Source organism: Antechinus flavipes, chromosome 4 (assembly GCF_016432865.1).
Source record: "Antechinus flavipes isolate AdamAnt ecotype Samford, QLD, Australia chromosome 4, AdamAnt_v2, whole genome shotgun sequence".
NCBI lineage: Eukaryota > Metazoa > Chordata > Mammalia > Dasyuromorphia > Dasyuridae > Antechinus > Antechinus flavipes.
The window spans coordinates 178,402,714-178,474,802 of NC_067401.1; the positions used below are offsets into that span (position 1 = coordinate 178,402,714).

The 72,089-nt window shown below is 35.5% G+C and overlaps 1 protein-coding gene across 1 annotated transcript; it reads right to left on the minus strand.

Moving 5' to 3' along the window:
* Window positions 1-6,752: 6,752 nt before the first annotated feature.
* On the minus strand, window positions 6,753-54,788 carry PMP22 (peripheral myelin protein 22). Its single transcript, XM_051995624.1, has 5 exons — window positions 54,629-54,788; window positions 52,657-52,760; window positions 51,469-51,568; window positions 23,513-23,653; window positions 6,753-8,010 (listed from the first exon to the last, which is right to left on the minus strand). Exons 2-5 carry the CDS (start codon window positions 52,732-52,734, stop codon window positions 7,847-7,849), a joined length of 483 nt encoding a protein of 160 aa, XP_051851584.1. The 5' UTR covers window positions 52,735-52,760; window positions 54,629-54,788; the 3' UTR covers window positions 6,753-7,846.
* Window positions 54,789-72,089: the final 17,301 nt, after the last annotated feature.

Below are 72,089 nucleotides of genomic sequence, written 5' to 3' on the forward strand. Positions count from 1 at the left end.
AAAATCTTACAGTTGTTCACATGGTGGTGATAGTTAAACGAAGATGTCCTTGAACTGGACCTTGAAGAAATTTGGAATTCTGTGAGGCAAAAGTGATGAAGGAATGCATTATAGGGAGAAGACTCCTGAAGGCAGAAGATCTAATGGGTAAGTTTGAGGAAAAGTAAGTAGGTTGATGAGGTCTAAATTTGGGGGTACCCAAATGAAATTAGGGTTTAGTTGAGGTCTTAGTATCAGGTTTGGGGTACAGGGAGTCAAATAAAGCCCCCCTGTAACTCCCTTGGATTCGGCGCAAGGATACGGTAGTAAGTGAAGTCTAGTAGCAGGCGAGTCCCTAGTAAAAGCATTTATTGGCCCGAAAAGCTATTGATAAAAGAGGTTTATTATGGGGTTTGGAAGGAAGGTTAAAGCATAGTTAAGGAAACAGGTGAAGGTAGAGATAAGGAGGGCACCGGACAGAGGGTCCATTGGACAGAAAGTCCTGACATGAGTGGGACCTCTGCAAAGAGGGGGTCCTATTGTGTCCCTTTTATAATGGGAGATTTAGCTAGAGAGGCCCATGGGTGTAGCCCCGAGTTGGCTCAGATCTGGATGGGGGCTGGGACAGGTCCAGATCTTCTATTGGAATACAAAGGGACCAGGATTTGTGAATTAAAGGGTAATTACATTAACTGGGAGGGGTGGGGAGGGGTTGGGAATCATAAAGAAAGGAATCTTTCCCACATCATTTCATACCAGGAGGTGAGGCGTGAGGTGTGGGGTATGGGGATGGCATTACGGCATCTAAGGAGTGTTTGTCCCAGTCAATCATTCCCAGTCAGTGGTCCCATGTTCTCCAGGTTGAAGGGCAGTGAGAATCCAAAGATTGAAGCCCAGATCTCAGGAGCAGGTTAAAACTGGGGTGTCATCCAGGTGGAGATGGAGACAGCAGGAAATGCATCAGCTCCCTTCTGTGGGCTGCCTGTAAGAATGCTGATGGCCCATCTAACTATCAAAGAGAAACAGGAGAAAATGCTGGGAGTAAAAGATTATTTGTCTATAGTAAAAAGTGTTAAGTAGCCTAGAGTTTAGTCTTTTCATTCAATTTCCAGGAAAGCTAATTTCTCCTGGAGTTGGTATTAAAGGGTATGGACTAAGAAATCAGGGGAAACAAGAGGCCTTGATATCTAGTCAAGATAAGAATGCAGTTTAAGCTCTTAAAAGTCTTTTAACTGTGCTGCCTTTCTTTAAAAATTAAAAGAGTTGGTTCCTCAGGAAGCAAAGACTCTGAGCGTCCCCCTCCCACTTTCCCACTCTTATGGGGGAGGGGTGGAAGGGGTCAGAAGAAAGTATCTCAGCACTGCCTCTCCAGCTTACCGGCCCCTGAAGTATTGGGACTGTCCTGGGACAAAAGGGGAAACAGGGCCAGACCTCAATTCCCTACTGGAGATCAGGATGCCGGGGGCCAATTCAGCCCCTGTGGTGCAACACAGTGTCCCTCCTGCTCGAACTCAGGGCAGAGACTAGGGTCTCCTCAGACATTTTCCAGGACACCTACAGGCCTAAGTCTGGGAGAGATTTGTATTAAAAAGTGCTTCTGCTCTGAGTGTTTTTTTCAGGAGGCAGAAGTTGCCCTGAGAAGAAGAGAGCTGAGAGTCTCAGGTTAAAGGGTTAAAAGGGAAACCAACAGGTGTTAGTAGCAGAGTGGAAGAAACATTGAGTTTTGGACCCCAGAAAAAGAATTGAGGAGGTGGGTGGGTCCTAGGTTTCATTAGGCTGAGTTTTTCAGCTTTAAAAGAGACAAGAGTGCTGGTTGTGTTTTGGCTTGCCACTTTTGCCTGAGGGCACAAGTGTTAATCAGTCCCAAGATTGGAGAGGGAAAAAGTACTTTAAAGGATGGACTTGTCCAGAGAGTTGGTGGGTGGAGAGAAAGATTGGAATTCAGCTAATTTATTCAGAGTTTAGGTTTTCTCAAGCCCAGTATTTGTCTCTGCATTAAGAGACAGCTTAAAGGAGAATCTCTAGGGATGGGAGAAGGAAGCTAATTTGTTACAAAACCCGAAAACTTTCCCATTCTATAACATAATCTTCCATAGACGTCTCTAGGAAGAAAACCCACAAAGGCCCTTCCAGAGGCCATTGCCAAAAATAGGATGTTATCCATGCAGCGTCCTACTACGGAATAATTTCCTCCAGAAGCTCCTGGAGCCTGTCAGCAGTCCAAATTATCTGGGGAATCCCCGCCCCCCCATGAAGGGTGATGTGGTGGATTTGCCTCAGTGGAAACCTCCTAGGAGGGCCACCAATATTGAGGGCAAGGTAGCAAAGGAAAGGTGTGGTAGGAATGGGCGTGTTCTCCATTCAATAGCTTCTAGCCTAACTCTAGATAGTATGCATATTCTATAGCCCCTGGGCTCCTTGAGCCTTAGTGCCAGAGAAACCAAGGTGGAAACCTGACAGAGCAAGGGAGAATTTGTCAGAGACCAAGTATAAAACTGTGTGGATCAGAAACCATTTAATAAAAAAAGACTGGAGAGATCTCTAGAAGCAAAGCAAAGTTTATTATACGTTCTCGGGAGAATCAGTGTTCCACCCATCGAGCAGACAATCAAAGGGAGGAAGCACCGTAGGGGGCAGAGTCAACACTTTTAATCCCTAACACAAATTCCCCCTCCCACCACTGACCCTCATCCTTATTGGCTGAGGATTTTACATTCTAAACGTGCAAACTACCCAAGAAATTGAACTTGACCAATAAGTACATAGTTATCCATATTTGGTTGAAATAGGGAGGATAACAAGAAGGGGACTTAAGTATGCCCTTAGGAGGATGGCAAGAAGGGGGCTTAATATGCCCTTGACTTAATGCTTAAAGTCCTTCAGGCCTACTCAAACTTTGAAACAGATGAAGTCTTACTAGATTTTCACAACTGTTTTGAAAGATCTCACCTTATCTCGTTCAGCAGGGGCCTAGAACACCAATCCAGAAAAGAATAGAACAGAGTGTGCTAAGAGCAAACTGAAAAAATTAGGAGTGAAAGAGTTCCCATCTGTGAGGTTAGGTAGGAAAGTGAGAGAGAGACAGACAGACATAGCCTGGTTTAGCTAGGTTATCTCTCCACAAGCAGCTGAGTTAGGTTTTAAGGAGATTTGAGAAGATTAAGATTGAGTCCCCAATCTCCCCACTGTACAGTAACCCCAAGAAGGGTTAGGTCTGAAACAGGCCTTGAGTTCTACACTCTCCACTCCATGGAATAAGGGAGAGGAAAGGCTAGAACAAGGGTGGGGGAGGAGGAGATGCCATCTTACCCAGTGAGATGCGTCCCAAATGGCGAGGACTCGTCTGGCGATTCCACGCTGGAACTTGAGGGCAGGATAGCTCATCTAAGCCCCCAAATCTTGTTGGGAGAGCAAGACCTGAGGAGAGACCACTTACCCCTGTCCAGGAAGTAGCAGCCGTGGGTAGAAACATTCTCTAAACTCACCCCAATTCAGTGACCTTTCTTCTCATGGCTACAGCCTGACCATTAGAGGCTCTATTGCATTTAACAGTGGGAGAAGGGCTCAAACATGGCTCCAATTATCTCCCCAGAACAGAACCCCGAGAAAGGTGGGGTCCCCAGAATGGCCATGTGTCCCCTTGGTCTGGGAGGGGATGTTAAAGAGACACCTCCTCTCGTTCTCTCATTCTCTCGGAGTTCCTGCCTGAGAGCAGGGCTTTCTGGTGACAGAGAAAAAAAAGATTAGAAATGCATTGAGATTCAAAGGAAGAGCCTTTGTCTCTGGAAAGGATTTAGACAGAGGGAGTGTCCTCAAGCAAAGCATCTGCTTGAGAAAAGATTTTAGAGGCAGAGGTGTGTCTAGATTATGGACAGGTAAAAACCGTTTAGTTTTCCAAATCCTTGTATCCTCTCTCGTATCTCTTAGAGACAGAGAGTGAGACAAAAGAAGGCCTTTTGTCAATCCACAGCAATTCCTAAAGAATTGTGCACAAGCTTAAAGCTCCAACAACGATCCAAGCCCTACCTGAGTGGCTTGGGTGTCCACTGCAAGATAAGGAAAGAAAAAAAAGTCTTTTACCTTGTCCAGAGTTCCAGATTTCCTGGTAAAAATAGAGTCCCTTTTCACCTGAAATGTAAGTAGGGTGTGATGGAATGCAGATATTCTTCCCACTACCTTTAGAGATAAAGTGAGATGAAAGAAGGAACGCATATTCTTCCCGGAAGAATACTGCCAAAACAGTTCAAAACCCAGATTGGTTCTGAGTGCCCTGAAAAAGGTTAGGATTCGGTTTGGTCACCAAATTATCTAGTTTTGGGGTTTGTTCATCAGGGAACCAAGTGATGAGGTCTAGATTTGGGGTACCTAAATGAAATTAGGGTTTAGTTGAGGTATAGTGGTAGGTTTGGGGTATAGGGAGTCAAATAAAGTAACCTGTAACCTTCTTAGATTCGGCGAAGGATATAGTGGTAAATGAAGTCTAGTAGCGGCATGAGTCCCCCAAAAAAGTATTTATTGTTCTGAAAAGCTAGATTGATAAAAGAAGTTTATTATAGGGTTTGGAAGCAAGGTTAAAGTATAGTTAAGGAAATAAGCAAAGGAAGAGATAAGGAAGGCACCGGACAGAGGGTCCATTGGACAGAGAGTCAGCATGGCTACCATGTTTGGGACCTCTGCAATGCGGGGGTCCCATTGTGTCCCTTTTATAATGGGAGATTTAGCTAGAGGGGCCTGTGAGTGTAGCCCCGAGTTGGTTCAGATCTGGATGGGGGCTGGAACAGGTCGGGATCTTCTATTAGAATACAAAAATTTGTGAGTTAAAGGGTAATTACATTAACAAGGGAGAATGGGAGGGGGATTGGGAATCACAAAGAAAGGAATCTTTCCCACATCAGGTAACTGGCTAGAAAGTAGAGAATATGAAGAGGCTAGGAAGCCAAATTGTGACAAGATTGCCTCAAGGCAAAAGGGGGCCAGAATGTGATTAAGTGACTAAGAGTCAGAAAGAGCTAAGTTCAAATCTTACTTCAGACACTTACTGGCTATTGAACAACAAGCAATTTATTTAACCTCTTTTAGGCTCAATTTCTTCATCTCTAAAATGAGACTCAAGGTTTCATTCAACATTAAATGTGATCCTAGGATTCCTGAGCACTCAGTAAGATGATCAGTATCATTATGAATATTACAAGCTGTTTGGATGACTGGTGTAGGAACCACTTAGGAGGTTGTCACAATGAAAGACTGAACTAATGTGGTAGCCATGAAGATGGAGATAAAGAGGACTAATGGTAAAATATAATGGAAGTTCAATTACTAAGATATGGCAATTGATTTGATAGGGTGGAGAATGAGAGAAAAGAATCACGCTGAAAAACATGTTATATTTTAAAGTTTTGTATTTTAGGTTGGCTTTCTGTAATAATTAAACAAACTTTAATCTTAAAGTCTTCACAAGTTATTTTGTGAGCTTAATCTTGAGAAAGATTATTATATTAGGATTGTCATTAGAAAGGGTAAGGATAGTACCAGCAAACCTTGGAAAGGGACTTCTTTGAACACTCTCTCTTTGATGTGCCCTCTTGAATGGGTTTTAATTCAAAGAAAACCTTTTAATTCTCTTTTCTTACAGTGAGTCAGTTACCAAGTCATCCTCTGAGGTCTCTTATATGATTCCTTTTCCAGGTTCATAACCTTATTCTATTTGTAAGGTATGTGGGGGATACAGAGATAGATAGGAGAACAGGAGGACTAAGAATAATGATGATTCAATCAGAAGGTATAAGAGACTATCATCAAACACAGATTTGCTGGAGGCACTTCTGATATATTTTTGGATAGAGTACTTCACAGAAAACTATGGACAAAGATGAGAAAGGAGTTAAGTGAAGGGTAGAAAAAGGATTGCTCATCAAAAAGTAGAACTTGTAAATGGACCTGAATATAGAAGGATCAAATTACCCTTTCTTTACTCTGGTTGCAGGTTAATGTCGTGTTTTGTCTTCAATTTTTGTCCATTAACTCTTCCTAGATTGCCTTTGTAGGATCTTAAAAACTGAGTTATTTATAGTTCCTCTCAGGAATGGAGAGGTAGTATGAACCAAACACAATAAGCATGAAGATTTGGCACAAACAAAAGGAATGAAAAAATTTAGTGTATTACTCTGGCAAGGGAAGGCATTCCCTCTCATTTTCCCTGATCCCTTGGTCAAAAAGGCCCAAGAAGATCCAAAGGTAGAGAGAGATGATAGCTCCTTTCATCCTTGGAAACTTCCTGAAATTAAATCTAAGCCCCAATTTTTTGTAACTGATATAAATTTGGTCTCAGATGTCTATAATTTATATTTTCATGAAATCTTACAATTCCTTCTAAATAATAATGAAATTTGTATATTGAAATCACTTATAGATGAACTTGTTGACAAAATTTAGGGTCTTCAGGTCTTATAATTCATGAGAATGGATTATACTCATGTACTTTCAGAATGCATTTTAGCTCTAGATCTCAGTCCTTTCCAAAAAGTAGTAAATTATTAGATATCTTTAATGGTTTCTCTGATGAGCAAAAAGATAAAGAACCACAGTTTGATTTTGGCCTTCTACAACATGGTCTAACCAAAAGACAGAAACAGAAAGACCTACCTTTCAGTAGGTACCTTTCAGGATACCATCAACACTCTGCTCTTGCCAACCCCCTCCCTCCCTGCACTGTTTTTTTTTTTTTTTTTTAATCTGCTATCTTTGCTAATCCCACCAAAGAAATGAAATATCAGTGAGTTATTCTGATGTTTATTTCAATGCATTTTAGTCAACAAAATTGTATAAAATCAGAAAGGCAAAAAAGTTTTGGAGTCTGAGCATCCAGAAGGCACTGCATACACATCTACAGTTGTTTGCCAATACAAGTCATTGCCAGACATTCCTTTGAAGCAAAGAAAAGAGGCTGCACCCAAATGAGCCCTGAGTGTTCATGGCCCCGGAGAATCTAGAGGCTTGTCATAAGAAAAAAAAAGGAAGGAGTATGATGGTTTTATTAAAAAATAAAAGAAGAAAGAAATAATAGCAGCCCAAGTACAAAAGCAGTTGTAGACACAGAATTATTCAATTCTCCATTTACCTTATCTTGTAAAATTGTTAACTGAGTTTTCCAGTGAGTAGATTAAATGTCTAGCAATATAAGGAATGGCAAATACATAGCACCATTTTATAAACATGGCTTAGCTCATTTGGCTGTCACTGATTTACCTACATGAAAGGGAGAAATACTTCAAAACTGCTAGCTGTCTTTCTGCATGGATTCTATTTTTCAAGGGAGAACTAGCCCCTGGAAATTTAAACATTTTTGTTTAATTCATACAGCTTAAAGAGGCTTCTGGTTTTTGCCCATTTGGGATTAGATAGGCATAAATTATTTTCTAAATGAGTGAAAGTGGTACAGATATGTGGGATGCATTCAACTTTAGGTGAGGGTGGCAAGGGATGGAGTAGAAGGTGGAAGGAAAAATATCAAGTTATCATTTGATTTCAAGGAAAAACTAAAAGAAAATATTGAACTTTGATTATACTGTTAGTATTTCAACTTTCTTAGGCACTTCTTTAGGGTTTAGCTCAAGGCATACCATCAAGACAAAAGCAAACAATGCTATATATATACATGTAGAAAGTGTTATAAATAGGTTTTTTTTTTTTTAAAAAAAAAAAAAAACCATAGATATTATATACATATCAACACAGTAACCTCCCTCCATTTTTGTGGTTTGGTTTGAATTTTTTGGTTATTTCTTTTTGTGTTTCATTGTCTTCCTTTTCCCTTTCACAGGGATATCCAGAAGTTCCTACAGGCAACTTGGGTGGGGAAGTGGAGGAGTTATTCGCGTTTTCGCAAGATGATATAGATGACTCCACTGGTGAGAGCCAAAGGAAGAGCCACCCAGGCCAGGATGTAAGCAAAGCCAAAGGCATAATCCATGTTGTGCTGCCACTCCATGTGTTTCACTGTGTAGATTGCCGCTGCACTCATTACACACAGGCCTGTGAAAGGAAGTCACATGATATGAGAAAAGAATCAAATTTTACACAGTAACCTTAGGTAAAAATGGTTTAAGTCACTAAACATTTATTGAGCATCTACCAACTATTGTGGAACATATTAGGCAAAATAAGAATTATAAGTTTAAAAGATCTGAGTTCAAATCCTATTTCTGATATCCATTGGTTTTATAATTATGCATATGTCACAACCTCTCATGGTTCCAGGTAACACTCTTAGAAGAGTAGATGTTGATTGGTAGTTTCTTCATTGGAAGTTCCCAACATCAATGAAATTTGCAGGCTTAGTCCACAAAACAAAAAACACAAAAATTGAAAGAAAATATAGCTCCTCTACTCCACTCCTTCAAAACACTGAAAAAATGTTTTTGATATATTTCCTATAATTATTCTCTCTATTCTTGCTGTTCATTCAGCTTTTAGATTTCTATAATTTTAGGGAAAGCCAGTGACAAAAATAACATGGAGTGTGCCTTCCACAAATTCTTAGAAAGATGATATTGTGGTTATCTTCATTATTCACTATTTTTACTAATTCCACAAAAGAAACAAAATGTCAGTGTTATTCTGATGTTTATTTCAATGCATTTTAATCAACAAAGTTATATAAAATCAGAAAAGCAAAAGTGGAATCTGAGCATCAGAGGGCATTACAGTCACATCTATAATTGTTTGCAGGGAAGACGCTGCACCTAAATAAGCCCTGAGTGTTCTTGGATCTGGAGAGTCTAGAAAAAAATGAAACTTGGAAATGAGACACTCTTATCCACACCAAATCAACCCCAGATGAAGAAAATGTCCTTCATTCTTATGAAGGGCTGTTATCATATTTTCAATGTTCAATGTTTACTGATGAAATCATAGGTCCCAACCCCAGGAAAAGTGTCCAGAAAGAGCTATGTAGCATTCTCACTGTAATAACCAGAACACTTAACTTCTAGAATACTGTGTTTAGTTATGGGGAATCACACTTTGGGAAGCATAATGACAAAAATTTTTCCTCAAGGATGGTAACCAGTGAATAGACACCATAGCATATAAAGATAACTTATTATTATTATTATTATTAAAGCTTTTTATTTACAAAACATATGCATGGGTAATTTTTCAACACTGATCCTTGCAAAACCTTCTGTTCCAAATTTTGCCCTCCTTCCCCACTCCCTCCTCTAGATGGCCGGTAGTCCAATACATTAAATATGTTAAAATCATACAAAGATAACTTGAAGAAACTAGGGATGGTTACCTTGGCAAACGAAAAGATAGAGGAATGGATGATATCTACCTCAATTATTTGAAATGCTGCCATGTGGAAGAAGATTAAATTTGTCTTTCTTGGCTTTAATAGAGTAAACTTTAAAAAGAGCAAAAGTTGGAAGTTACAGAAGCAAATTTTGCTCAATATAAGCAATATTTTCCTAATGATCACAGCTGAGACTTTGTAAAGGGAATTCCCATACACCCAAATTGGACCAAATGACCTTTACAATCCCTTCCAATTTTATGATTCAAAGATTCCAATACGTATGATAATATCTAAGGAAAAGGAAGGGGAGAAAAAAGAAAATTAATGAGTGAACTAAAGAAAAGGATGGGAAAAAAAGGCAGAGAAAGAAAAATATAGGAAGGAAAGGAAGGAAATAAAAAAAGGAAATGAAAAGAGTCGGGAATGGTTATTCAATAAATGTATTAGTAGATTTGCTAATTAGTTGCAACTTTGTCTACTTATCTTGTACTAATATAAGGAATGAGGTATATCTCAGAACCTTAGATAAGAATGAATGGATACAAGACAAACAAGAAAGTAAAGTATCCTCTCCTCTCTCAGCATGAAAATTCTTTAATGAAGGGAAAGAAGACTCCACTTTGAGTCCCAGCAGCCTTTCCAGACCAGCATCTCAATAATGTCAGTCACATCTCTGCTGAAATAGAGGGTGAAAAATACACTGATATCAACAGCTCTAGTTTATGCCTACACAAAGTCTACTCTGTTCATCACTAAAAACAAGCTCTTTGAGTTTCTACCAGAGATCCCATTATAAATTCAACATGCCACTGAGATTATTTTCATACTGAATTTCCCCAATGGCCCCTAGGACCACCTACATTTAACCTCAATACTATTTGAACTATTTGTACACTGCCTCTTTGTTTTAGCAAAGTGCATAAGTTGGAACATGTTGAATTAATAAGGTCCAGATAGTTTTCTTTTTTTTTGTAAGAGAAGAAAACTCCTACTCCATTGGTCTCTGTTAGATAGCTAGGCAATTGTCTCAGAACTCTTAATTAGAATCACAAACTGCTACTGTACTTTTTACCTACAGAAAGCTGACGAAGGTTTTGATAATTCTTTGAGAAAGGAAACAACTGCTAATGACATGTTGAAATTTGAAGGAGCCATAGTTCTAATCTGCTGGTACCACAATGACTATTTTTAAGACCATTGATCTTCAAGTATATTTATCCTGTTAGCCTCCTTTTTCTCAAGTTACCACTCCTAGAAAAAATAATTTCCTTTCCATTGAGAGGGGATCTTCTCTTTAAGAAAGTGTGAAGTTCAACATGACAAATGTGGAAATATAAAGGATTGCACATATTTATTATTCTATACCACATTGCTTTCTAGCTTGTGGAGAGGAGAAGTAAAGGAAAGTGGGAGAAAAATTCAGAACACAAATTTTTACAAAAATGAATTTTGAAAATTATCTTAAATGTATTTGGAAAAATAAAATACTATTAAAAATAAAAATCAGGTCTGGAAGTAGAATCAAAGAAATTATGATACAAAAAATAAATATGAAGTACATTAAAATTTGGGGCAGATGGACAGCCCAGTTGATAAAAGTATCAGGACCTGGAGCCATAGACTCATCTTTCTGAGTTCAAATTTGACCTTAGACAACTACTAGCTGTGTGACCCTGGCTAAATCACTTAATCCTGCATGCCTCAATTTCCTCATCCATAAAATGAGCAGAAGGAAATGGCAAAAAACTTCAGTATCTCTGCCAAGAAAACTCCAAATGGAGCTACAAATATTTGAACATGACTGAAAACAAGTGAGCAACAACAAGTATTTAAAAAAAAAAATGAAAAAAGAGGCGATGAATTTAATTTTCTTGAAGTAAAAATTTAATAAAGATGTTTTAGATTCATAGGTGTATGACTAATTAACTTAGTTGGTTTCCTCCAACTCACTCCAAAGTTACTGTATCTTTAAATATGCTTTATCTTTAAGATAGAATGTTGAGGATGACAGTTTAACTTATCTATGAACAGTCTAGGAGAGTGAGACTTTAATATTCTTCTAAACGTTTGCCTGGAGAGAAAGTGAGGTACAAAAGGCTAAGAGAACTTATTTACTAAGAATCTGAATGTAACCCTCTTTTGAGAAAAATTTTTGAAGAAAACAGATACTGGATTCCAACTTGGAGAGCTCAATGGTACAGGTGTGTTTCCAAGTTCAGGGAGCAGTTAGCAGGAGTAATGATGGGTTATTGGGGAAATCAACTATCTTTCTCTCAACTGAAACATTTAAAATATGTTTCATCCCTCATTACATTTACAAAAAATTGTTTATTCAATTAGTAACAGTGAAGTTTACTTGTACAGAAAAGTAGGGAGTTTGATAAGAAAAATGAGTTTCTTCAGTCTTATTTAATAAATATTTAATAAACTCAAAAAGAAAAAAAGGAAAACGTGATATCACCTGAACAACAGTCTACCTTACTAAAAGGAGTATATGAGTTGACTTTAGTGAAGGGCAGTTAAAGAATGAGGAGCTAATAGTTTGCTGCCTACAAAGGATGTGATAAGTGATAAATCTAAATAATAATAATAATAATCTAAATCTAGGTCAAAAGTTTATAATACAAACAGGGTTTCAGTTAGAAGTAAATATATCAATAAATTTCTTTTGAGAAATATGGTAGCATCTACGTATCCCAGTTGGTATTTAACTCCATGGGAAATTCCAGGTTGAATCTCCTGCCTACAGATAAAGAGATGAAAATTTTTGGTGTATATATACAGGCTTAGAAAAGTCACCTGTTTGTGTTGTTTCTAGAGCATGACAGAACTTCAGAAATGAAAAAAATTCAATAAGAATAGTCAGCTTGGGTTATTTCAAGACCAGAAAAGGAGATAAAAGTGAGTTTTATAAATGCTGACATACTCAGAAGAATATGTAATGTCATTGAAATGGGAAGCCTGAAGAAACTTTCTATCAAGGAGAAAGCTTACTTTGAACTCTGTGCCCCACATGAGGCAAACTGGATAACCAGCCTCATTCTATTATCCTGAGAGACCACCTCCATTGATAACACCCACTACTGATTAATTTCTCTATAGAGAGAACCTATTCAATTCCAAAAATAGTCCCAAGCAGATCCTAGGATCTGTGCATAAAACTAAGTACTCTCAACAAACCGCTTTACAAAATCTCCTTATTGTATTAGAGGCTTTTTGTCCACTAAGAGAGTAGTGATATTCAGAAATAAACTTTACTATTTTTTGCCATAGATAACTCGGTTTTGTGAATTCTTGTCACAAGAACTTGCCTTACTCTGGCTTTCTTGTTTCCAAGCCAAGACTCAAATCCCATCATTATTGTAGATGTTTTCCCCGATAATGCAGATTATGATCCATCCATGTATGACAATGTCCTGGGAGAATTTTCTACTCTGTCCTAACACTTTTCTTCAAAATTTTTTTTAGTAGTTTTTAATTTTCAAAATACATGCAAACAGTTTTAATTATTCACCCGTGCAAAACCTTGTGTTCCACTTCCCTTCCTCCACTCCCCTCCCTTAGACAGCAAGTAATCCAAAATATGTTAAACAGGTGCAATTCTTCTAAATTCATCATTTATCATGATGCCCAAGAAAAATCAGATCAAAAAGGAAAATGTTTCTTCCTAACATTTCAAGGACACATTCTTTGCTTTCACAACATGACTGACTCTCATCTTTTTTGGTAACACATTTCTTTGAAAAAAAGAAATTTATTTTATTTATTTCTTTGGAAACTATGTTGTTCCATATCACACTGGAATTAAAAAGATGGGCCTTTGCTTCTAGGAGAAGTTTGGGGTCATCAATGGAACTTCCCAAAGGCAATCTATGCTACTTTCTTGGTGTTTATTTCTAGTTCAAACTTGTTGTTTATTTACACTGCCCAAGAGTAGGTAGATAAAAGATTCATAGATATAACAAGAATTTTTAACCATTGCCCAAGTGATAGGGCACCCCTTTAAATTCTAGTTCTTTTCTTCTTCCCTCTTTTAATTCTCCCTTCAAGAACAGGAAGTTTGTTTTGCTTGTGACAATTTCCTTTCTCTTAACCCTTCCTCCCCTCCTCACTCATTTCCCTATGGAGTTAGATGTATCTCTACAGGAAAGTTTTTGTGTGTTTAATAAACTAGCTTTTTTTATTCAATTCAAAAAAGAGTGAGGTTCATCTGGTGTCTACCTTCACCCTCCCCAATATTTGTATCATCTTTTCATAATCTCCAATTATAAGAAATAGCAAGTTCTAACCTTTTTCTCTACTTTTTTACACTAATAGTTTTTAACGTTTCCTTTTATTTTTTCCTATTGAAACCTTCAGAACAAAAGTATTTTATCCCCCAGATCCTGTTTTTTTTTTTTTTTTTTTTTTAATTTAGCATTCTCAACATCCTTTTAGGGTATTAAGGTTTCAAGTGTTCTTATTTCTTTCCTTTCTTCCTTCCTTCTTTCCTTCCTTCCTTCCTTTCCTACCTTTCCTCCCTTCTTCCCTCCCTCCCTTTCTCTTTTCCTTCCTTCCTTCCTTCGTTCCTTCCTTCCTTCCTTCCTTTCTTTCCCAGCACAGTATTGGTACTGCGTCATCATATAGTCTCTTCCAATTACACAAATTATCTTTGTACTCCTACTTGCATTTCAAAGTTTCTACTCAGTTCTGGTCTAAGAAATGCTTAAAAATCTTTTACTCCATTAAAGCTCTATACTTCCCCCAGACTCACCAGGATTATACTTATCTTTACAAGGTAGTTTATTGTTGGTTGTAAATCTATCTAACACACACACACATTTACCTTTTGAGATTGCATTCTAAGATTTCCTCACATTTATAATAGAATCTATAAAGTGTGATTCTGACTGTAGATGCCTGGTATTTGAAGTCCTTTTTGGATACTTGAGGTTTTTTTTGTTTTTGACATTGGGACTCTAGATTTTATATCTGACAAACTGATGAATTTTTTTTATCTTTTTTATCTTATATTTTGAATAGATCTGGTAATGTATTATTTGTATTGTCTTAAAGTATAGTGCCCAGGCTTTTAAAATGGGTTTTTTTTTTAATTCAAATTCTCTCTCCTTGAACTGCTTCCTAATTCATTTTTTTTTAAATATCAGATATTTTACATGCTCTTCTATTTTTAATCCTTTAATTTTGTTTAAATATTTCTTGATGTCTCTATAGTCAATGATTTTTGTTCTACTACTACATTTTCACTTACTAGAGCTACTCCCCAACCCCACTATTCTCAATTACCACTCCCTTGGGAGGAGTGGGGGTTTTTCAAAGTTGACACTATGATTTGTCTATTTTTAGAGATAACTTTCCTGACACACTCCTTTTCTATCTATGGATTGCTGGCTAACTTTTTGTGTAGTTCTGGTTTAGATGAATTCACTGTAGTTTCTCCTTTGATTTCTAAATCATTCTATTTGCTATAAACAAACTTCTGATATGTTTTACATTAGGTAGATTAGGCTGCCTATGTTTCAGGCAGCTATCTTGACTATAAGTTTATATTGATCTCTTAAAGGAAAGCCTGAAAACATACTCTTTGGGACTTGAGATATCAATCTTTTTGGAATTAACTCATCTCTTGAATCTATAATAGTCATAAAGAACACAAATCCCTTTGTTATCTAGGAATGTGACATGGTCCAATTCTTGACTATCTATAAACTTAATACTTGCTTCTCTGCTACCAAATAAAGCTTTTCCACTGTTAGGTTCTGTTAGACTGCAGTTGGTGAAAATGCTTGACATTGAGCCAGACATTGGAACAAATTAAGTCACCACAATTCACACAATGTAAGCAAGATTTGTAACCTTTGGCCTATTTGTCAAAACACTGTTAGAAGCCAGATATATGAATAATGAGCTGGATAGACTGTTTGCCTAAAGGTAGACCTACTTTGAACTGAAAGCTGTGACTGATAACTGTGCTAGGCACTGGGGATTATAATTATTTGATGAGTACTTTCCTCAAATCATCAGAAAGGCCACCAGCATGAAATTATAAAAACTCTTATGATAACTTTATATAATTTCTCAAAGCCTGTCTCTCACAAATATTTTTATGGCATTTGATTCATTTTTGTTTTTAGTGTTCCAAACTGGATAACAGCTTTATGTAGAACTGATAGATTTCTGGATTTGGAAGTGTGAAACCCTGAATTTATCTCTTGACTCTGACATTTAGTAGCTGTGCAATCATGTGAAAGCCATTAAACCTCTCTGTGTATCTGTGTATCTATAAATAAGGTTGGTAATGATAGCTGTAGTACTTACCTCACAAGGTTGCTGTGACATTCAATTAAGATAATCTAAAATATTAGAAAACTTTAACATACTACACAAAAATTTATTAAACAGAGATAAAAACAGAATTAAACAGAATTAAACTCAGTCCTTTTTGGTACCATTCCCACCTCCACTGTCCTCAATTCTTGACATCCCAGAACAACATCCAGCTCTTAAAATCAGCATCTTAAAATGGTTTCCAACTCAAGCTTTAGTGAAACTAAAACCAGTGAGAGACCAATGAAGAAACTGTTCTCTTTTTATTCATCCTCTGCTCTTACTTCCTGGGCAATTTCTTAATCTATATCTAAAAGGTATTTACGGTGACATTTCAAAAAGAAATAATGAAAATGAGTAGGAAAAGTTGAATAGTTGAAAGTTCCTCACACTGATCATGTTTTGATTTTACTCAGAACTAAAAGGAAACAAACAATATTGACATGCTGGATAGTAATAAGGGGATTTGGTGCTGTGACATACCCTTTTATTATGTTCACTTTAAAATGAATAACTTGATTACATACCTAATTTCCAGCCAACCTTTAGCACATCTAATAACTAACTAAAAAAGAGAGCTATAGATCTTTTGGTATTTTCCAATTAGATAGATTAGACTGCCTAATACCTGTAAAGATAGTTCTCAAAATCTAGTGACACAGGGAGTGTATGAGATTGAAATTTACAAGAACATATACACTATGACTGGGATTGTCTATAGGGAAACTTTTCCTGAAATAATATCACATGTATGATTTGGAAGTAATTGACTGAGGTTAAGGTGCTGCTGATAGGTCACTGGAGACCACAAATTAATAAATAAAAATTTAAAATACTGTAAATTTGGGAATGGTAACATATGAAATTATATTTTGGAAGAGAGGTAGTGAAGGAATAGCATAGGCAAATAAGACAATGATGCTCATGGAATCTGGAGCAGCTACATAGTACAATGGATAGAGTACATCTGAAGTCAAGAAGATCTTAGTTCAAAATCTGTTCTCAGATTTGCTGTGTGACCCTGGACAAATCATTTAAGTCCTATTTGCCTCAGTTTCTCATTTGAAAAATGGGGACACACTGGAGAATGTGTTTCTTTGCCAAGAAAACCTTATGGAAAAAAAGTTCATGGGGTCATGTAGTCAGACAAAATTAAACAAATAAAACTTAAGGGGTCTAGAAAAGAGAGATTGTCAGTATTTTAACACTTGTCCAAGGAAGAGAGAGACTGTCTGTACTTGGTGGATCCAAGCATTCCAGTACTAAATTGTACAAAGTGGTTATAGAGTTTTGAATTATGTTTCAAATAAATTACAAAACCATGATGATTGGGTATACTAGAAATTTATGTTGCATAATCTCAACTAGGTTTTCACTGCTGTAAGACAATCTTTTTACACTCTATCCTTCCTCAAAACTCCTGTGGCTCTCTCTACCTCCACATTCATTCTCCCAATTAAGAATCTTGTCTCATATATTACTGAAAAAATTTTAGGCCATTTGCCAAGAACTCCCTTTTCTCTTCCCTCACATAACACCCACATGCCTTCTGTGACTATCTCTTCATTCCTATCTCATATGAAGAGGTGGCTCTTCTTGCCAAGGCTGACTTTTCTGCATGAACATGTAGTTTCCTCCACATCTGTACTTTTTCTCATCATCAGTCTCTCCCATCTATTGGTTATTACCATACTATTCACAAATAATCCATTTTCTGCCCCACCCTCAAAAAAAAACCCTTTATTTGATCCCTCGATCCTCATTATCATCCAAATCTTTACTGCTTTTTGTAGCTAAACTCTTTGATAAGGCTATAATAGGAAACTTCCTTTTCTCTCCCTTTCTAAATCTCTACAACCTTGCTTCTGACTTCTTTATTAAACTTAAATTTCTCTCTCCAAAATTACTAAAGACTTCTTAATTACCAAATTGAGAAAAGGTCAGTTTTTTTTAATTGTCATCCTTCTTGGCACCTCTGCCTTTTGACACTGTTGATCATCTATTTCTTAATATTACTCTTGTCTTTAGGTTTTCTCTCTCCTATCTGATTGTTCTTTTCCAGTTCCCTTTTGCCACTACATGGAGTCCAACAGAATGCTGCCCTGGTCCCTGTTTCACTTGGTGGTCTCATCAACTCCCATGAATTCAGTTATCATCTGTATGCTAATGATTCTCAGCTCTATCCTACTCTAACCTTGCTGCTAATTCTTTTATCTCTTAACTGCTTGTTAGACATTTTGAACTCTATGCATCTTAACTTCAACATGTTAAAAACATTTTCTTTCTCTCCAAGTCTTCCTAACTTCCCATCCTCTCAGTCATCCAGGCTTTGCAATCTATCATTCTTAAATCTACATTCTTTCACTCCCCCATATATAATATATTGATCTATTTCTAAGATCTGTTGGTTTCAGCATTGGTCCTGTCTGACACAAATCTCTTCTCATTCCTTCAACTATCAAAATGAACTTCCTAAAGCATAAGGCTGACAATATCATTCTCCAATCAATAAATTCTGGTGGCTTCCTATCACCTCCAGAATCAACTATAACATCCTCTGTTTGGCATTCAAAACCCTTCATGATCTGGTCCTTTCCTACCTTTCTGGTCTTCTTACACTTTGTAAGTTCCCCTCCCTTCCATCACTCCCATCCTTTCCAACCTACATCACATTCTTTTTCTTGATATTCTCTTCTATCTACGTTTTTGAAACACTATTCTATCCTGGTTTTTCTACTTATATGAGTACTCCTCAATATCTATTGCTGGAACTTTAAGTCATGCCCTTCAACCATGGGTTATCTCCTATATCTCTGTCTCACACCCTTTTCTCCCTTCATACTATCTTCCTTAGTTGTCTCATCTGCTCCCTAAGATTCAATCATCTTTCTTGGCCTTGTTGTTGTTCTCAAAGAAGACATTCTATCTCCAAACTGGGCATTTTCACTGTCCCCTAAGTCTGAATTGTGCTTCCATCTCATCTCTACTTTCAAGCTACTCTAGCTTTCTTTAAATTCCAGCTAAAATCTCATCTGTTGATTATGTATATAATATGGCCTATACATAATTGTTTGTCTGTTGTCTCCCCAACTAAGCTATTGGAAAGCAAGGGCTATTTTTTGCTTTTCCTAATATCCCTGTTGGTACTTAATAAATATTTATTGACTGACTGATTGTCAAATCTACTTCCTCTCAACCTCTCAGACTTGCATCTCCAACTATCTACCAAATATCTTGAATTGGCCAAAACTGAACTCCATTATTTTCTTCTCAAACCTTTATTTCTTCCTCACTGCCTTATTATTGAAAGCACTACCACCCTCCCACTCATCCAGGATCAAAACCTAGATATCATCTTTGACTACTCATTTTTTGAATGATCCATTGTCAAGATGCTCATTTTAAACTTCATAACGTATGTTGTATATGCCCCCTTCTTTCTTTTGATATTACCTGTCACTACAGACCCTTCTTGACTCACACTTGAAATACAGAAAACTTTTTGTTTGTCATACTGTCTTATCTCCTCCCACTCTTTATATAGTTCATTTTTATTCAGCTGTCAGTGATCTTTCTAAAATATATGTCTCACCATGTCCTGATTCTATTCAATAAACTTTAGTGGCTTCTTATCCTCTTTGAGATCAAATATAAAATAACTTTTTGCACCTAACTCATTCCCATGTAACCTACAATCCAGTGACACTGGACATCTTACTTTTCTTTGCATAAGACATTACGACTCTCAGTTTTGAGCAATTTCATGGGCTGTCCTTCATATATGGCATGCTGTCCCACTTTGTTGCTGTTTCTTGGCTTCAAGTCTCAGATAAAATTCCATTTTCTACAAGAAATTATTTCCAATCACCCATAATGCTGGCATCTTTCTCTTGATTATGTTCATTTTGGCAGTTATATGGCACAATGGATAAAGTATTGAACATGGAGTGAGGAAGATCTATAGATCATTGAAACTCAATACCCCCTTGCTGTTTCAAAAGTTCATCATAACTCTACTGAGTCTTCCTACTATGCTATCTGTAATCCTGGCTCCTTAGGCAACAAACCTCTCCATCTTAAATCAATTTCTCTTTTCTTCCATCTACTGATTCTTAATGAATTTCCCCTGATGATACAGTCTCTCTGGCCATTCTTTTCAGTACCAAGTGCACTTTAACTCATTCTACTTGACTCATTGGTTAAAATGAGGATATCTCATTTTCAAGGTCTTCCCCTCTCTTTCAACAAATATCCTATCTTCCTTTGAAGTTCATGCTATTTATCCTAATTACCCAATAAAATTCCTGGTAGTTGGAATTCTTCCTGTGCCTATGGAATTCTTCCCCACTCCTGCATTCTCAGGTCATTCTCCTTTCTTCTTTAATGAGTCTGATATCTGAGTTATAATATTTCTCTCCTTCCCAACTTCTACCTTATACTAGGGGACTTCAACATACAAATTGATAATCCTTCAAATATCCTTACTATTCAATTGTCTAACTTATTATTCCCAATTAGCTACTCCCCCATCCCACCTTATCCACACCCTCAGTCATCCACCATCCACCCACACCATCACCAACAAATGTACCACCTCTGTTAAAGAATTCTGAAATCTCCTTAACCATAACCTATTGATTTTTCACCTCTTCCCTCAGTTTTTCCTTACATAACCCTACTGTTCATCCTTATCATGATCTCCAACCCTTTGACCTCTCAATTCTCTCCCAGGTCATCTCCCTTGTACTAACCATTCTCTCCTCTTTTCCCATCTTAACTCCTTGTTGAATTGGAGTCTTCCGCTCTCTTCAGCTCCAAGACCCCATTTTATATTCCAGATTTTGTGCCTACACATGTGCTGTTAAATAAAGGTAGAGAAAATCATGCAATCATTCTGACTGGGTTCACTACAAATTTATATTACCTAGCTTGAAATGAGACCTCATTGCTGCTCAGCAATCATGTCCTTTTATCAATATACTATTCTACTTTCCAGAGCAGCTCTTTCAAACTTTTTCACCCCTACCTAACAGCTGAGAACCTTCCCTCATATTTAAAAAAAAATGAAGCCATTTATGTTGAGTTCCCTTTTCTTCCCTCTCTCTTATATTCTATCACTCAGGTGTCTCTTCTTTTTCACATGAGAAAATGGTCTTGCTCCTTATCAAAGTTTATGCCCCTCCTTGTTCAAGCAATTCCATTTCATCCTATCTCTAACAGATTGCCTTTTCTCTTATTCCCACTCTCACTTAATTTCAATTTCTCCCTCTCTAATGTCTTATTTCTTACTGTCTAGAAATATGCCAATGTTTTCCTTATCCTGAAAAAAAAAAAACCTGTTACTTGATCCTTCTATCCCTGCTATATCATCATATGTATCTTCTGCTCTTTGTGGCTAAATTCCTAGAAAATGTGTTTCACAATAGGTTCTTCTACTTTCTCTCTTCTTAACCTTTTACATTCTGGCTTGTGACCTTATTTCAATGAAATTGCTCTCTTCAAAGTTATTAATGATTATAGTTAACTAAATCCAAAGGCCTTTTCTTAATCTTCCTTGTCTCTGACTTCTCTGTAGCCACGGACACTGTTAACATTCTTTCTTCCTTTATACTTTCCCTTCTCTAGGTTTTTGGGATACTACTCTCTTCTGGTTTTCCTCTTCCCATTTGACAGATCTTTCTCTATCTTCTTTGCTGGATCCTCAATTATCCTTCAATTATTATTAGAAAATCATAGGTATCTCCAAGGGTCCTCAGAGGTACTGAGTCTTTCTCTTCTCCCTCTATATTACTTCAAAGTGATCTCATCAGCTTTTATGGATTTCATTACCACCTCTTTGCTGATTCTCAAATCTACCTCTTTCCTGCCCCAATCTCTCCACTAACCTCTGATCTCAAATCTCCAACTGCCTTTCAGATATCTTAAATTGGATGACTAATAGACAAACTTAATATGTCCAAAACAGGATTAACTTTCCTTCTTCTCCAGTATTCTCCTTCCTATCATCTCCAGTATTTCTCTTTCCTATTACTGTAAAGTATATAGCATCCTCTTAGTCACATAGTCACTCAGGATGACTAATAGTCATCTTGAATTCCTCACTATTTCTCACTCCCTTATGTAACATCCAAGCTGTTATGTCTTTATAATACCTCCTTTCCTCTGACACTACCATTCTAGTACAGGCCTCTGTATTACTGCAAGAGATTGCTAGTGGATCTGCCTACCTCAAGTATATTTTTACTCCAATCCATTTTCTAATCAGCCTTTAAAGGTTATTTTCCTAAAATGCAGGTCTGATCATGTCATAACCTCTTTCCCTTCAACTACCTCCCAAATAAAACTGCAGGGTTTCAAGAGCAAATACAAAATACTTTGGCAATTCAAAGCCTTTCATAACCTCATCTTTTCCTAACTTTCCAGTCTTCTTACTTCCTTGACAGAAACTCTTTCACTCAATGATACTAGTTCTCTTGGATGTTCCGTGAACAAGACCCTTAATTTCTCAGTTCAGCATTTTTCTTTAGTTGTCCTATGTTTCAAATTCTCTTCCTTCTCCACTTTTGATTACTGACTACCCTGGCTTCTTTTACGTTCCAATTAAAATTCTACCTTCTATATGAACACTTCTCTAACACCTCAATTCCAGTGCCTTCTCTCTCAATTATTTTCTATTTATTCAATACATAGCTTACTTTGTATACATTTGTTTTCATGTTGCCTCCTCCATTAGATGTAAGCTCCTTGAGAGTAGAGACTATCTTGTGTATCCGCAGTATCTTTTTGAACTCCTTTTCTTTCCCTTGGTCTTTAGCACAGTTTCCAGTGCTTAATATTTGTTGAATTGAATCTAGATTCAAATCCTGCCTCAGACACTTATTAGTTGTGTGAATCTGAGCAAACCACTTACCTTGTCTGCCTCAGTTTCTTCATTTGTAAAATTGGGGTAAAAATAGTATCTTCCTTGTAGGGTTGTTGTGATGACAAAATTAGATTACATTTATAAAGTGCTTTACAAACCTTAATAACTTGCATAATGCTAGCTATTATTGTTATTGTTGTTAACCTTGTATATATCTTGCTTTTATATACTCTGTGAGCTTCCTGGGAGCAGGGACTATCTTTTGCTTTTCTTTGTATTGTTGTATTCTTCAAGCTTAGCATAGTGTTGAGAACACAGTAGGTGATTAATAAATGCTTGCTGAATGAACATAATTCTTAAGTCAAATATCTTTTCCACATAAAAGTTCATTTTTTAAAAAAAAGTTTCTTCTTAGTATTTTTTTCTTCTACAGGATAAATAATCCAGTTTCTTTCACTTGATTTTCACATGTCTCCAGTCGACTCACTATCCTGGTTATTGCCCTGCTCTAGATACCTGTCACCCCTGCTCTATGCCAAAGTCCATTTTGGTGTGTGTGTGTGTGTAGGTAAGTATAGCTTATCCTATGCAGAAGTGATCCCACTTCCTTGTATAATATTATGCAAGGACATTTAGGATCAGTACAAAGAATATGTTATGCCTGGTTCCATAGATCAGATTTTATATAAGAACAGATTCTATGAAACAAGGACCAATTGAGATAAGAATAAATAAATCTATGGTCTCCTTACTTATTAAGTAGCAAAAAGCTAATGACTTAAAATAAAGCAGCTACTAGGAAAGTTGGCTTAATGCCCAGGCTTAAAAGAGTCACTTTTCTAAGTCACTTTTCTCAGAATTTCCTTCTCAGATTTTATCTTCACTTTCTGAAGTAAACAGAATACTCCTTCACCCTCACATTCCAAAGATCATTGTACTAATGATATTCAGTATATTCCAAAGATCAATGAGTATATTACTTATTTCTTCTTTTTTGATAATTTTTTTCCTTTGTTAGCCCACCCATTTTTCTATAGATAATAACTTACCGGAGAGGATCTGGAAGATTCCAGTGATATAAAATCGGCCACCCTTGGTGAGAGTAAAAAGCTGGCAGAAGAACAGGAACAAGGAAAGGACGCTGAATATAATGGAAAGAATCATGGTGGCTTGAACAGATTGCAGCCATTCTGGAGGGAAAGAGAAAGTAAAAACAATTAGGAAAACAGGTTATACATTGGCTTTTGGATTGAAAAAGGACCAAGGGGATTTGTAGGGCTAATAGTACATACCCTAAGAAAAATCAAACAGAACCTAACAGAGTATTCACTGAAGACACTGTGCACAAGCAGCTCAGGAAATAGGTTGTCTTAGAAAAATTTGTGGTAAGAAATCTTATTGCCAACAGAAAAACCAATAGCAGGATCTGATGAATATATAAAATTCTCCAGAAAATTAATTTGGTCCTGTAATCATTGTAATTAAAAAAAAAAAATTAGCCACTTTTCCCCCTACTTGATATAGTTTAGCCACTTTAAGAAAAATAATTTTAAAATATAATTTTCCAGCATACTTCCTTATTGTGAACATATCACTTTATATTACTTCTTGTCTCTTTGATTATTTAGTCAATAAGCATTAAGTGCTTACCATGGTTCAGAATATAATGAACACATAACTTAAGTCCTGGGAAGGCAAAAAATAACCCCCCCCCCCCCCAAAAAAAATAATAACACCATCCACAACTGCTGTCCATAGTAGTAAGGAGCCTCTAATGGGGGAGATAAAATACATAAATAAGCACATATAGGATAAATATATAGTAAATGAAAAGTCACCATGGCAGGGGAAGAGGGAAGACCAGCAAAGGATTCTTAGAAGAGGTGAATCTTGAACTGAATTTTTTAAGGAAGTCAGGGATTCTAAGACTTAAAAGTTGAGAGAAGGAGCATTTCAGGAAAAGAATAGCCAGAACAAAAGCACAAAAATGAGATGCTATGTGCAAGGAATAGCAAGTGTACCGAGTACACATAAGAGGGCTTTAAATAAATAAAGTATATTTAATCCTGGAAGTAATAGGGTATGAGTAGATTTACTGAATAGAGTGTGATTGTGTCTTAGAAAAACCACTTTTGAACTTACGTGAACTGATACTAAGTGAAATGAGCAACATTATACACAGTAACAAGATTGTGTGAATGATCAACTATGATAGACTAAGCTCTTCTCAGCAAATACAGTGATCCAAGAGAATTCTAAAAGACTTGGAATAGATAATGTCTTCTGTATTCAGAAAAAGAATTATAGAGACTGAATGAGATCAAAGTATATTATTTTCATCTTTATTTTGTTTTTTCTTCCTCATGGCTTTTCCCTTCTGTTCTGATTTTTTTCACAACATGACTAATATGGAAATATGTTTAAAATGATTGTACACATATAGCCTGTATCAGTTTGCTTGGTGTGTTTGGGGAGGAGGGAAAGAAAGGAGAAAAAATTGGAATTCAAAATGTGAATGATGAAAACTATCTTTACATGTAATTGGAAATATTAAGTGAAAAAATTAATTTTGGCAGCTGGATTGGAGTGGGAAAAGACAAACAGGCTGACCATTTAGAAAGCTATTACAAAGAAGGTGATAGCTGTGTGAATATAGAGACGGGGACATTTAGGAGAGATGCTAGAGAGAAATAAGATTTGGTGACTGATTGAGTATATGGTTGTCTGATAAAGAGGATCTAAGGAAGGAAGACATAACATTGACTTTGTGAAGCTGGGCAACTCATAGTTATTGGATGATTCATTTTATAGGTAAATTGGTACCCCTGAGTAATAGGAGTTCAGAAGGGAGAGTGGGTGGAGAGAAAAAATAAAAAAATTTTTTTTTGGTTAGGATGAGTTTGAGATTCCTATGTAAAATGGCAGTTATTAATGTGGGATTGAAGTTCAGCAGATAAAAGATTGGATAAATAGATTTTGGAATTATTTGCACAGATTTGATAACTGGGACCATAAGATCAGTAAGAGAATATGCAGAGAAAAGAGAAGACCTAAGACAGAACACCTTGGGTTATATATTCACTGTTTATGGAAGTGACATTGATAAGAATCATCAAAATGCCATCAGGAAGAACAAGGAGAAGAGAAAAACTAAGAAGGAGCTTCAAGCACATGGTCTCAATTTTTCTGATGAAAATTTGGTGAGGTGGGTGAGATAACCAAGTGGGTAAGGCAGTGAGAAGGAATGGCATGGAAAGTTTGAAGAGAGAAGAAAAAGTATATTGGAGAATAATGTTGGGGAATCAATGGGAGAAGGGATAGGATTATTCTTATTCTATAGAGAAGGCTCAGTTGAGATTAGCTAACATAAATTTTAATAGATTCAGTGAAGTTTCATGATTCCCTCACGCAACATTCAATAATTTATAAGTAGGAATGAGGGAGAAAAAAATGGGAGCAATCCAGGATTAGGGTTTGGCTAGTTATGTTTAGTGACAGGACAAGGAATCAAGGGATTCGAGAGTACTGTAGAACTGACCTAGTATACTAATGAGACAAGAGTGGGAAAGGAGGAGAGCATAGCCAGAGCCCTGGACAGTACTGGGGGATGAAGGGATTACACAGTAAGGATAAACACAGGGAGGAACAGGGTGAGTTAGAAAGCTATAATTATGATCAGATGAGGAAAATTTTAAGCTCTTGAACGTAGAAGTGAAACATTTGTATATAATAGCAAGATAACTGGTATGATCATTCCAATCCTTAAGTAAGGTAGAATGAAAAGGTTAAGAAAGTTGAAAAGAATAAATGGAAAGTTAGGATATTTGAATGTCATAAGTATACATAAGTATGTTGAGCCTCAAAACGAGAAAAGGAGTTTGTATGGGAAGGACGACTATAAACAAGGCACTGAATTTTTTGGGAAAAGAGAATTTTCTGGGGGCTGAATCAGAATATAGAGTGTGCTAAATTTAGACTGAATGAAACTTAGGGAGAGAGATTGCTGAATGATGGTGGTAATGGAAGAGAGTGGAAATAGAAATGAAAAGCAAAGGGAATTGGAGTTACTCAACAAGGAGAATGGATATGAAATAAAGTGCAGTGAGTACCAGAATTTGGAAAGTGAGTAAGGCAGAGGCTTAAGATTAAAGAAAGTTTGTTAATTCTAGAGCAGCCATTCCAGAATACACAACAGAAAATATGAGCAGATGTGGGGGGAGCAGGTCAAGGGGGAATGAAAATGAGGGAAAAGACAACTGAAGTTTGCTCTATGACAGTCAAGAGTTATGTAATATAATTAGCTGTCTTATGTCTTTCTCTTTTTTAGTTTCTTAAATTTTTATTTAAATACCTTATCTTATTTAACTTTTCAAGTGCTTATTTCTTATCTATCCAATTAAACAGTAAATTCTGTGAGGTCTGGGACCAAACCTTAATTGCATCTAATAATCACTTTTGTATTCATTCTGTATACTTGCAATGTTTTCCCCTTCCTCTACCTTCTGCTTTCCTAACCTTCTTTAAATCCTAATTCAAAATGCTACCTTGCACAAGGGGGCATTCTCTGATTTCTTCCAGTAGGTAACAAATTTCCTCCTCACAAAATACTTTGTATGTATGTCATTTATTTATCATATAAAATTATATATAATTATTTTTGTATCAGACTGTCTCTTTAGGCTAAAAAAATCTGATAAGAATAGGAACCATTGCCCTATTTAAATGGCATTTCTGCCTGAGACTAGAACAAACATCTTCACATAGTATATGCTTAATAAATATTTGTTAAATTTCTAATGATTTCTATCCTCAACCTAACATAGTTTTGTATATAGCAGATGCTCATTAGATATTTATTGATTTTTGTCATGCAGTCCTAAAATAAGTACAGATGACAAAGAAATTCTAAATCAATTCCTGAAATGCTTTCAGAAGTTAGAAAAATTAAAAGTTATTCATTAATACATAACTCATTAAAAGAAAATCCCAGCAGGAAGAGTGTGCCTAGCTTAGTGTCTTGCATAGTTACTTATTAACTGTTGAATTAAAATGAAACACTTTTCTGAAAATACAAGACCTATCTCTTAAATCTGTTCTGATAAGATATGCATTCCATTCTTACTTTTGAAAAGATCATGGAATCACAATTAGAATTGGGATGAACTTAAGAGATCGTCTTGTCCAAAGTGCTCATTTCTCAGTTAAGGAGACTCAGATAAAGTCCAAAAATCCATTTAGTGTTAACACAGATAGGAAGTAGCAGGGCCAAAATTTGATCCCACGTCTTTTCACTTAAATAAAGGGGTAACAGCAGAATTACTTGTGGATGTTCTTCCCAAAGGAATAAAAAATTTGATTGTTGAAACTTCTCAAAATATCTTGGGGTTTACGGGCTAGATTTCTTTTAAGAACTATGCCTAAAATCCAAATCACTCCAACTCACTGATTAGCCAAAAATAGGTCCTAGCTCAAGCTTTCACTTGGTCACAGTTTGGGTTCCAAAGGCTCAGTGAATGTGAATAGCAATTACTTGGTGTTGGCCAGAAACCCAGCGGGTCTTTTCCCCCAAGATTTATTTATTGGACTAGGTTAAAATAAGCCATTTTTGGCTTCATTTCACACCTAGTCTTAATCACTTAATGGATTTTGCCTCAAGAAAAACCGACACCTGGAAAAGACTTTAGTTTAAAAAAGCCAAGGTCTCCCATAGCATCCAGGGCCATCCCAGTCTTCCAGATCTAATCTTGCTACTGGACCCAGAAGGTTCTGGAAGAGAGTGTGAGGCAGGTGACTTTGCACAGCCTTTCCTCCTCAAATCTTAATTCACTTGCAAGTCACGGCATTATTTTGCTGTCATGGTTCTCTTTGAGAAGGACAAACAACAAAATAGGCAAACATCTTTTGGCCATTATTTAATTTATATATCTTTATATTTATAAATATATTGTATGACTGATTAATCTGTTAAATGTTAAAGAGGAAGAAAAGAGACAAATCTAGTTTTCTTAAAAGGGGAAAAAATGACAAGCAGCAACACTCTAAATCCCTATGGTTAGGAAAACTCATTTAGATGGTAATTTGAGGGTCCTAAAGTGGTGATAGGAAAGGCTGCAGTTCATTACAAAAAGCTAAACACTAAAGAAAATTTGCTAGCATTTTCCCTTAACAGAAAACAATTCATTGCAAACAAAAAGAAATTGCTTAGATTCTGAATAAAACTTAAAAAGTATTTGGGTAGAATGTGACCTCAGTTTAGCTGTACTTTTCTGACTTAGGGACTTTTTTTTAAATGAAGAAAAGTTTTGTTAAATGCTGGAATAATATATCTTAATTTAATAAGGAAAGTGTCTTCATGGCACAACCTCTTTCCCTTCAGAGCTCAGTTGTACCACACTCTTCCCTTTCCTTGTTTCCAGTGGTGCTTTAAGGCACTAAAAACAAAATCCTTAGAAGATGCAGAATCTCATTAAAAAAAAATTAAGAAAGAATAGTACATGATATATGTCTTTTAATTTTTATGTCATCTTAATTTTTATAGGATTCTGCATATCTGCATATTTGAGAGAATTTTAAAATGTATATATATATATATATATATATATAATATCTCTACATACTACAGAGAAGTTAGAGTTGTACTGATTGAAGGTCAGTCAAGTCAAGGTAAATGGGAACTGAATATAATAATCTATACTATTCATCTATAACAAGAGGTCATCTTGTTCTCCACTTGAAAATTTCTAGTGATGGGAAACTCATTACCATGACAAGGAAAATTCATATACACACATGTAAGTATATAGATACGTATATTATTTCTCTATTTACAACATAAATGTATATATTTCTATGTATATAAAGCTCTGTGTGTGTGTGTGTGTGTGTGTGTGTGTGTGTCCTTAAGCTTTTCATTGAAGCTTTAAGGAGAGGAAGATCAATTTATAGTTTCCCCAAGTTTACCACTTATATTTTAATTTCACTCTGGGTAGAATGGCACAGAAAAAAAATTAATTGTATAGGCAGGAATTTGTTCTATTAGCCTTAAAAAATTACATTGATCATCTTTTTGCATTGTGATTAGTTTCTTCTTGGTAACCAAAGAAATCACTTAAGATAATTTACCTAACCAGGTATGGATTTTGGGAATACAATAGTTTTCTTCACTACAGTGAACTAAATGATTTGAATGAATGGGTGAATCACTAATCCAGGGGAAATATTTTACTTTTCAGTGAATTTCATGAGGACTCCCCAGAGGAAAATAGAATATCAAGGTCCTTATATCCATCCACATTTGTGAAATGCTTTGGTTATATCTGTTTTAGACATATCTTAAATACTATCTCCTATAACTTTATTGCCAATATCCTTCCTGATTCTATGAATCCTTAGATAATCTCTTTGGTGGAGAGTAAGGTTTTTTGGGAGCAAATTTTCTGTAACTATTGTTCTTTCTATGCCATTTGAGTAAATGCCTTTTCAAAGTTGGGCCCAGGTGAGGTAGGTATGATAGAAAATGGTCGTTAATTGAAAAAAAGTTACCTACAAAAATAAAACATTCATCTTTGGATTGTTATTCTCTTCTGAGTAATTATGGATCCCATTTAGGAGGGTCTTCTTGGGTTTGGGGCTTGATACAATCAATATAATGTTATCTATAGCTATCTATAGCATCTAGAACACCTCACTGTTTTTAGGGAATCCTGCTTCTATCCTCCTCAATATGACAAGTGAATAAATCAACTGAGCACTTATTATGTACCATAACTGTGGTAGGCCCTGTGGATACAAATTCAAAAAATAAATTCCTACATACTTAGGAGTATAGTCTTATTATTATGTGTCCCTTGTTTATAATCAGAGTTGTCAAAATGTAGCTTTTGTTTCATTTTTCAAGTAATCTTAAATGATCTTCACATTTCATGAAAAAGCTTTTATTGGAGGACAGTCACTGAACTAATTTATATTCTAATCCTTGTTACCCTTGTTTACTACATCTATCCATTTAGCAAAGATTTCAAGGTTTTCTATGGTGGCTTTTAGACTTGCTATTACATGGCATTTACTTTACATTAAATATCTTTAGTTGGTAAATCTTTTAGATTGGTGTTATCAATATCAGTATTAGTTCTTTTATCCATTTCTCTATTTTACAATTAATAGCTTATTTAAATAGGTCAGGTTGGCTTCCTTTGAATTGAAAACATTTTTCCAATTTTGGCCCTTTTAACTTGTTTTTTTTTTTTCTATCCCTCCTTTTTATTGACGGTCTATCTATAGATGGACAGCTGATTTAGGCACATTGGTTGCCAGTCATTTCTTGTCAAAGATATAATTAAAATCACTTTTGTTGGGGCTTTTCATCTCTAGTGCCTCTTGATTATTTTTTTTAAAAACATATTCATGATATATAGGTCTGCAGTCAATGTGCAGAGCCTTTGATCTCTTTTATTTCTTAATCCTAATTGTATATTGATTGGTTGGTGGTGATTCTTCATTCTCAGAGGATCAAAATGGCACTACTATGTTAGAGTCGCGTTATGGTGTGCCCGACTGTGGACGATCGGACCAAAGCAGCTCAGAGTGCTCTGCCATAGGTAAGGCACAAATTGTCCTTATGAACATTTGGGTTGACTTCTCTAACTGTGCATTTTGTACTTCTTCAGAGCTAATTGAATTCTGCTTTGGTCATAGACCACAGTACCTTCTCTGATGAAGACCCACCGTGCTGGGCAGTCCTGTGCCAATTTCTCCCATGTCAATACAATCAATTCTAAAGTTCTTGAGAGACTTTGAGAGGGTCCTTGTATCACCTTTTCTGGCCATTTTGTGAGTACTTGCCATGCATGAGTTCTCCATAAAATAATCTTTTTGGCAAGTGTATATTTGGCATTCAAAGTATGTGCCTAGCCCAACAGAGTTGTACTCTGTGCAGTAGAGTTTGAATGATTGGCAAGTTAGTTTGAGAAAGGGTTTCAGTGTCTGGTATCTTATCTTGCTGGATGATCTTTAGAATCTGCCTGAGACTATTGAGTTCTTTAATTTGAAAAGACTACAAGCCAAACCTAAAGTGGACAAAGTGTTTGTGTATGATTTTTTTTGTTTGTTTGTTTGCAGATGATCATGCACTCAATGCAGCTTCCAAAATTGAGATGCAACTAAGTATGAATAGATTTTCTGCTGCTTGTGCTAATTTTGACCTAAGAATCAACACCCAAGGAAATATAGGTCATCCATCAGCCAGCACTACACCATCAATATATGGAACCATCAGTTACAGCAAATGATGTAGCTTTGAATGCTGTGGATAAGTTCACTTATCTTGGCAGTATATTTTCCAGGGATGTCACATTGATAATGAGATTGACACATGCATTGCCAGAGCTAGCTCAGTGTTTGGAGGCTCTGAAGGAAAGTGTGGGAGAGAAGAAAGGTGTTAAAAATATAAAACTGAAGATCTACAAAGCCACTGTACTGACCTCATTGTTGTATGCCTATGAAACCTGAAAAATACACTAGTGCCATGGTCAGGAAACTAAATCAATTTCTTCCTAATCCTATATACAGATATACATATATATATGTATATGTAATATACATATATATATATTATGCATATGTATATATGTGTGTTTACATATGTGAACAAATGTGTATATGTATACACACATATACACAGACATATATTTTGTGTAATCATATATATTATAATATATATTTTACCATTCTCCTCTTGCTCACATTTGCATAGAATAAAGAATTAAAATACATGTTGATTCAATTCGGAGGATCTTATTGAGTTCCTCATGGAATTATGCTACATCTTCATAACACTAACAGGTATATTGATTTATATAAGCTATAACTAGCAACATGGGAATTTTAATTTAAAATTTTTAATTATATTTTTTAAATTTATAAAATTTTAATTTATAAATGCTAATAAAAAACATTGAAATTTGGGATAATAAAGTATCTTGTTGCTTGTAAAGTATTTCTTGTTACTTTTGGACACATGGTAAAACCTACTCTGCCAAGTGCCATCTCCAAGGAAAACTTTTTAGCCAGCCTCTCTTTTATCTTAAACTTGCTTTTGTTTTCTGCATCTGTTTTCAGTATATATGCCAAGATAAGTTTCAGTTCAATTATTCTAGTAGTATGGACAAGTAGCCCACATTTAAAACAGCAACAGTTAAACTAATGTCTATATGCAGATTAAAATCTCAACTATTCTTACCACTACTATTTTGCCAATCTTCTAACATCACTGCAAAAGCAGAACATGAAAGGGGTAGGTGTGAGGAAGAGGGGATAAGATTGAGCACCATTTTGTATTTTTCTTTGTTATGGCCAAATTTTCTACATAGCGAATTCTAATTGTGATACTTTTCTCTATTTAGGTAAGCTTGTCACCAAAAAAGTAGACACTTTGCAAAGTGAACAAATTCAATGTCTTTTTAGTGATGTGACTGACAAGATAGAGGACTAGACAATTTATCTAATCATCATGAGCTCTTAAACCACTCCAAAAAAGAATAAGCAAAAGATAAATGATTACAGTGACTTTTAGGTCTGAGACATTAAGAAATTGAACAAGATAATAATCTGATGAACAGCTGAGAAGGCTAATCTATAATCCCTAATATGCTCATTCAGCACCAGCTCCATTAGTATGCACCATACAAGGCAAACAAGGGCTGGCAACAGAATTCAACTCTTCCTCTTGCTCTTTGTAGATCACTTGACAGCCAAAAGCCAGGAACTTGCCCTGACTGGGATGGCAATGTGACAATATTCTGTGCTCCTATGGGTCTCAACCATAGAAATGAAGAGATCTGGGGCAAGAAGCCAATGTGTGTAGATCTACCAGGTCTGGAAAAATGAGGAGACCTCCAGCTGGCAAAATATCAATTGCCTAACACTGTAGGAAACTGAAGACAACTTTGAAATTCCCTACCCCAAGGAATAAAAGCATAAGGAGCATGAAAAAATATATGGGAAAAAAGACTTGACAATGTCAAATATCACAAAGAAAGTTAAAGACCTTGAGTACAAGCAGATAAAGCAACAAGGAAGATATTAGTAACAAAAAAAATGACAAGTCTAAATGAATTCAAATATCTAGCGAATGGGGGAGAGAAGTATTAAGTATTAATGGCCTATTGTGCTAAAAGTTTTACATCAAATGTTAACCCATTTGATAATCTATGAATAAATACTAAGAAGAAAGAAAATAAATCGATTTTTGATGAGGCAAAAGACACTGTAGACTGCCAAGGAAGTATGGAACCAAACAGGATGTTCCTAAGTGGTTTGAGAGAAATAAAAACTGCAAAAGCAGATTTTATAGTCTATACAACAGAAATAATTGGAAGAATAAAAATACTTGAATCCATGTAGGCAAGCCACACCAAAGAAGCAAAAGAGAGAACTGATTGCCTTTCCCTTCTGTATATTTGTATCCCAATCTGGAAAATAAAAAACAAAAACACATTAAAAGAAACATTTCCATTCTACTCATCTAAAAGGACTCAGAGACAATATTTCTACATTCTCTTATTAATCTAAGAGTGAAATATGATAGAAAAAGAGAGCCAAGGGGGTTACATTCTCTTATTAATCTAAGAGTGAAATATGATAGAAAAAAGAGAGCCAAGGGGGTCTACAAGGTAATAAGATGGAAAGTGTTTAAAAGAGGAAACTTAAAAATAGTGAGAGGACCAGCATTTCCATGACAGTTTTTTTCCTTCCACAAAAGATTTTATCCAAAAGAAGTCAAAGCTCATCTGTGGGACCTAACTGGCCTCAGCTTTCCCAACACATGCTTCCTGATCTCAGGGCATAAAAATTGTAGCCTCTTACAATTTAGCCCCCAAAGTTGGTGGGTATCTTAAGACCATGCTAGCTATCAAACCCTTATTACATACTGACCAGACGTATTTCCAGATAGAGCCAAGTGAGTATGTGTCCAGAGAAGCTAAATGTCCATGTTCTTCTTGCTTATTCTTGTTGAGTTAGGATAAAATTAACTCTTTTGTTAAAATGATAGGCATAAAAGAAAATAATGGAGAGAATGACAAAGACATTTTTAGAAAAAGACACACAAAATGAAATTTAAAATGAATAAATGTTGAAGGGGAGAAAATTCTACCTGACATCTTAACTGCGAGGAAAGAACAAAAGGAAGAACTGGATAACCAGATTGAGTAAAAGGAAAAACAAATTAAGCAAAAAGCAATGTCTGCCATGAAATATTTTTCTTCCCTGGTATAGTTTTCAAAAGCCAGATTCCTTTCCATACTATAGGCATCTGCAATGATGTACATATTTAGGCAAAATCCTCCCTTACTAGTCATTCTTTTTCTCAAGTATTTGGATCACAGTTTAAAACTTCACTGCTATCTCCACAGAATTTCAGTGATAGCTAAGGGTCATAACAGGGCAAATCATACCATTAAAGCAGGGAGACTAAGCTGAGTAACAAAGGTCAAAAACTTAAGGATTGACAAAATAGAGAAAATAGCAACTATACAAGCTGCAGTGAGAGAATGGGTATACTAATAGTTTTTTGGAGCTATGAATTGGTTCAACTAATTTATATATAATTCAAACCTTTTCTCCCAAATCACTACTCTGATTCAGAGATATTGCTACTAGGCATATAAAGAGTTAAAAGAAAAAAAGAACCTCTATGAAATATAAAAAGGTTTTAGAGAAGTTACAGAGCTCTTTAATAATGAAACCTTTGTATCAACCTATACTTACTCACGTTCACATTCCACAGTCAGCTGTCAAATAGTCATTTTACCTTAATATTTTTCTTATATAATCCCATTCTCTTTATTCATAGAGCCACCATCCTACTCTAGGCCCCCATTACTTTTTGTATAAGCTACTGAAAAAGTCTAGTTGGTCTCGCCTTAATTACATCTCTGCTCCAATATAATCTTCACATAGTTATCAAAGCAATTTTTCTGAAAACATCTGACCATGTCAGACCCTTACTGAATAACTTCTAGTGGTTCCCTAATATCTCCAGGAAGAAATATAGTTATCTAGCATTTAAGGCCTTTTAAAATTTGTTCCCATCCTATGTATCCACCATTTTATAATCAGTCCTGTAATGTTCTCTTTCTTGGTTCAGTTTCTCGGAGGTCTCTGGGAGCAGCTTTCTTTTCAGTTCAATAATGACCACAAGTATAGCCAGGTGTTAAAGTCCAAATCCTTTATTGTCTCTTTCAAAGTCTTGTCTCCTTTCCTGGGGCCCAGTTAGCTTTCTTATATTCCAGATCCTTTATTATCTCCTTCCCGGGGCTGGGCAGCTTTCTGGAGAGCCTTTCAGGCTGGTCTTGGTCTTATTAGTGCCGGAAGTGCAGGAATCCAGGCCAGCCACCAGGAAAGTTGAAGATCGAATTGAATTTCTCCTCTTGGTTCTGAGAGCTCAAGCTGCTGTTGCCAGTCCTTTGCCTTCTCTCTGAATAAATCCTGGCTAAGGCTCCTAGCTTATATGCTCTCTTATAAGTGTGCATCTTGTGGAACTATATTAAGTACTGAACTAGAGAACTTAAGCACCATGCTAAACAACCATTGTCTTTATCAATTCCACTGACAGTACTTTGTTTCAAATTCAGAGTTCTGGCCCATAACAAGTCCTATTTGTTGTTCCTCACACTGTCTCCAAGCCTTTGTCCATTATTTCCCATGCCTAAATTCATCACAGCCTGACATCACTGACTTCAAGACTAAGCTCAAATGCCATCTTTCCCAAAAATCCTCTCTCCACAGTTATATGAGCCTTTCTTCTAAGATTGCCTTCTATATAACTTGCAAATATCTATTTTTATATAATGTTCCTTCATGAACTCTTTTAAGAGCAAGATATTTGTATATTTTTTCTTTTTTGTTACCTAAGGGCTTCACAGTCCCTGGCATATGGCAAACATTTAATAAAAGTTTCCTGATTGGTTTTTAGGTCCCTCAAATGAGAACATGGAAAATTATATATTGAATCATAATAACAAAAGAGAGGAAACTGAATGGATGCCAATCAGTCTGGGAATGCCTGAATAAGTTATGGTATATGAATGTTATGAAATATTATTCTATAAGAAATGATGAGCAGGCTGATTTCAGAAAAGCATGGAAAGACTTATGTGAACTGATGCTTAGTGAAGTGAGTCAGAACCAAGAGAATATTGTACATAATAACAAGATGTTATATAGGTTTGACTCTTTTTAACAATGAGATGATTCAAGGCAATTCCATTAGACTTGTGATGGAAAGTATATTCAGAGAGACAGAAGACTGAAAGCAGATTAAAAAATAATTTCACTTTTTTTTTTGCTTGCTTTTTTTCCTCTTACCTGATTTTTCTTGTGCAGCATAACAAATCCTAGGGCTCTCCTCTCAATTATGTGGTAAACTTGGGAGAGGCTATAAGTTGATCTTCCTCAGGGACTACTTTTCTAAAAGAAATCTCCTCTAATGCCCACAGCTGCTAGTGTCCTGTCTCTCAAACTATAGTGTATTTAATTATTTTGTATACATTTGTATTTTTTAACTTTATATATATGCTATACATATTTTATATGTATTTGTCATATAAGATCCATGTGAGTGGGAATTATTTCATTCATTGTGCTTGTAAACCCAGCACTTTGTTCAGTGCTTATCCAATAGTAAGTGATTAAAAATACCCTAGTTTGACATATTTACCATAATTTCCTCCTTTACCTCCTCTCATGTGATGAATCTTGTTGTCAGGGCAAAACTTTCTATATGAGCAAGTTATTCATCTATTATCTATGAATAACTTCTACTAGTTCCCTAATATCTCCAGGAAGAAATAGGCCAGCATTTAAGGCCTTTTCAAACCTGTTCCCATTCTATCTTTCCACCATTTTATAATCAGTCCTATTTGTTGCTCCACACTGTCTCCATGCTTTTGGGTTATATGGAAATAGTTTAGAAGAATTGCAAATATTTAATCTATATTGCATTGCTTGCTATCTTGGGAAGGTGGGGAGGAGAAGGAGAGAGAAAATTTTGGAACATGAGTTTTTCTAGGAAGAATGTTGAAGGCTGTTTCTGCATGTGTTTGGAAAAATAAAATGCTAAAATGTGTGTGGGGCATTGCTTGAAGGTTCTTTCCAGCTCTTCATCTATGATTTTAATTTAGTATCAGTTGCCAAAGGTAATTTCTCCTTTACCCCCAAGACTCTGAAAAAGACAGCCTTTCTCATTGTCAAGACCAACCCTTCTACATGTGTACTTAATCCCATTCCCTTATTCTACAAGTTGAACTGAAATGTCCCAGACATTTAAAATTTTCGCAGGCCTGGAATGCTTTTTCTCTTCATCTCTGCTTCCTGGCTTCTTTTAAGTCCCAGATAAAATTTTATCCTTTACAGGAAGGCTTTCCCAATCTTTCTTAATTCTAGTATTTTTTCTCTTTTCATTTATCTCCAATTCATCCTGCCCATGTGTGATTCTGACTGTGGTTCCTTGTTTAAATGCTTTCTTTTTGGCTGCTGGCAGTATTATTTTTTTTTTTTTTATCTAGAAGCTCTGGATTTTAAGGTTCTTTCAGGAAGTAATGGGTAGATTTTTTTCTATTCTCAAGTAGTTCTGAATAATTTTCATTTATACTCTTGTGGAAAATGATATCTAAGATTTATTGTTCTAATTTTCAGATAGCATAAGAATATTAGAGTCTTTAGCCTTTATTTTCTAGGATAGCAGTTTTTAATAGGACTTATCTTTTCTTCTATTCACATTTTGGATTTTATTTCAACATTTCTTGTTATCTTACGGAGTAATTTAGATCCATTCTAATTTTTAATCTGTAACTCATGCAAGATTCTCTGTTTTCTCTGTTGTTTATTTGCATTCTAAATCCTCTTTGCTAGTTATCATTTAATTTATAATATCCTTTTTTAAATTATTAGTTTCATGTCTATCTTTGGACAATTCCATTCCAGGAATTAGTCTTATGGACAATTATACCTTTATCTGAGGATTTGCCAGCAGTCACTGTGAACTATTTTCCTTCTTTAGGTTTGGATCATAGACATCTCTGAATTCATAACATTTCTTCATTGTTAGTATCTTCTTCTGTTTATTTCATAAGTTAACTTTAGCTTCCTGAATTAAACCATTTCTGACTGTACCTGAACATTTTGATGGAATGGTGGGCCCCTGTTTGTTTTCTGTAATTTCTAATATTTGGTGGAACAATGAATAAAAGAAAAGGGGGGTGACCTATTGTTGTTTATAAAATATAAATGTTGCTAAAAAATAAACAGGACATACTAGGGAGCTAGCAGGAAGAAAAACTGGGCCAAATGAGGTCACCTGAGGCTGATGGGGGTATATAACTGATAGAGCTATGAAGTCAAATCAAATCAATAAGCATTTGTTAATAGGACTGGGGAATCAAAGAAAGGCAAAAACAATGCCCTTTCTAAAACCTCAGAACTCACATTCTAATGGAAGAGACAAAATATGAATAATTTAAGGAAAAGTAGAAAGCACTCGAGAAGAACTTAGATTTAAACCAACATCTAATACCAGATTTCACAATAAATTTTTTTAAAAAGGATATATGTTGTAAAACATTAAAGAATATACTAGAAGAAAAACAGATCATATGTCCTTTCAAAGTTATAGGTAGGCGTGGAATGCTACAAGTATCTAAACTTTTAAAGGAAAAGTTAAATGACTTACAGGTGAAAATTGATATTAATACTATATAATAGGGAAGGGCATTAACTTTCCCTTCTCAGAATTAGATAAATTTAAATACAAAATAGAAAAAAGTTGAGGTGAATAGAATCTTAGATATAAGCTAGATAGGATGTATATCTGGTGAGGAATTGAATGGAATAGAAATAAACTTTTTTTTAAAAAAAAATTAGTGCTATATAATGGCATCTTTATAAAAATTGGCTATATATTAAGGCATTGTCAAATTTACAAGGTTGAGTCATTCCCCAATTAATAATTGGTCAAAAAATACAAACAAGCATTTTTTGGTGAAGAAATCAAACTATATGTAATCTTATAAAAATCCTCTAAATCACTACTGATTAGAGAAATGCAAATTAAAACAACTTTGAGATATCTTATAACTATAAGATTGGCTAAAATGATAGAAAGGGAAGGCAAAAACTTGTTGGAAAGGATGGGGGGAAAACTGGGCCACTAATTTACTATTGGTAGAACAATGAATTGATCCAACAACTTTGGAGAACAATTTGCAGTTATTCCTAAAGTGTTATAAAAGTATGTACACTCAATAATACGACTATTAGATGTGTTTCCCAAAGTAATTAGGGGAAAAGGGAAAGAATTATATATTCTACAACATTTATAGAAGCTTATTTTGTGATGGAAGAGAATTGGAAATTGAGAGGATGTCTGTCAATTGAGTAATGGCTAAACAAATTGTAATATATGACTGTAATGGAATACTACTATGCTATAAGAAATGATAAGCTCATTGATTTTAGAAAAACATGGAAAGGTTTGCATGAAATAATGAAGAGTAAAATGAACAGAACCAAGAATACATTGTACACACTTTTTTTGTCTTTTTATATCAAAGTTCAAAATAAAAACCCTAGTTAGGAGATGTATTCTTTTTTAAATGCATTTGATGGATATTTTTAATGTCACAAAAGTTCCTATTATTATTATATGTATGAACACACATAATGAAGTCAAATGACACAAACAGAACTCAAAAGAATACCAAACTGGTAATGATCATATAAAAGAAAAGTTCTAAATCATTAATGAGAGAAATGAAAATCAAAACAATTCTGATCTTTCATTTCATACACTTCAAATTAGTAAAGATGATATAAGATTGCAAAAATAAGTACACTAATACATTGTTAGTTGAATTGTGCTATTTAACAATATTTTAGAGGAAAAAAAGGGGAAAAATGATCCTTCCCATCCCAGCAAAACTGAAAATGTACAAAAAAATTATGAAAATATATGCAGTGTATCACACTTCTGGAATTCTCAGTTCTGCAGAAGGATAGGGTATCTTCTCATAGTTATTCTTTAGTCATACTTGTTCTTAATTTTGTGGCACTTTTGATTATCTTGTGCTTGTTATTTATATTGTAATATGTATATTGTTTTCCTGGTTCTGTTTAGTTTAAAAAGGTTCATATAAGTTTTTCATGCTTCTCTATATTCATCATACATGCCATTTCTTACAGCATTGTAATAAGCTATTACATGCACATGCCACAATTTGTTTTTGCCATTATCCAATCAATGGGTATCTAATTTGTTTGCACCTTATGACAGCATATCATAAACTATCATAGAAATATTGTTATAATAATCTTGATGTATTACTTTGGTGTATCAGCCCACTACTGTAATGTTTAGGTCACAGGGTAGGGGCATTTTATTCACTTATTCACATCATTCAAACTATACTGTACTGATTCACAGTTCCACTAACAATGAATTAGTGTACTTATTTTTGCAATCTTATATCATCTTTGCTAATTTGAAGGGTATGAAAGGAAAGTTCAGAATTGTTTTGATTTTCATTTCTCTCGTTAATGATTTAGAACTTTTCTTTTATATGATCATTACCAATTTGCTATTCTTTTGAGTTCTGTTTGTGTCACTTGACTTCATTATATGTGTTCATACATATAATAATAATATATCAACAGGTTTAAGAAAATTATAGTACATATTGTAAAATTACAAAGAAACAGTATAACCCTAAAGAGATATGAGAAGAAACTGTGCTCCAAAGTCTTTTGAAAAATTGGGAGATCAAAAAAATGAGCAAACTGCATAGATATTCATAATTTTTAGCTATGGTAATTGGCTGTGTTTCCCTTCTTTCTCTTCCTCCTTCTTACTGCTTCTGTTGTTGCTTCTTCAACTTCCTTTTGTTTTTTGACTTCCTCTCTTTAAAGACATAGTTTATTATAAAGGATGGTTCCAGAAGAGTGGGGAAAGAGGAGAATAGAGAAATAATTCAGGAAAGATAAAAATAGAAGATATCAAAACTTGTTTTCAAAAAAGATGAATATAACAGGGTGACATGGTCCTATAAAAATAGTATCAGGAGTCCTAAGATCAACATAAACTGAGGCTTGTGGGGAAAATAAATCTCAAACAACAAAGATGAGGTAGGAGATGTTATTAAAAAAAAAAAAGAAGGATCAAAGAAGGAATATCACTCTGAATCATAGGAGAAAGACATGGTTAAAACTGACAAGAGAGTAAGCATCTGCATTTGCTCTTTTGTTTCTGTTTTCTCTCCCTTTGAACTAGAATTAAAAGAACAAAAATCATTAACAGGAAGTTGATAACTCAAATCATTACAGAGATAGTAGAGACAAAACCTGGTTGTCCTGTGTCATTGGAACCAGATGAAATACTAGAAAAAACTGGTAGATATTATTGCTAAACCACTGTCAGTTATATTTGAAAGATAAGGAACTTCTAGCCAGGACAAATGTCTAAACAATGTCATATGCTCAGCTCACACAAACCAACTGCATCAATACCCTAAAATTTGTACTATTGCAAATAACAATCAAGAAATCCAATGCAAAACCTTCAATAAGTGATTTCCTTCAGTCCAGAAAAGCAATAAAGCCAAATCCATGGTTTTCATATTGCCTGTGAGTAAGAGGAAAGGTGCTTGTAAAACCAGCGCTAGTCCAAGTACATTCCTAGTGTAATTAGTGATTGATATATGTACCTGTAAGACTCTAGGTCCAGTTGTAGAAAGAATAAAGGGGACCTAGGAAGGCCAGAAAGGCATAGAGTGGTCAAACCGCTCCCCCCCACCCCACAAAATAGGAATACTAGAGGCTAAAGGGAGTGGCAGTAGCCAGAAGAGCACAGAAGCACTCACATTGGAATATTTCAGGTAGCCATGGACTCTAAGTTCCCCTGTACTTTGTCTTGAGATGCCTCAGAAGCCAGTGAAGATAGAATGTTCTGTACCTTAGGTGGAAGTCAATGTAGAAAGCCAGGGGACCCAGGGTAAGACCAACCACACCTGACTACCCCACCCCAAAATGTGGTAGAATGCAAAGATTGGCCCTGGCACAAAAGCCCAATTCAGAAACTAAAAGAAAACAGGTACAAAAATATAATAGGTTTAAAGCTCCCTAAAGTGAGAGATTATCTGCAAACAATGACTTAAAAGAAAAAAAGTATCGCTTACAAGGACTAGGTGAAAACTGAGGGGCTGGGAGAATAAAGAAATTAAATATGAAATAAAAAATGAAATTTCTCCAAAAGAGAAAATCGGAAGAATAATTAACTTAACAGAGAAATTAACTTGTCCAAATAATGTACTTCCTGAAAATTAGAATAGACCAAAGCCAGAAGAGATCTAATAGAAATCAATGACTTCCCCCAAATAGCATAAAATAATAAAGAAAAAACCAAAAGATTGAACAAAATAGACTGATGCAGAAAAAAAATTCAAGGAAAGATAATTTAAGAATCACTGGATCCATTGAAATGTGATTTTTAAAAAAGCCTGGACACTACGTCAATAAATCATAACTCAAAAATGCCTCAGGCTATTGGAATAAAAAGGCAAAGTATAAACAAAAAGAATATAACGATAATATCCTGAAAAAAAAATCCAAAGAAAAAGTTATATGAATGTTATAGTTAAATCCAGACTTCCACATCAAAGAAAAAATATTGTAAGCATGCAGAAAAAAGCAATGAGAATCATACAAGATCTGACAACTTCTACTAAAATTGAGAATAAATCTTGGGATATAATATTCCAAAAAGCAAAAAATACAGGCTTATAACCAATAATAAATTACCACATAAAGATGAGTATACTTTTATGGAATGGGGAGGTAGGGGACTTGACTAATGGAATAGATAACTTTCAACCACTTTTGATGAAAAGAAGAGAGTTGCATAGAAAATCTGAAATCACAAAATTAAGAGAAATCTAGGAAGGCAAATTTATTTGTACAATTATATTTGGAAGGGGCTATAGGACAATACAGTTCTTATAGAGAGAGAAGAAACAAAATGTCCCTTCAGAACCTTAATATGTATAAAGTATATTGAGAGAATTAAGAAAAATAGAGGAAGTATTTTGGCAGTATGAAGTAGAAAAAGATGAAAGTGAAGGTGAAAGGTTAAAAAAATGAAAGGTGAAAGGAACAAACTGACATAGAAATAAGAAAGAAGTAGCACTTATTTTCATTTCATTGAGTAGAAAACTATACAAACATCAGGTGAACCTTAGTCTTATCTTGTACAAAGGCCAGCTGAACACAAGCAGTTTAGTAGAAATATATCAAATTTAACAGGAAACAAGCAAGGAATTGGTGTTAAGAAAAGGATATAATAGGGAGAGATTATCAAAGAGGATAATAAAAGTAAGGGAATAGTTATAAGTAAAACAAATTTCCTGATCCTAAAGATGGGATTAAAGGGAGAAAAAAGAAGAAAACCAAAGAACTAGAATCTAAGTGTGGTGCTTATCAAATGGGGAAATCAAAATGTGGCACAGAAATGCAATGGAATATTATGGTTCTATAAAACAAATGAAAGCATTTCTGAATTGATGAAGAATGAAGTGAGCAGAATCAAAAAAAATTTATACAAAAATAATAATACTGTAAAGAGCAATAATTATGACCAACCATGTTTCTAAAAGACCCAGAAGCATGTTAGATGGAAAACCTAAAATTTTGGACATGGCCTCTGTGAATTTGCTTTTATTTCTCTTGAATCTTAATTGAGAGATAATATTGATGCTAAAAATAAATAAATAAAAGAACACTTCTGAAAAATTTAAAATGTACAGAAGAGAGCAAAGTTCAGAAGATAGCACAAATAAGAAGGGCAGTTTTGAAAATAATGTGAAGAAATTATTTTATGCTTTTAATTTTTTTAAAGTAGTGTGAAATAAAAACTTAGTTTTATATGTAATCTTTTTGTGGGTTTTGGACACATATGCTTCTTTTCTGATGTCTAAGTTCATGATAAAAAATTTTAAATGTAAAAAGATCATGGTGAATGGGAAAAGATATAGTATTAGAAAAGGGTAAATGAAAGAAAGAAAGAAAGAAGAAAGAAAGAAAGAAAGAAAGAAAGAAAGAAAGAAAGAAAGAAAGAAAGAAAGAAAGAAAGAAAGAAAAAAGAAAGAAAGAAAATACTATGTAAATTATAGGCCAAAGATCCTGGCTTTGATCTTGGAAAAAATCCAGACTGTATAATTGATGAACATTTAGAAAAGGAAATATGAAAAGGCAGCATGGCTTTAAAAAAAAAAAAAGTCATGTTACATTAACCTTATTTCCTTCTGTGACAGTTACTAAACTAAACTACTGAGAGAATCTGGATATAATCTCCCTAATACTGACAAAACATTTGATAAAGTGTCTTACTATTGTTATTCTTGAAGAAAGGATGAAGAGATGTGGATCAGATGGTAGTAGATTCTTTCGTGATTAGATGAATTCAGATACTGATTGAATGTCTGAACTCACTAATGATTTAGTATAAATTTAACAAGTCTCCATTGAAATGGATCTGTTTACTTAATCTTATGCTTTAAACATTGTTATCAGTGACATGGATGAAGATATTATCATATGCTTATCAAATTTACAGATGACACCAAGCTAGAAGAGTAAGGTAACAATGCGAGACTGTTAGGATTCAAAAAGATTTTTTAGTGCTTTGGTTTTAATCTAATGTAATGAAATATGGAGAAGGTAACAGGATAAGTATAAGATTCTTATCTGGAGCTTTGTTCTGCTCTTTATTACTTGTTCAGTGTATGAAGACACATAATTGTTTATGTATAGTCCTTTTTTCACATTTACATGGTTTCTATATAGTATATATAGTCTTAGAATGGGAAAATAGCAAAGATCATGCTAGCATGTTTAGAATCAATTATAGTTTTTTTTTTTTTTCCTTCTTAGGCTATGAACTCTTTCCCTCAAAGGAGACAGCTAGGCTCAAATTATCAATCATCATTAATAATATTAAGAATACAAAACTAAGACAATTAGGGCCTCAGTGGATATATCGAATGCTTGACATGGAGTCAAGACAACCGGGCTTTTAGCTCTATGAACCTGGACAAGTCAATTAATCTCTCTGTGCCTTAGTTTCCATATCTATAAAATAGCACTTAACTCCCAAAGTTATTGTGAGAATAAAATAAGATAATATTTGTAAAATAGTTTGCAAATCTTTAAGTGCTATATTATTAGTATAATAATATAATCAGTATAATAGTATAATTAGTATAATCATAGTTTATAAGGTTGAAAAGAATTGATTTATACACAGAAGAGATAATTCAATGGATAATGTTGAATCGGTAGTCTGTGGTACAGTTCAAATACTACCACTAGCTGTGGAACTCTTGGCAAATCACTTAACCTCTCTGAGACTTACTTACTTTATCTATAAAATAAGAAAGTTGGCTCAAATGGTCTCCAAGTTTCTTTGAGCTTTAAATCTAGGACATGGAGAACTGCAGAAGATACTACTTAATTTTTCTTGATCCAGGGTCAGTTGCACCACTGAGATATTAGAACCACTAAAATGTTTTTATCTACTTTATCACGTAATTAGTCAATGTAATGTGTAAATTCGGGATAGTTTTCTATATCAGCTCTTTCAGACTTTTAGCTATTTACTGAAAGAGTAGGTTTTTTGGTTTGGACTACATAATTTGGTTGTTCACATGAATCAAATTCAAGTCAAGGAAACAGATATCAAATGTTTACCTAGTAATTTCCCTCTCTTTCTCTGGTCTATGGATACTAAAACAACTAAGTAAATAAGTAAAGTGGCTAGCTAAGTTGGTTACGAATTATTCTAACATTTATCAGACAAATGCTTTTTAAAGGAGGAAATGTCTGAAACAGGGCCAACAAGTATTTTTAAAGCACCTAACATGTATTGCCAGTATGCTGGTTCCAATGTGAAACACACAGAAAAAGTTCAGTTCACTGTTCTACAACTGTAGAAACAAAGTTACCTGATAATTAACTTTCTACTAGAATTGCACATGACCAACTTCAGCACTCAGAACAACATTATTAATTAAAACACTTATAAAACCCAAATTTTATTGTCAGGGAGTTTCCAGTACACATCGGGGAGAGAGGACATACACATAAAAGGAAACTAATACTGACTGTGAAATCCTCCACTAAAATTCTGCTTTATACCTCATCATAGTATGTAAGCAGCCTTAAATTCTTGAGAGGAAATGAGCTCAAAATGAATAGAATGCTTTCAAGAATGAGATGCTGAAGACATAAACAGAAACAACTCGAAAAGAAAGTAGGAAATTATGAGAATAGCGAGACTGCACATGGAAGTCATCAAGCAACTTAATTTTTAAAAGAGATATACAAAGGACGGAAAAGGGAAAATAATGGACAATGAATACAAAGGCATTCATATAAAAATAGTGAATGAAGTGTTCAAAATGAGCTTTAATCATGAATGCTCAGAATCAAATCACCCAGCCCTTAAGCACTGTAGGACTGATAGGATTTATAGAACTGACACACATGATAGCTGAGCCCTCCAACTCCAGCTAATGGAGTATTGTTTGATTCCACATATTTTGACTTGTCACCAATTCCTAAGCTGAACTAAGGGGAATATAGTTTCTCTTTTTTTAAAGGACTATGATGTTTTCTTTCTCTCCAATTATACATATGTATGTACATATACAAACATATATTCAATATTTTATATATTACATAATGCAACTACATATTTATAATTATAATATAGCAACTTTGGCTAATGCACTAAAATTATTTTCATTGTTTTTTTTGTGCAACCACATATATCTATGTGTATATATGTTTGTATGTGTGTATGTATGTGTGTGTGTGTGTGTGTGTGTGTATACACTAAGCAATTAAAGAGCATAAACATAAAATTAAATGAGAAAAATGAAATTTTCAGAGCTGGCTGAAGCCAGGAAACAGAAAATGGAAGAATTAACTAGCAAACCAGGAAATTTGGCTTCTCCTTGAAGAAAAGGGAGCCAGAGCTTTATATGGATCAGCAATATAGTTCCAGATGTTCTGTAGCTTACAATCTGAATATTTCCACCATTTTCTCTTCCTGTCTATAATTCTTTGTTTGCAAACACCATTTGAGTCCTCCAACATCTCCACATAACAATTACCCCTAGTTACCCATTCTGCTTTCTTCCTTTTTCTCAGAATTCTATCCAAGTCAAGAAACAAAAATGTGGGACTAAGTGATGGTCCAGTAAACTCCTGATCCTTTGTTCTTTTGAGGACCCTTTTGAGGGAGTGAATTTTTAGCTTCATGAGAAGTGACACAGCCCACATACCCTCTCTCTCATGCATACATAAACACATAATAACAAAAACAAATACTCTACACACATACATACACACACATGAAAAAGAATTTTTAAAGCTCTGTTGAGGCAAAAAAAATCAAAGAAGGAATAGAACTGCTTCTTGGAGGGGGAGAAGATAAGACAATAATAGATTTTTGTTTGTTTGTTTCATAGCAAAACTATTCAACTTTTAACTTGGTCATTTTTTTTTCTGCCAAAAATATACTCTATAAACTGGGAAGATAGATCAAAAATGATTAAAAGAAAGTTGGCATGTAAAACAAACGAGGGGATTGGTAAGAATACAGCAAGATGAGTTCAAGTCATCTGGCCCATATAAACAACAATCTAAAACACTAAATGAATTGGTAGAAGCTTTATCTGAAGAACTGCAAATGATCAAGATTACAGAGAACAATGGAAATACCATAAGCATAGAGAAGGGCAAACATCTGGATTTTTAAAAAGGCAAGAATAGACTCTATGAACTATAGATCAGTGAGCATGATTTCAATTCCTGGACAAAACCAAAAATAACTAAACAGGTGTCAAAAAGATCTTCCGCTTAACTTCTAAATCCCTTGCAATCTATTCATATTTCTCAAATGAAGTGACTTTTTTTTTTCTTTCAGAAATGATCACTTTCTTGCCAACTTCAATGGCAGTTTTCAAGTTCACATTCTTCTTTTCTGTATTGACACTTTTATCTTTATGGATTCTCTCTTTCTCTGTGTTTACATAAAAATACTGACATGGAACTCTTCCTATTTGTCTGATTGATCCTTCTGAATCCTTTGCACACATAATTTTCCATATCCCTCCTCCTATGCATGTATGCACACCAAGGTAGTGTCTTAGAATTCTGTACAAAAAATTCCATCTCCCATCTCCATGCCTTTATATACTACAAGCTTTTCCTCATACTTGGAATACTTACTTCTTTTCCTTTATCTTTTGGAATTCCTAGCTTTTTCAAAGCTCATCTAAAATGCCACATTCTTTAATGCTCCCTTTATTGTTAGTGCATCTCCACAACTTACTTTATAATTATTTTGTACATAGGTAATATTTATGTATCTGTGAATGCATTTTATCCTGAGACAGAAAGTAACTTCTTAAAGATAGGATTTGTCTCATTTTTGTCATTGTATCTTTAGAACTAAAGTACAATCTGGCACAGAGTAGAATTTTATTAAATGATTGTTGATTGATTTCTTAACAGGAGAAAACAATGGGCCAAAGCTAATAATATGAATATTTAATAAGGATAAGAATATATGATTCAAAATATTAACTTTACAACTTCTTCAGGGAAGAAATTGGCTAGATTTAAGTGAGGAAGAACATCAAATTACAAAATGTCAGAAGTGAAAGGGACCTCTGTGGCTATCTAGTTAGTCAACTCAAAACAGAAAAAGAATCCTTTCTGTGTCATACACAATAAGTAGTTATTCATCTTTCTGCTTGAAAATCTCCATTTGGGAAAAAAAATCTCACTACTTCCTGAGACAGCCAAGAAGAATCATCTGGAGATTTGAGTGTATTGCAAATATGTTATGAGGCAAACATGTAACAGCAGTCAAAACAGCTAATGTGATCTTTATTAAGAAAGGTAAAGTATTCAAATTGAGGGATACGCAATTTCTCTATTCTCACCTACTCAACCCATATCTAAAATTTTGCATTAAGTTCTAAGAGCTAAGGTTTTAAAAGAACATTTACAAGTTGAAGAACATCAGATAAAGGCAATTGATTTGGTAAGAGGATCTGAGACTAGGAAAATAAGTTGAAGGAATGGAGGATGTTCAGCTAGGAGAAAAAAATCCAAGAGAACACCTGATGCCACTTCAGTAAAGGAAGGGAGTTGTACAGATCAGGAAATGGACTTCGGCTTGTCCTCATAATAAAGACAAATTAGAAAATACACAGATTTAGACAAAATAGACTGCCTCTGGAGGAAGTTAAATCACTCTCCCAGGAGGAAATCAAGTAGAGATTGGATGAATACTTATAACAGCTTATAGAGGAATCTTCTGTTTAGACAAAGTTTGAAATAGATGACCTTCCAGGTCCCTTCCAACTCTTGACATTCTGTGAGAGAAAAAAATATTCACCAATTCCCAACAAAACCAAGACATTAATAAAAAGCTTCAAAGTCCTTAATACTTATTATAATTTAAGTAATGATATAAGGAAAATAAGTGCCATTATAGTATAAGTGAGAATCTTAACAATTTTAAAGAAATACCACTGCCTTTTTATCATCTTTCCATCTGGCAGTAGATTTGTGTTTATAAATATAGATGGAAAGAATTCAGGTCAATTACCAGAAAGTAATCATAACTACTAAAGAAATTTTCTACAGCAATTTGAGAATTGTTATTATATTCTTTAAGCAGCGAGGTGGCACAATGAATAAAATGCAGAGCCTGAAATCAGGAAGACTCATCTTTCTGAATTCAAATCTGGCTTCACATATATACTATCTGTGTGACCCTGCTTATGGTACTTATCCCTGCTTGCCTTCATTTTATCAACTGTAAAAGGAGATAGAGAAGGAAATGACATACCTTTCCAGTATCTTTTCCAAGAAAAATTTCAAAGCAAATACATATACTATAGAATACTTTATTCCAACCTAGGTAGGAAGGCAACAACCTTATCATACTCACATTTATACTCATTTACAGTAACTGCATGGAGAACCCACAAAGGTCTTCCCCATACTATATTCCTCTATCAACTATCCACGAAGAAAGCTTAGCCTTCACTGAGCAAGAATCCTAAGCTGTCTATAGTTTGGTACTTGTATATATAGTCATGGGCTATGAGAATAGATGGTAGATTTTGAAAGCAAGCACAGAAATATCACACTGTAATAATGTGAATCATGTCAAAATGGACTGTTTACATTCAGATATTTCTTGGAGAATACCATAAGGAAATGAAGTGCAATGTAGTTTTGTAAATTGCAAGATAATGTCAAATCACAGCCTGAGACTATTCTCTTTTTCTAAAGGTAGTATGTCTCAGCCATTTAGCACTTAATGGAAGATTAAAACTTAGCAGAATTTCCTAGGAAGATTTTAGATCTCTAAACTCTTAGATTCTATGATTCTTTATAAAGTATGGATCAAAGATTCTGAGAGTTATGAAAATTAGGAAGTAGATGTTGGCACATACCTTGGTTAAGTGTCAAAAAGTCAGTCCTGGGAAGATTATTCTTGGTCCTCTATATTTTCCTGCTTCCACAGGCACACGAAAACCTATTCCATGTCCCTTTTGTTCTATGATATTTTCTAAGTGATCAGGACTCATAAATAGTAATTGCATATTGCAGGAGTCAGTAAACTAAAGCCATCAACTGTTTTTGTATTGCCCATGAGCTAACTAGTTTTTATATTTTAAAATAAAATTATTTGGGACATCTTTTCTTTGCTAGGACCCCTTTCACTTTTAACTGTCATATGTACAATTTCTTAAACCCCAGAAATAGCCTACTGACTTGAAATTTACATTGGTTTTGATTTGAGAGTATTTATAAGTCTTGTTTCAAAAAAATTTGAATCATATTAGAAGAAGTCCATGAACAAATCAGGAATTCTCACCATTCGTAGAGGATGAGAAACAGTGCTGGACATTGCCTGAAGACTGAACGGTACAATTCTGCCAGAGATCAGTTGCATGCCCAGGTCCTATGATCCATTGCTAAAAACAAACAAAATTTAAAAAAAAACTTTATGAATAAAGGTGATATTGAAGTACAAAAGAAAGCAACAAAATATGAAAGTTAGCTACTAACTACTGTTGTTTCAATGAGCAGACATTTTTTAGCAGAATAAGAACAATAAGGCAGTTATCAAATATAACCTCATTTTTTCTTTGGAGGACAAAATACCATCCTCTCTTTTAGCTCTTCCTGCTATATCTCCCACACCCAAGAAGCTGGAAAGCTGGAGTCCCGCACAGAAAAGAAAAAGGACCTAGAAGGAATTAGTAATATGATTATTTGGTCATACTTGAAATTACAGAATTAAAGGTAAACAAAATGCTTAGGGATTTGGCCTTGCATATTTTGTTGCATAATTTTTAAAAAATCTCAAATTTAATTCTTAAGAGTCAATGCAGCTGTGTTTCTTATCCACGAAAACTTCTTTAAAAAGTTTTATCTTTAACAGAAGTCAAACTTGGTGGTAACCCCTAAACTTAGTCCAGCAAACCTAATGTTAATTTTCCTTTTAAATAAAATCAAAATCCTGAAAAATAATTTAGAAATTATCTTCACTGGTAAAAGTAGTAGTATTTGTACTCTCTAGCCCAAAGTTGTACAAAAAGTATTTTATAAATATTAAATGAGCTGCTGTGTCATTAAACAGATCTGGTAATAATCTTTGGTATTTAAAAAATATCAAAATAGTCTTTCACAAGTGCCTCATTTCCTTCCCTAACTTCCATGGAAAAGAAAAAATCTAGATCTGCATTGAATTTAAGTCTCAGAAAGAGGCACTGAACTTTGACTGGAGATTTTTATACACAGTGGAAACTGCTGATTTATTCTCAAAGACTCAAAATAGGCAGGAAGCCAGGGCTTAGAATTTTTCATTTTGAAAATATGTCCAAATGACAATTTAGGATTTACGGAGTAAGGAGAATATTGGCAAGAAGGGGCTAGATTTAAATAATAGAATAATGGAGGGGATTATCTTTCTTCCTGGTGTCTCCAAATTCTGACAGGAAGTATCTGTCAAGTCTGAGCCCTGTCTTTTGGAGGTGGGGGTTGGGGAGCCAGTACTCACACTAACAATAGTGGAGATGAAAAGGAGTACCAGCACTGCTACATGAAGCACGATGATTCCCAGGAGCAAAAGCAGCATTTTGTCGAAAAGAATCTTCGTCTATCCTGCAACGGGAGAGAAATTAGGGATATAGTTGAAAGGACTCCCCAACTAGCCGTGCTACAGAAGAGTTGGTTGGGAGGGCCTGTGTGCCTGCTGTATTTGTGTCTCAGATTGAGTTGGAATCTTGCTGAAACTGGGCGGGTCGACCAATGGGCTGGACTGACCTCATCCTGGAGGGGGCAGCAACAGGCTGCCAAGAGAAAACACTTTTCTCTCTTGGCCTGGGGCCCCTAACAAAAAACTGTGCTTTCTTCCCACCCACTCCACTCCACCCTCCTTTTTTTTTTTTTTTTTCCTTAAAACAAAACACTTGGTTAGAGAAGCAAGCAAATCTGGAAGACAAGGGGCATAAAGATATTTCTAATATAAAAAACAACCACTTACACCCCAAATGTCTTATTCAAGCCTCAGACACCACCTAAATCTAGAAGAAGCTTGTGGTTCCTTTCTTCATAAGTAGGAGTAAAAGGGGGGGGTGGAGGAGGCCTGGGTCCTATACAGATTCCCAGGAGAGGAAAAATGACCTAGAAAGAATCAATTCCTTAAAATATGTCAAACATAACAAAGAAACTTCAGCAGAAGAGTTTCTTCTCTTCCATTCTTTTACTCTCTTCCTACTTAACATAAAATTCCTGATTTTGAATAAAAAGAAGCAATGTAAAAAAGTCTTTAGATGTCTAAGTTTCCAAGAAGGGATATTGAGAGGAGAAAAGGAATGCAAGCAAAGCTGCCTTGCAACCCAAAAAGGAACTATTTGAACTCTTGGATCTTTGTGTATTTTTCCATAAATTAAACATTTATATGCTGCAGGTTTGGGGAGGAGAGGATATTACTTAAGCAGTCCTTCTGCTTCTTAATTTATAAGGCTTTTATACTCTTAACAGGTAAAAAAAGAAAAACAGATTACTTCTCACAATCTAGGTTTCTACAATACAGTTTCCCTTTCTGTGTCCATGGCTGGGATGTTATAGACTTTTCCAAACCCGTTTTGGCTCAACCTCCAAGCTGCACTGTTTATTTCCATTGGCTGCCACTGAGCATTCTAATATACCTTCTTGGCAATTTCAGGCCAAACCCAGTGTGGGCAGGGCAAAGTGGTTCTCTGGATCCTTAAACTTGTGGGATCTAGGATGCAACAGTGCTGAAGTGGAGAAGAGAAATCTGATGGGGTTTTATTTTGAGGGGGAATGGGAATAAGTGTTAAATTAGGCTCGGAAGATGATGACCTTAGGTCTCTAAAAACTTACGTGTCTAGAAATTCCGAGGGAACCGAACATTTCAAGGTAATCGCTTTAAAAAAAAAAAAAAAAAAAAAAAAAAAAGACCCTCTCCCTTTCACACACAATTTCCTAACCTCCCTCTTTCCACTGGAGTAGAAGAGGGAAGAAAATTAAACAAAACCCCTCGAATGTTGTTGATTAAGTTTATCTAACTACAAAGGAGTTAGGGAGAGAATTCTGAGAACAAATAAGCAGAACGGGTTTAAGGCAAATGACGGAGTTATGGGAGATAAGGTAACGATAATTCTTTCCTGTCTTGTTTTCCTTAGCAGAAATTTGGGTAATTATACAGTTAAATTTTGTTATCCCGAGAAATGTCTTCGTCCCACCCCTTCATATCTTCACTTAATCCCGAGACCCTTTCCATTGGAAAGAATTAGCGGGAAGGGAGGGCACGTTTACAAGAACAATCTCGCCTTCCCCAAGGTTTAGCCCGATTGCCAACAATGGCCCAAAAGACATCTGAAAAGCCAGGCCATGCAGTCAATTCCGGAATTTCGGCATCATTTGTCCCGGGACCCACGCAAGAAGGATCCAATTAAATTCTATCTGCCTCAGATTCCTACAAATTCACTTCAAAATCAACTTACGGTCTAAAAAATCAGCGGCCCTTGCTTCAGGAAGTAGTCCAAATGCAAAGTTGACCCAGGAAATAAAGTCTCCCGGCGATAGCCTAATTTTCTGTTCTTATCCCCAAAGGCAACTGTCTGGGACTGGATGCAAACGAAGTGAGAAGCAAAAGGGAGGCTCTGTTAGTTCGCCTTTAACAGGAACAACGCCCTAATTGTTTTTGGATTAGGGTGTGTCCTGTGTCAGTTTGTAGAAGGATGGAGGAAGGGAAGAGGACTGTTACTCGATTATAAATCTTTTAGGTTAGCCGATGATCAAGGGAAAGGCAGCCTTGGGAAAGGCAGTACCTTGGGGTACTGTCAGACACTCAGATGCTTCCACTGCTCAAAAAAGAATTTCTCATCTCACATCTCCCCTCTCCCGGCCCTATATGGCAGTCAGCTTGGAACCCAAACATTGACAAAATACCTTCCCTCACCAAGAGTCTACTCTTTCAGACCTAGTGTCTTCAGTGAAATACACTTGAAAGAAGACAAATGCCACCACGTTTGCGTACTTTTAGCACTAATATTATACCTGTAGTAAAAGAGTTGGGGGCAGACGGAGAGGAGACCCAGGGAAATTAAGGGGATGGGGCTCTGTGAAGCTCAAGAGGTTCAGCGGCTGGAGGGGCGGGATGACCTATTCCTGCCCGTGAGGAAACAGCTTCAAAGAAGAATGCCATAGGCTTTGCTCTGAGCCCCAGCAAGCAGGATCAGAACTATCTCCTCCCCCTCCCCTGTATTTTGGTGCCCCTTCTTTTTCTCTTTTCTGAAGAGAAAGGAAAAAGTCCCAGCGTGCGGAATGCACTGGCAGCACCATAAAATGGGTTTACTGGCTGCTTTAAGTCTTCAATCTCATCAGATAAAAGCTGTATCCATTGATGGCTATGTCACTATTGCTCATAAAAATGAAATCTGCCTGGACTAAAGTTATGAACTTTGGGAGAATGGTATAGGTAAAGGTATATGTTTTCCCAGTACGGTTTGTTTGTTTTTTATGTTGGCTAGGAGAAAGAAGTAGCAATAATTTCTCTCTCAGACTTTGCTTGTCCTGGGACTTGCTTCATCTTAGGTCACAAGTTCCGTTGTTGAATTATTGAGAGAACATCTTCTCCACCCTGTAAGCCCAAGAGCAGTAAGCTTGTGAAGAGGAGGTGATTGTGTTGTGGACAGAATGTACTAGACATAACTAGTTCTGACTTTACAAGCCCAATCCGATAAGCTGATTCATAGATATCTCAACTCAAAGAATCAGTAGGATTATGTATTATGTATTATGTAAGGCATGGAATGAAGAAGCAAGAACTAGACTTGAAATCTGAAGACCTGCATTGTTGTTTTGCCTCCGCCACTTGGACCTTAAGTGACTTCGATGAGCCTCAATTTCCTCATATGAAACTACTTGTTGTGAAGAAAGTATTTTGGCTTGTACAGATAAATGTGAACTACTAATTCAGGGGAGGAGTGAATATCAAAGATAAAGACAGACTCTTCCCTCCTTTTTTTTTTTTTTTCTTAATTTCTGCTTTTGTGTCTCATTATTCTTTCATTTGAAATCAACTTTTATCCAAATTCTTTTAATTCAATCTTTTTAAAGTTATCTTTCTTTCTTGGACTAAAGGCCTTACTGTACATAAATATTATGCACAGGCTTATATATTAAAACATTATAATTTCTATGTACTGTAATGTAGATTTGTTGGTTATAAAAATAAAATAGTTTTTTTCCAAGCAATAATTTTGCAAATACAATTTTTCCTTCTCTGTTATATCATTGACTTTTGCATTTTTGAATACTTAACCAGTCAAAAGGCATTTATGAAATATTTACCATGAACAAGGTGCTATGCTAACTGCTTGAGGGGGAAAAAGGCAAAAATGATTCCTGACCTTAAAGAACTCACTTTCTAATGGAGGAGATAGCTTGCAAACAATTATGTACATACAGAATATAGACAGAGTAGATGGAATAGAATCTATTTTTCCTTAACTTTTTTTAGGGGGAAGAAATTTAATAAGTAGACACTCAGGATCTAGCTAATACTCCATATGGAATATTAACTTAGCTTTAGTTAAAATGTAGGTACATTTGTCTCTTAATGATTCCTCCTCATTTCTTTCCTTAGCTTCTAATTGTTGAGTTCAATTATTCTCAATATTTGCTGATGAGTAATCAAAACCAAGATCCTTCACAAAATATTTTTTCTTATAGTTTATTCTTTTCTCCCAATCTTTTTCCACAAATAAAAACCTCATATATCAGATTGATGGTTAAGAATTGATTGAAAATATTTCTGATCAAGATTTAAAACTCTCCTATCTGTGCTTAGGATATGAATAGTTTTAGACTTTGATTTTGTTTGGTTGATTAGCTTGTTTTAAAAAATAAAAGTTTTAGACTTACCTCCTTATCTAAACAATCAGGTACTTCTCCAAGAATTTAATTCTCTCACTTTCTTCTTCTTCTTTTTTTTTTTTAACATACTCAACAATTCCCCCAAATAATAGAATATATTAAATATATGTGTATGTGCTTGTCAACAAAACTACATCAATGCAATCCCCTCCTCTATTTTCTTAAAGTCCAAGAAGTAGTAAGAAGCTCCTACTGACAACAGTAGCAACAAAGATCCCAAGGTTGGCAGATCCCTTTTCAAAGTGCTTCTTTGAACAGATTCCTTCTGATTACTAGAACCCCAGATCTTATACCAGTTTATTCAACCACTGGTCCACTGCTGGTATATGTCATGATTGAGTACTACATAACTTCTACTATTTAAAGAGACAGATTTCATGTATTCTTTCTGAATACAGGAAGTATGAAACACTATTCACTATACACACGAGATTAAATTAATAGAGTGATGTGGTTAGCATACGAAAACATTTTGTGAATCCTTACATATCTTTTATCAATTCTTTCTCTAGAGGTGGATGACATCTTCCTTCATAGGTTCTTTGTAGCTGGTTTCAATATTTATGGTACTCAAGATGGATTGATAATTTAAAGTTGTTCTTAAGACAATATTTCTGTTCCTATGTACAGTGTTCTCTTGGAATTGCTTATTTCATTTTTTATTATTTTTTGCAAGTTTTTACGTTTTTCTAAAATCAGCTACCTCCTCAGTTCTTATAGCACAGAAATACTCTGTCACATGCATATGCATATCATAGTTGTCTAGAGAATAATGGGGGTCTCTGAAACACTTTCAGAAGGTCTAAATATTCAAAATTATTTTTTATTTCTAATATAGTGAATATCTATAAATATAACCCACATAAATAAAAACTCTTTGGGCAGATTCTTAATAATTTTTGATAGTATAAAGATATTCAGAACAAAAGTTTGAGGACCATTGGTCTAGACACTCCTCAATTGAAAAGCATCTATTATTTTAACCAATCTGGTAAGAGTAAGATATCTCAAAGTTGTTTTAATTTGCATTTCTCTAATCAGTAATGATTTAGAGCACTTTTCAACATGACTTCATATAGTTTTGATTTTTTTCACCAAAAAACTGACTAGTTTTGTACATAGATTTGAGATGAGTTTATGGGAGCTGAGATCATTAAAAGAGAGAGGATATAGAGAGGAAAACAAAGGGTCTAGGACCAAGTTTTGGAGTATACACCATGCATAGGAAAAGGATTCAGAAAATGATCCTGCAAGAAAAAGCAGTCAAACAAGTGAGAGTGATGATAGAGCTTTATTGTAGAAACCCAAAAAGTCAAGGAGATCCAGAAAAAGAGACTTGTGTTAAGTGTGTTAAATATTTCTGAGAAGCTAAGAAAAATCCATTGAACTTAGCAATAAGAAGATGATTTGTGTCTCTTGGAGAGACAACTGGTTAGTATGATCAGAATCCTGATTATCAGAGGCTGAGAAGGCTCTGGAATGGGAGAGTGGAAGCCATGAGTGCAAGTACTTTTCTCTGTAGGAATCTGATTGTGAAAGTGGATACCAGTTATAGCTTAATATGGTGATAAGTGTTTTTTAAGGGTAGGGCATATTGGTCATTTCTCTAAACCCCCTTTCCTCAATTCAGGTCCTGTGTAAACTTGTTTTGCATTTTAAAAAAATATAACAATGCTCTTCTTGACTGAATCCAGTACCCAATAGTCTCAATCACTTCCTTGAAATCATGTCAATTAAATTTGTCTTATACCACATAGTTCAAACAGTATATTTTCTAGATATAACTTGAATTTCTCTGAGTATGCTGGAAAGGCCTCTATGTCTCCAAAATTGTGGATAGGAGGAGCCTCCTTTGATTGCCTGCCTGAACCTTTAAATTGGTAAGACTGAGCCGATCTGTGTCTTTTTCTCTTTCTCAAACCCTCCATTTCTGCTGTGCTCTTTTTGGCCATTTTTATCTACTGAGTCCACCGAGTAAAATTAGCAGTTCAATTACAACATAAATATCATGAACTGAATTGGTGAGAGGATACTTTCTTCCCTTACTCTCCCTCTTTTATCCTCACTCTGAGAAATGGGCTTGAAAGCATTTTTCCTGTTCAATTTGTTTCCCTCACTTTCAGGTGTTGAAGGTGATTTTCACTGACCAGGAGTTGAGGTATGGCAACTTTGAGACTAAGATTGCTAGTGGGATATTGCTTGGAACTCAAAACCAAGATGAATTTTGGATTGGAAACTTTTTGAATTCTCTTTGCTAAAAACTCTTACAACTTTGCCACAAATAAAAATTGCAGGATAATTAATTTAGATCTTTAGAGATTATCTAGTCTAAATTTCCTACATATAAGAAAATAGTCTAAAAGAAATCTTTTAAGGGATTTTAAATAGTCTAAGGATTGTTGCAGCATCTGCCTGAGCCTCTTCCTTTCTAATTCTGAAATCACCTGGCTGTTTCTAAAATGGACTTTGCCAGGATCTTTCTACCACAGATTTCTGGGACTATCCCTTACATTACTGGATTCCAGGGCTGCTCCTATGCTGAACATTAACTATGGGGTTTTGTAGACATCTGAAAATTTAAAAGAGGTAAATAGAAAATAATAACTCAATGGAAAAACTAGAAATATTAAAACAAAATCAAAAGACTTGAAAAAACAGAGGAAAATAATTTTTTAAAAAAAAAGAATGGAAAAATATAATATCCAAAACAACTAACTTGGGAAAAGGGTCAAAGAGAGAAAATTAAGCATTATCAGACTATCTGAAAATCGTGATTTTTAAAAAGTCTAAATACTATAATTGAAGAAATTATGAATTCCCAAAGTGATTAGGATCAAATAGATTTGCAAGCACAAAACATTCAAAGAACAATCAATTCAATATTAAATAAATTCTTTGCAATAAGAGAAGGTGCCTTTCTAATCTCTTTCCTTTACCAGGAAAAGGAAAAAAAAAAAAAAAAACAGAAAGAAAACTCTAAACCAACATTTCTAATGAACATTCACATAAGCTTTTAAAGTAAAATATTACCAAATATTTATAATAACAAATTAGAATATTGACACTATGATCAGGTTGGATTTAAATCAAGAATGCAGGATTTGTTCAATATAATGGAGATTTTAAATACTATAAGTAATGTTAATAAATAAAAACCACATGCTTATATCAACAGTTGCCAAAAAGATTTTTAACAAAATCCAATATTTGCTTCTATTAAAAACACTAGAAATCAAAGGAATACATGAACCATTTTTTTTGATATAATAAATAACAGCTATCTAAAAGCAAGAGCAAACTTTATGCTTAATGCAAAAATTTTAGGGGTGTTGAACAATAAAATAAGTGATTTTTAAAATCTTATTTGATCAGAGCCTGTTATTAACATTACCAATTAACATAATCCTAGAAGCATTATTAAAACTAGGAGAAAGTAAAAGATAAACATAAGCAAGAGGAAATAAAATGATTGTTTTTGCAGAAGATATAACTAATGTAGAAAATCCTAAAGAGTCAACCAAAAATGTAATTGAAACAATTATAGTCAGTCAGTAGACTGCAGTCATTAGACATGCATTTATTAAGGTCTTAGGCACAATTTGAAGGAAAAATAAATCTCTATCATTATCTTTGAAATTAACAATGAAAGCCAGCAGGGAGAGTTAAAAAAAAATTCCATTAAAATAACTATAAAAGGGGCAAACTACTCCGGAGATGGGGAACTATATGACTCCAATCACAAAGCATTATTTGGAGAAATATTGTTTATGGTTAATCCAATATAATAAAATATAATATGCCACCTAAATCAAGTTTCATAATTAATTGAAATACCGTTCAAACAACTAATAGATTAACTTTTCTCTCCCTAGAAATTCACTTGAAAGAACAAAATGGAAGAATAAAGGGTAATAATGAAAAAAAAATGACAGAGAAGAAAGTCTATTAGTATCAGATTTCAACCTATATTATAAAGCAGTTATTATTAAGATGATTTGGTATTTATTAAGAAATAGAGAGGCTAATCAAAAGAACAGATTGGCTATATAATATATAGAACTAAGTGAATATATATATATTGGTATAGTGTTTAGTGAATACAAATACCCAAATAACTAAAACAAGAAATTGTTGTTATTCAGTCAGTTCAGTCATTGTTCAGTCAACTCTTTGTGACACTATTTTGAGGTGTGGGGGCAAAGATAATGGAGTGATTTGCCATTTCCTCCTCCAGCTCATTTTACAAGTGAGGAACTGGGGTAAACAGGATTAAGTGATTTATCTAGGATCATACAACTAGTCCTTCTCTGTCATTTTTCCATTCATTGTTATAAAGAACCAAGCCCATCACAGCTGATCAACACAGAATCTTGTTGCTGTGTATAATGCTCTTTTGGTTCTACTTACTCCACTTAACATCAGTTCATGTAAGTATTCCCAGGCCTTTCTGAAATCTTCCTTCTGATTGTTTCTTACAAAACAATATTCCATAACATACATACATATAACTTATTCTGCTATCCCCCAACTGATAAGCATCCATTCAGTTTCTAGTTCCTTGCCACTACAAAAAGGGTTGCTACAAATATTTTTGCATATGTGGGTCCTTTTCCTTTTCTTATGATCTCTTTGGGATGCAGACCCAGCAGAGACACTACTGGATCGAAGAATATGCACAGTTTGATAACTCTTGGAGCCTAGTTCCAAATTGCTCTCCAAAATGGTTGGATCAGTTCACAACTCTACCACAATGTCCCAGTTTTCCCATATCCCCTCCAGCATTTATATTATCTTTTCCTGTCATCTTAGTCTGTAATGTTCTCATTTGGTTTTCTGGAGGTCTTGGAGCAGCCTTTGTTTCTGCAGAATAATCACCACAAGAGTAGTTAGCTGTTAAAGTCCAAAATCTTTTATTATCTCCTTAATCTGGTTTTCTTGGCTGGAGCCCCTGCCCAACTTTCTGGAGAGTCTTTCAAACCAACCTTGGTCTCAGTGGGGAAAGTGCAGGAGGCCAGCCACCACAGTGCTGTGAGATGAAGTGAATGGACCCTGGCTGAGTTTGTCCCAGTTTATATACTCTACACTGAGTATAAACCAATCATTATATCACTAGAAAACCATTATTTATGCTAAACTAGATCACCATTATCTCATCAATTCTACTGACTTAACACCTTGTAAGAATCCTTTTTTTAAGTACAGAGTTCTGGCCCATAACATTAGTCAATCTGAGTGGTATGTAGTGATACCTCAGAATTGTCTTTATTTGCATTTCTCTAATCCACAGTGATTGAAAGCATTTTTCATATGACTAAAAATGGCTTTAATTTCTTCATCTGAAAATTGTTTGTTTATATCCTTTGACCATTTGTCAATTTGAGAATGGCTTGTATTCTTATAAATTTGAGTCAATTCCCTATATATTTTTAAAATGAGGCCTTTATTAGAACCCTTGGATGTAAAATTTCCTTTCAGTTTTGTTTGCACAAAACCTTTTTAATTTAATATAATCAAAATTATCTGCTTTGACATACATTTTCACTCAAAACTAATCTAGTTAATATGAATGAAGATCGGTCTCATGATAGTGTAATTATCATTTGTAGTATAAAGTGGTATAAAGCCTTTTTCATCAGTAAGTATACTCTCAGCATTATGAACACTGGTAAAGTCAAAGAAAAATGCTGTGAAAATGTGGAGATCCTTCTCAATGTTCCAAAAAGAAGATAACCTTACAATTCTAGTTGACTTTAATGTGAGAGAAAACACAGACTACCAGATGTGGCCAGCTGTCCTGGAGAGGAATGGAATCAGAAACAGTTAGAGAAGTATTGACATCAACCTGATATATATAGTCAGTGACTCAAGCATTGATTCAGATTTCAGCATTGACAGTCTATTGAAAACACTATTCTCCAAGACCATATCCATAACACTAATCAATGTGGCTCCATCAGTACTAAGTAATTGAGCTACATAATAGGTCTGTGTTTAGGTAAACAGAAGACAGTGATGATGATGAAAGGATTACAAAATACACAAGTCCTCATTAGTAAGTGACCATTGCTATTACTGTTTATCTTGAGCTTTCCTGTCATCAAAAAGGTCTTTATTGCAAAATTGTGTTGTTTGCTTAGTCTCCCAGACTACTAATTGATTTTGGATTTCATTTTAGTGCTGATTTCTTCACACTTTTCTGAAGCTATGTTTGGATAGTATACACTTCTGTGGCTTTCACAGTTAAGGCTGAGGGTATGCAAGCTGCCAGTGCTCCCAAAGGTCATATATTTATTAAGAAAAATTAAACAAGCCACAGAAGAACTCCCAAAGAAAAAAATCTTAGGACTAGATGGTGAATTCTACTAAATATTTAAGAAATAGTTGATTCCAATACTACATAAAATAATTTTTGGTAGTTTAATTGAAATGGCATTGAATAGATAGATTAGATAAAATTTTCCAAATCAGATAAAAATAGTTCAGGCAAATATAAATAAGTATTGCAAAATAAATGAAAATGAAAATAAATCAACACCTGAGGAAGATTTGATAGGACTCATTCTTTTTTCTATGAAAACAACTGCAAAGAAAACCTCAAAGAAAAATGATAATTGGACAAAAGAACAAGAATTCCTAGAAAGTAAATCAAGGGAAGGCAGAGCCAAGATGGCAGAAGGGGACACATGCTTCTTTCTGATCTTTATCCTGGACCCTCATCTAATTATCAAATTCAACCTCTGAATTAGTTCCCGACTGGCAGAATTTATGAATATCGGGAGTGGAGCAAATTAACAGCAGAAGGTCATTTCAAAGATCGCCAGAAAAGGTTTGTTTTGTTTGGGCACAGAGGGAGAGGCCAGGTGCAGGATGCCAGGGCATGCAGACCTGGATTGGAGTCCAGTCTCCACAGGGTAGTGTAGACTGTGCGGTGAAGAATCTATGGAGAGGACTCTACCACAGTTTTCGCTACTCTGCCCTGGTTGCAAGTCAGGGATCAGCAGAGAAGTTATAAAATATCCAACACAAACACAAAAAGTAAAGAATGAACCCTGAAGCACTGGAGTTTCACTGGGAGAAACCATCAGGATTGAGTCAGCACCATCCCAGTGCAACTGCTGCCACTCCACTGTTTCCTGTAGAGGAAGCTTGGAAAACATTCCCTGCCCTAAAAGCAGATCCCAACATTTTGAAAAAATGAGTAAAAAGGCAAAGTGAACTCTATAGTTGCTATGGTGAAAGAGAAGAACAGATTCCAAACTCTGAGGAGACTAAAAGAAGATTGTTTCCAGATGAAGCCTCAAAGGGTGATATAATCTGCTCTCCATCTCACAAAGCTCGCCTAGAAGAAATTAAAAAGGATTTCAAATGTGAGCTAGAAGAAAACTGGGGAAAGGAAAGGAAAACTCTGCAAGAGAGTGTGGAAAAGGCATATAACTCATTAAAAGATAGATCTGATAAAAGAGAAAAGGAAAACAACTCCCTGAAAAACAGAATTTGAGAAATGGAAAAGGTAAAAAAAAAAAAAAAAACTCCCAGGAAAACAGAATTTGTGAAGTGGAAAAAGAAGATAACTCCTTAAAAAATAGAATTTGTGAAATAAAAAAAAAATTCCATAGAACAAAACACCTCATTTAAAAACTCAATTGGTCACATATAAAAAGAAGTAATAAAAGTAAATGAAGAAAATAATTCACTAAAAATCAGATTTGAACAAATAAAAATGAATGACTTGAGGAGAAGCAAAACCAAAAAAAATGAAAAAATAGAAAAATGCAAAATACCTATTTGGGAAAACAACTTACCTGAAAAATAGATTTAGGAGAGACAATCTAAGGATTATTGTACTCTCTGAAAACCATGATTAAAAAAATAGCCTAGACACCATTTTTCAGGAAATCATCAAAGAGAACTGTCATGATGACATAGACTCAGAAGGTAAAATAGCCATTGAAAGAATTCATCAAACATTTCCTGAAAAAGACCCCAAAATTAAAACTCCAAGGAATATTGTCGCTAAATTTCTGAACTATCACACCAAGGAAAAAATATTACAAGCATCCAGAAAAAAAAAAAAAAAAACAATTCAAATACCGAGGAGCCACAATAAGGATTACTCAGGATCTAGCTGCTTCCACCTTAAAGGATTGAAGGGCTTGGAATCTGATATTCCCAAAAGACAAAGGAACTTGAAATGCAGTCAAGAATAAACTACCCTGCTAAACTGAGCATTTTCGTCCAGGGAAGAAGATGGGCATTCAATGAAATAGGTGAATTCCATTTATTTCTGATGAAAAGACAAGAGCTAAACAAAAAACTTGACCTCCAAATAGAGGACTCAAGAGAAGCATAAAAAGGTAAAAAGGTCTCTTGAGAACTGTATTTCTCTTATGGGTATACATAGAAAGTGCATGTATAATTTGAGTTTACTGTTATAATATAAAAAAGGAACTAGAGGTGGAATGGGGATTGTACCAGAAAAGAGGAAAAATGGAGGTAAAATGAGGGAAATCACATTTCACAAAGAGGCAAAGGAAATCTATTACATTTGAGGGAAAGAAGGGAGGGGGATGAACATTGTGTGAATCTTATTCTCATCATATTTGGCTCAAAGAGAAAATATTAGACATATTTGGTTTACAGAGAAACTTCTCTCATCTTGTAGAAAAGTGGAAAAGGAAAGTGCAAAAGAGATGGGATAGGCTAAATAGAAGGTAAAACAGAACTAGTAGGGGAAATATATAAGAAAGGGGGAGGGACTCTAACGGGGGAGGGCTGCTTGAGACAAGTGGTGCTCATAAGTTAAATACTGGGGAGGAAGGAAAGGGGAAAAGGAAAGAGAAAGTATAATCTGGGGATAATGAGATGTCTGAAAATGCAGAATTAGTAGTGTTAATTGTAAAATGTGAATGAGGTGAACTTTCCCATAAAGTGGAAGCAGATACCAGACTGGATTAAAAGCCAGAATCCTGTAATGGTCTGAAGCTCGAATTGATGCACTGAGGTCCCAAACATGTGAAGCTAAATAGTAATTGGACCATTGTTGGAATCTTTACAAATTGTTAAGTCATTAGAGTTGATAGAGACAATAATTATCTAATTTAGCAGGAAGAAACCCATAATCCCTCTCTCTTATATCCCACATTCCTGTCTCTCATATATAAGAAACAGACAGAGGCTCTCGGACAGAATTCAGCTGAATTACATGAAGAGGGGAGCATCAAGTTAGAAGAAGCCACGAGTTGGAGTTGAGCTAGAGCCAGGAGAGAATTACTTTGGAAGGCAAGAGAGACAGATTCATCTTTGTGCTGGTTGGAGGCTGAAGAGAGCAGAGGCAAAGGACAAAGCTGCAGGAGCTCTCAGAACCAACCAGAAAGATAGGCCTCTAAGAATCTAGCTAGCTGGGCCCAAGGAAAGAGACAAGACTTGGAAGGAGAAATAAACATTTGCATTTTTACCAGCTGGCTGCATTTGGGGTAATTATTGATCTGAACTGATACAAAGGCTGCCTCTAGAAAACCTCCCCCGAGAAACCTGCTTTCTCCCAGAGAGAACTATTATTTTAAAGAAGAAAAAGAACACCACAAACCATACTCTATTAATATATATTCTTGGAGAAAGAATGGCTCCTGCTCATGTTTTGTGCAAGTCCTGATGTGTTGTATATGAAATGACGATTTTGGTAGGTGGAGGCAGAGGAGTGGAGTGAGAATCGGAAAGAGACTGCTGGCTGGTTTCTTGTCCCAGCTGCTTATATTGCTATCACAATCCCCCTTCATCTCAAAAAGAATAAAGATTGAAGATTTTCCCTTAACCTGAATTCCTGACTCCGGCTGATTTTAAAATACGTAATCATCACATTTGGCGCCCAAGCATGGGAATCAAGACGCTACTTTCACTGAAGAAGTCTCCGCTGACCAAAAACTTAGGTGAGTATTGTAATAGACAAACAGGGATCTTATTTTCTTAAAAATTAAACTAGTAACCTTTTTTTGGCTGAAATGGGACAGATGCTAGCTAAAGATTCTTCATCTCCCCAATCTGAGGCAGTTCCAGCCCCACCTAAGGAGCAGATAATTGACTCTCCTCCATCAACTCCACCCTCTGGGATGGAGGGAGGAGGGGTAGTGAGGGGGAGGAGGCAGTGACAGCACCATCACCTCCCCTCCCTCCCCTCCCTCCCCCAGCATCCAGCTGCTCCTATGACTAGATTGCAAAAGGGACTAATTAAGGCCAAAGCAGAAGGGAGAGATGTAACAGAAATTCAACAACACATTTTTCCTGTAATTCAACAGTTTAATTCTTCAGGTCAAGAAAGTAGAAAATACGCTCCTTTTAATATAGAAATCCTCAAAGACCTGAAAAAGGCTTGCACTCTTTATGGGGCTACATCAGCTTATGTTAAGATGTTATTACAGAATTTGGCTTTTGAAATCTTGACCCCTAATGACTGGAAATCTATAGCAAGGGTATGCCTAGAACCTGGACAAAACTACTTGTGGCTTTCTGAATATAGTGAGCTCTCTAGGATACAAGCCCAACAAAATAGTCAAAGTGCAGTTCATGCTGCAATCACCTGTGATCTACTAACAGGTGTAGTAGGTTCCTATGCAGACGTCACAGTACAGATTAATTATTCCATAGCAGCATATGAACAAATTGCTGCTAATGCTATCAAAGCGTGGGCTTCCCTCCACAATAAAGATAACAAGGGTGGGGCCTTCACAAAAATAACACAAGGGCCAAATGAACCCTTTGCTGACTTTGTGGGATCTTTGCAGACAGCTATCACAAGAACAAATGGGGAAAATGCAGTAACAGACATTTTGATAAGGCAACTTGCTAAGGAAAATGCTAATGAGGTTTGCAGAAGAATTATATTAGGACTGTGCAAGGATGCTCCTTTAGAGGAGCTCATAAGACGCTGTGCCACAGTGGGCACAAATGCCTTTTAGAGCCAGGCTATGATGCAGACTTCCCAAGATCCCAACATGGAGAGGGACTTGTAGATGCTTTCAGTGTGGTAAAGTAGGGCATCTGAAAGCTCAATGTTGGTATAGAGACAGAATGAGAAAACGGTGGGAGAACAAGACCCAATACCCCATGTCCAAAATGCAACAGAGGCTTCCATTGGGCCTCAGAATGTAGACAGACTCAGGGAAACGGGATGAGGGGCCCAGCCCCAGGGCCCAAGGCAAAAAACACTTGGGGCATGATGGCAGCTAGTGGGGTACCCAGAGAGTACCTAGAAGTCCAGTACCCAGACATGACCAATCAGTCAGGAAGCCATATGATGGGAGAAAGGGATTACACAATCAACCAGCCAGGAAGCAACCTGATGGGAGAAAGGGATTACAATTGGGGCAAATCGAGTTGCATGCAGCTGGGACAACTGATATACTCCCTGGAGAGGTGAAATCTTTCCTCTCCAAAGTATAGATCCATTGCCTCCAGGCACAGTAGGCTTGACCATTTCATCTTCTGAGTGTACTTACAAAACAGTGTCCATCTATACACTGATGTGGGAAACTGGGGAATGTGTAGATATATCCCAGTCACTAATATAGGTAGACAATGTGTGACTTATCACCCAGGAGAAGTAGGAACATCAGGTTTACTCATATAGAATCCTAATAAGGAACCTGGTGATAGTCACCCAGATTCTGACTCCAGGCCACAAAATCCAGGAATATACTGGATAGCTGACCAACCTATGCTCACGATCTATATAAATGGCTTACCATTAGAAGGATTGATAGACATAGATGCAGATCATACGGTAATTAGAGGTGCCAAGTGACCCAGTCACTGGCTAAAGATTAAAGAAGAGACCTACATGTCTGGCGTAGAAGGATCAATAGCAGCTGAAGTTAATGCTGTCCCTATGAGATGGACTTTTGAAGGCAAAACAGGAGTTTTTACTCCTTTTATAGTTGAAAAAATCCCCATCAATCTGTGGGGAAGAGATGTTTTACACCAATTAGGGTTAAAAATGAGTACTTCAGTTTTTTAAGCAGGGCTGCTGTTGAAGACCTGCCAACACTTTTACCTGTTCCTATCCAATGGAAAACTGACACACCAGTGTGGATAGAACAGTGGCCCTTAGGTAGCGATAAAATTCAGGCCTTATTAGATATACTACAGGAGCAGCTTGACCAAGGACACTTACAACCTTCTCTAAGTTCTTGGAATCCCCCAGTGTTTGTTGTAAAAAAGAAATCTGAAAAATGGAGGATGTTGACTGATTTAAAAAAGGTGAATGAACAGATGGAAACTATGGGAACTCTTCAGCCTGGACTTCCATCACCAACTCAAATGCCTAGAGAATGGCCTCTTTGGATCATAGATATTAAGGATTGTTTCTACTCTATCCCTCTGATAAGGAGGGTATGAAAAGATTTGCCTTTTCAGTGCCCAGCCTTAACTTAGCTGAGCCTTATAAAAGATATGAATGCACAGTTTTGCCACAGGGAATGAAAAACAGCCCTACTATGTGTCAAATGTATGTTGCTGCTGCTCTTACTCCAATAAGAAAAGCATTTCCAAAAGTTATGTTATTACATTACATGGATGATATATCAGGATGTGCACCTGAGGAACAAATGTTAGAAGCATGTCTATAAAAGACCATGGAAACACTAAGATACTACAAATTGCATATAGATGCAGAAAAAATTCAAAGACATGCTCCTTTTCAATAGTTAGGATATGAAGTATACCCTAAGGTGCTTATAGTACAAAAACTATCCTTAAGAATAGAGAAGAATTTAATTACACCTTAAATGACTTTCAGAAATTAATAGGAGATATCCAATGGATGCGACCAGTGTTAGGCTTGACTACCTATCAGTTACAATCATTATATGACATTTTAAGGGGAGAAAGTACTTTAAATTCACCACATCAGCTTACAAAAGAAGCTCAAGAGGCTTTGAGAGAAGTTGAACTGTCTTTATCCAATGTGGTTGAAAAAGTCACTCAAAAACCCTTGGAATTATCAGTTTTTGCCACATAAGAGGCACCCATAGTAGTCCTTCATCAAGGAGACAGTGTGATAGAGTGGGTAAACCTCCTGGCACAACCAGAACAAAGCTTTACTACTTACCCAGTGCTTGTGGCTAGAATTTTAATAAAGGCCATTAAGCGAGCAGTACAATTATCTGGAAGAAGACCTGACAAGATATACACCTTCTATACCAATACACAAATTAATGTGTACTGTGAGACTATCCCAGAGTGGCAAATTTTATTAGCCATTAAAGATAACCAGACTATTACATAATTAGCGATGGATTCTTGAAGAAAAAGTTTCTAAAGTTCCTCTTAAACGACCAACTATCTTTACAGATGCAACCAAACATAATATTTGTGCTGTATGCTCTCGTGACTTAACTATAGAGTAGTCAGAACTCCTTTTCAGTCCACTTAGCAGAATGAATTCTATGTGATCATTCTAGCTCTTACTTATTATCCAAGAGACATAAATATAATATCTGATTCGGCCTGTTCAGTAGGTGTGGTACATAGAATTGCCACAGCCCAAATAAAATTTGCAGCCTCTAATATATTTCAGCTCTTTAAGAAACTTCAAGAGCAAGTGAGAAAGTATACAGGTAAGATTTATATCTTGCATGTTCACTCTTATAGTGGACTTCCAGGTCCCATTTTTGATGGTAATTCAAAGGAGATAGCCTTTTAATTATGTTGGTCAACACTCCTTTATTCCAAGAAGCCCAAGCATCTCATTCTAAATAATAACAGGCTGCTCAAGATTTACTCTATTTGGAATAACAAGAGAGGAAGCAAGGAGCATAGTAAAAGCCTGTTTGGCTTGCCTTCCTTTCCATGCTCCTACACTGCCTCCAGGGAAGAACCCTCGTGGTTTGAGAACCAGTGAAATCTGGCAAATGTATGTGACCCATTATAAATCTTTTGGTCATCTGTCTTTTATCCACATTGTGGTAGACACCTTTTCAGGATTCACTTTTGCAATACGAGTCAGCCCGAGTGGTCACTGAATTCCTCATACAAGCATTTGCCATTATGGGTGTGCCACAAGCAATTAAAACAGACAATGGTCCTGCATATGCTTTTGTGCACAGTATAAGATTTTACACACCACTGGCATACCTTTTAATACTCAAGGACAGGCAAAAGTAGAGAGGAGAAACAGAGACATTAAGATGCTCCTCCAAAAACAAAAGAAAGGGGGAGCCACAGATAACCCTAGAGAACTTCTAAGTCTAACCCTTTATACCATTAACTTCTTGATTTTTGACAAAGATGCACTGGCTCCAGCAGACAGGTTTTATAACCCACCAGAAGGGCAGTGTCCAATGCGAGCAGCTCCACTATCTTTAGATAATCTCCAGGTGATGTGGAGAGACCCAGAAAGTGGTGAATGGAAGGGACCAGATAGGCTAACTGCTTGGGGGAGAGGGTTTGTTTGTATCTCTACAGGTAGAGAAGGAATCAGATGGGTGCCAATGAGCCGTATTAGCCTTGTCCATTGCAGAAAGATGGAGCAGACCCTTGAAACGAAGGAGCAGACCCATGAAATATCGGGTGGTTTTGTTGCTGATTGTGCTCACCATTGAAAGAGCGTGGCATTTATGGCGTTTGACTCATGGACATCAAAAATTCTTGGACTTCAAAACCCTCAGGAATCATTGGATTCTCTGAGACATGATAAAATTCTTGTAGGGATTGAAAACCCTCAGGAATCATTGGATTCTCTGAGACATAAGATTGTTGTAGGACTTGAAAACCCTCCGGAATCATTGGATTCTCTGAGATATAAGACTTGAAAGCCCTCAGGAATCATTAGATTTTCTGTGAAATGATAAGACTGTTACAGGACTTCAAAATCTGCTAGAATCATTGGATTCCCTAACACATAAAAAGACTTTTGCAGGACTTCAAAAACTTGGGAAGAGGGGGATCATTGGATTCCCTGACATGTGAAGCAATGGACCATAGATTGGTTTTGGACTATCTCTTGGCTGGTGAAGAAGGCATATGTGTGAC

Excerpts from the sequence above, each read along its gene's own strand:
- PMP22 (XM_051995624.1), bottom strand. The coding sequence starts at position 52,734 with ATGCTGCTTTTGCTCCTGGGAATCATCGTGCTTCATGTAGCAGTGCTG. Across the intron at positions 23,654-51,468 it reads TTTCTCATCCTCTACGAATG|AATGGCTGCAATCTGTTCAA; the intron begins GTGAGAATTCCT and ends CTTTCCCTCCAG. Across the intron at positions 8,011-23,512 it reads AATCTTCCAGATCCTCTCCG|GCCTGTGTGTAATGAGTGCA; the intron begins GTAAGTTATTAT and ends TTCCTTTCACAG.